Consider the following 72,089-nt stretch of genomic DNA (forward strand, 5'->3'; position numbering starts at 1 on the left):
GGATGAAATTATGTCTAAAGGACATTGCCATTCTGCAAGCCTCTATAGAATTACAAGTCAGTCTTCTTGCAATTAGAATTTCTTTATTTCAATTGCTAGTCTATATATTATTGTATAAATTATCATTGTAATTACTTATATATAGCTATAAGTATATTTCAATTTTTTTTTTTTTTGAGAAACTGTCAACTCAATTTTATTAATAATAAACAAAATAAAAATTACAACTGATAGATGTAGAAACTACATCAAAATATAAAATAGCAAAAGAAATACTAGATGCAACAAAGCATCGGAAATTAAACCTAGCAAAAATACGAAGGGATGCAATTAAGCATTTGCTGAGGCACCAGACAGAGTCCGGGCGATGTAAAACGGTACCAATAGTATGGTCGACCATACTTCCACGCAAAGATATACGTCGAATAGAGGGTAACCTTCTATCAAGATGACCGCCGGTAGTATGACGGACCTTGCCTACTCCACGCAATAAAATGCGCTGAATAGAGAGCAATCTTCTACCTAAGTAATCAAAAAAGCAATTCCAACATGCAGATAAATTTATGGCCCAACAACAGTCTCCCGGATCCCAAATGCGAATCCTAACAGTTGCAGGCTCATTCACCAGCTGCAAAGCCCCAAGAAGGAAGGCCCAGCCCAAAGTCCTACTTGAACAATCCAACTGAACAGAGGTCCAGCCAACCCTAGCACAGGCCCACCTTGAGTAGCCCAAACAAAAAAGGGCCCAGGTCCATAGTTGGGCACCCAAAATCCCTCTGGGCACCCATACCTGCCTTATCCTCGACTCCAGTCGCTGAGTCGCCAGTCCTCGCCGGAGGACCCCCGTCCCGGACTAAGTATATTTCAATTCATTGATACTTACCCAACACACATTGCGCCAAACTGTTTCTCACATGCCACAAATTCAAGGACTATACAATAGAAAATCTACCACGTTATCAATCAATAGAGATATATAATGGCGTTAGAGCAAATGCACCATGTATTAATATGGATGTCAATGACCAATTTTGTGAAAAAAACATCAATGCACCGGCCCATTGGTATTTGTATAACCAATTCATGGAACCCAGGTGGTAGTACCAATTTGCTAACTAATCCTTGGCAAGCCGATTAGTCTGACACTTTGACCAATTCATAGTCCACGTTGGCACATGGGGTCACTGGTAACAACATTATTATTATTTGAATCAAATTCAGCTCTTAAATTTAAGTTCATTTTCAATAGTTGGAATCAAAGACAAGTAGACAACTATACGTTACTTAATTTTTCATTAACTTTTAATTTTCACAAAATTGTTTCAAAAAATTCCAATTTTTCTTTGAAAATTTCTACAAACACACACTTAGTCTTCTTACTTCCCACACCACCAATATCACCAATAAATGTTCTATGATACTAAAACTATATTGTAAGTTTATTAATAAATCAAATTTTAAATTTAAATAGTGTATTCGCAATAGAATCACCTCTAATTGGTGCATTAACAAATTTAAGATAATTGTCAATTTGAGTGAGTAGTGTATTGACATAGTTTTCGTCAGCGAATATGGGCGCGGCGAAAATTTGAGTTTTCGTCGGCGGTTTCAGTATGGGTGGAGCTCCAGTATGAGAAGTGTCGTAGGCTTTGCACGGCATGTGGATTCTTCGAGCATGGAGGTGAGATCTGTGATCGGAGATTTGAGTGGGAGGTGTAGCCGCTGGTGGTGTCGGGCCGAGACGAGGTGGACCGTGGGTTTGGTTCAGTGCCGAACTCGCCAGCTTCTGTGGCGGTAGTCGGTGGGCCGGGATTGACTCGTACAGCGTCGGCGGGGCTGTCGGTGCCGGAAGGAGGAAAAGCGCCTGTGGAAACGGTAGCAGGATCGGAGGCTATGGCTGCCAGTGGAGTGGTGGTCTTTCCTGAAAAACCGGTGGGAAGCCCTAATTTTGAATTAGGGTTGACCGCTGAGTTGACTGGGCCAGGGCTGCCAGGTTTTGGGCCGGATATTGATGGGTCTGTTATTGGGTCAGAGAGGCAGGTATTAGGGTTGGGCCTCAATGCTGATGGGGCATATATGGAGGATTCTGTTGGGCTTTTTTATGGTGACAAACACTCAAGGGCTTTGGGTGTGAGAAAGAGGCAATTCAAACCTAGTTTGGCGATTATTTCGTTGGAATTTTAGCTGGGTGAGTTGGTGGAGGTCCCGATTTCTATGGGCCAGCCCCGAAGAAAAAGGGTCGTCCACGCAAACGCATTCAGGCAAAAGATACATGTAATAATGCAGATGCAAATCTAAGTTCCAACTTGGCAAGGAAGGAGCTGGTTATTGTTTAATTGTTATTTTTAGGGGTTTAAGCATGTGTGAGTATGATTCAGTTTCTATGAGCCTTCTATGATGTTTCTAGTTTCTTACTTGTACCACAATTATGTGATTGGCAAGTGAGGGCTAATTGAATGATTTCTTTCAGTAGGAGGCGAAACTTTGTCATTCTTGGATAGACTTGCTTAAATGTGAGCTACCCAATGATGTTAATTAGTTTGCTTTAGCTTAGATAGGTATTACCAGATTTTCTTGTCGGAATTCTTGTGTAAGTTTTGTAAGCTATGACCTTTTCGCTGTTGGTTATTAAATAACAATCAACTTCTATTCAAAAAGTGTATTGACATAGTTGACAAATTAGCAAATGACATCAAAACATGAGTGCATTTGCTCTTATGCCACCCCAGGTATGATATTGTTGAGCATAGCAAACATCAAGTACCAAAATGTCAAAATTTAGTTGTTGGATATTAAATTGAAAATGATGATAGGTCGGGTGGTTTTTTTTTTATAATTAATCTAACCTCTTATTATTATTATTATTATTTTTTGTAAGACTTACCTCTCTATTTATTCACTTTTATTCACTGTATGGATATTGTCAAACTCCGCCCATCCCAAAATCCTTGACGTCCACAAACTAGTGATAATCCGTGTATCTGCAATATATGGATGCCAGTCATTAATCTAATATTAACAAACAGGCGTTCAAGAAGGGGCAGAAGACCTAATTAAGCGTGTTAATAACTTCAGCAATTGAATTTCCACTGACCTGATCATGATCCACCCGACCAATACCAAAAGGCAATTGCAGCTTCGAAGGTAAATCCAAAACTTTGTGGTGCACCAATTCCAAATAAATGTCTACCGATTAAAGGCAATTAATTGCAGATAGTAAGAACAGCCAGGACCCTGTGATGAGAATGAGAATCTTAATCAAATTAGGGTTTCATATATTTCTATGGTTCATGGGTTCATTGAAGGATTTGGGTGAGTTTGTGGTACTTAATGCTTTAGATGAGCCGGAGATTTGCATACATGGAACTCCTAGACAGTGTACAGTAAATGCGTGTGGCCAGTGACTAGCTCCACTATGGAGCTACATGTATACAGCCGCCACGTTGAGACTATATTCGAAAGGCACCGGCTTGTTGAAGAGGGAAATATCACTCCTAAATGCATCTGGGAGGGGTGGAATCAAGACAGGACTACTAATTGTTCTATCAGTCTATCAGCTTTATTGCAAGCCAAAAACTTATTTTACGTAAGTGAAATTCTCCCTTGACTTGATCTTATAGTTGAATTATATGGAATTCTCAACAAGAGCCAAGAAAGCTTTCTTAATAGTGTCCTCATTTCTTGTTAGTTTTCTGATGTTTATGGTGAGACATCTGTCACCTTGTGTTCATCACGTTAATTGAAACTAACAAAAGCGGATTTGGATCCTCTAAAGTTAATTTACCTAAATTTCATAAAATCCTAATCCTTCTTCTAATCCAATGAATTTAATTGTGCCACATAAGCTAACATTGTTTTTTGGACTTTTCTTCTTCTTAAATGAATCTTAACATCATTAAAATACTACAACTCCACAAGGAAAAAAAAAAACCCTAAAATTCGAACTGAATCCCATCTATTACCATCTATCGTCTTTTTTCTTCTTCTCCATTCTTTTTCCTCCTCTGCCTTCCGGAATCAAAAGAGTATTAGCAAGTGAAAAAGACCTGAAGGTTGAGATGAAAACTCTCTAAAGGTATTAGAGGGAAGATGGTAAAGACCAACATCTGTTTTGAAATGGCATGAGAATTAAGGCGGTTGCCATAATTTATATTAGGTCCTATTTCATTAAACGATTCAGTGGCGATCATTAGCATTTGTGTTCTTTGTTCTCTACTGCAACTGCATCCAAAGAAAATCCCAGTTCGTCAGTTCTTCGTTCGTTTGGATTTTTTTTGTTTTTCGTCTTCAAGGAGTTAACGGCAACGTCATGAAAGTTGGAAGAAAAAGACCCGAAAATGATATGAGCTGATGTGGCTATGTTTTAGCCATTAAATCATTTGGAAGCTCCAGATTTTAGTAAATTCACATAACTGCACACCCTCTGCACTGCAGAGGAGCTGGATCCAACAAAAGCAGACATTTGCACTTCAATATGGGTTATAACTAATTACATTTCATAGCGGTTTCTTTCAACTTTGAGTTTTGATGGGACAGACAGAAATTGTACCACCTCCTTTATTAAGAAAATTATTACGAAGTTTGGGGGGAAATTTACAAGAATAGGGTAATTGAATCGGGGCCACATAAAGCTAGAACTGAGAAATATACCCCTCATGTTATTGGTTTGACGGAGAGTGTGTAATTACACAGATAATGTAAGATGTTAAAAAATTATATGGTTAAAGCTACATGGAATGCAAATTGACAATTTGGGTCAAACTTGTACTGCAAACTGGTATCTAAGCCGCCCTAAACTGAAGAGGTTGATGGAAATAGGTTATAAAGATTAAAGACGGATTATAATTTGGTGTAACCAGTAATATTTAAACTCCAGAATAAATATTTTTTTCAAAAGGACGGTGATGATGGAAACTGAAGAAAAGTCGGCAGAAAATAGATAATTTTCCACACAAAAGTAGAGAAAAGCACGCTTCTGATCATCTTCCTTCTCCAATGGAATATCATGTGAAACATCTTTTATAACCAGACAGGATGATCTTCAGAATCGCTTTGTTTATTACCACTTAGGAATAATCTCAGAAATCCTTTGTTTATTACAATAGTGGAGGACTCGAGTATGAGTGAAGGGAGCCGCTAAAGCAAAGAAATAGTGGAGCTGCTTTAAATATAAAAAAAGGATATGGCAGAAAGAAGACACACGTTTAATGAAATTTATAATTCTTAGGCTTCTTCAATTGGCTTTACCAACTCTTCTATTCCAATATAAATACCAACCTCTGTGCACATTCTAAATCAAAATATGTCACAGTTACGAAGAAACATGCTAGTGCACATTCCAATTGCTCATACCTTCCTTTTCTTCCTCATCTTCATTTTCTCTTCCAATGTATCTACAAATATTCATGCATGCAACCAAAGTGAGCGCAGCTCTCTCTTATCCTTTGCCCTAACTCTGTCTAATTCACCACCTTTAAATTGGACTGCAGTTAATTGTTGCCATTGGGAGGGCATAACTTGCGATCTAGATGGTTCGGTCACCCATTTGAGCTTACCCTCCAAAGAAATAAAACTCAAAGGAGGTGTATTTCCTTTGTCAATATCACTTCAAAATCTCACACATCTCACCTACTTGAATCTCTCTCACAATTTACTTTATGGCTCACTAGATCAAACTGCATTTTTCTTGTCCTTCAATAATCTTGAGATCCTAGATTTGAGCTATAACCGTCTTTTTGGAGATTTACCATTTTCTCTACCATTCACTCATATACGGACATTGGATTTGTCCAGCAATCATTTCCATGGTGCAATTCCATCTTCAACTTTCCAACAAGCTTGGAATTTGACCAGTTTTAATGTCAGCAACAATAGCTTCACCGGGCCTATACCATCCTCCTATATTTGTCTTCATTCTAATCCCTTGGTTAAACGATTGGATTTTTCTTTCAATAAATTCAATGGAAAGATTTCTCCTGGATTAGGGAAGTGTTCGAATCTGAAGGTTTTTCGTGCTGGTCACAATAACCTTTCGGGATTACTTCCTGAAGATGTGTATAATGCTACCAAACTTGAAGAAATTGCATTACCTCTCAATTCACTATATGGCACCATAAGTGAGAGAATTGCTAACCTCAGCCATCTCAAAATTCTTGGCCTCAACTCTAATAAATTGAGTGGTGTGCTCCCTGCAGGTATTGGTAAGTTATCCAATCTCCAACTCATGCTCCTTGACTTTAACAGTCTAGAAGGTTCTTTGCCCCCATCCTTCATGAATTGCACAAACCTTATAGAACTGCGTTTGGCATTCAACTACTTGAAAGGGGACATCACCAAGCTTAATTTTTCCAAACTCAGTCAACTTGCTAAACTTGATCTAGGGAATAATTGTCTCACTGGTGTTGTGCCAATAAGCCTTTACTCATGCAAGTTCCTTAAAGCAATTCGACTGAGTGACAACGACCTGGAAGGACAAATCCAGCCTGAGATTTTGTCTTTAAAATCCTTGTCCTTCCTCTCGCTTAGTACCAATAGATTGACCAACATGACTACAGCAATGAAATTATTTATGCGTTGCAGAAGTCTTGAATTCTTGGCCTTAGGATCTGCTTTTGTAGATGAGGAAACGCGAGCTGATTTTGGTATTGTTGATTTTAGTGGACTCCAAAATCTTCGATTTTTGGATTTGGGCTATTGTCACCTTACTGGTGAACTTCCTATATGGTTATCTAAGCTCAAGAAGCTAGGGATCTTGTATATGGACCATAATAAAATCACAGGGTCAATTCCTTGTTGGTTGGGGACTCTTCCAATGCTCTTTTATATGAACTTGGGGTCCAACCTTATTTCAGGTGAATTTCCAAAGGCACTTTGTAGACTACCAAAGTTGGTATCTGCATGGACTGCAGATCAGATAGACGATAATGATCTTGAATTGCCTATCTATGGATCTCAAGGTAAATTATCGGTGCAATACACATTTTCTTGCTTTGCTCCAGAAATATACGTAGGAAATAATGCCATTAATGGGAGCATACCTTTTGAGATTGGCCAATTGCAGCTTCTCCATGCGTTGAATCTTTGCAACAACAACTTCTCCGGCTGCATTCCAGAGCAGATATCTAACCTCAAGAACTTGGAGGAATTGGATCTTTCCAGAAATCAGTTTACTGGAATTATCCCATCATCAATTACAAGGCTCAATTTTTTGTCAGCTTTCAATGTTTCATACAATAATCTCGCAGGATCGATACCAAGAGGGACTCAGCTCCAACTTTTGAATGCTTCTGCATTTGAAGGGAACCCAAAACTTTGTGGTACCCCACTTCCAAATGAGTGTCAACCAAATAATGGCAACGATAATGCAGATATTATGACCAGCAAAGACAATACAGATAATGAGCATCAAAGTCAAATTCCATGGTTTTACACTTCCACTGTTCTTGGGTTCATTGTAGGATTTTGGGGAGTTTGTTGCCCTTTGGTTCTTAAGAAGAAATGGAGATATGGATATTTCAAATTCCTACACAGCGCTCAAGATAGGCTCCAAGTGATGATAATTGCTTGTGTGTATGGCAATTGAAGGCTTACAAGCTTGAGTTCTGTACTCTTTTTTTCTCTTATTGTTGCATGTAGTTTTTTTTTTTTTTTTCTTGGTGTTGCCAGTGTGGGTGTGTTTATTTGAATAAACAGAGGATGGGCTATAAGATGCCCAATCCTCCATTGGGTGTGGGTGTGCTGTAAGGCTTGTTTTTGTTTTCACAGCTCTATTTTTTTTTTTTCTTTCTTTCTTATGTTTATGAGGAAGTTGGCAACAGACAATTCTTCAAGATAAATTGGAACAAACGAAATTAAAAAATTTTGCTCCACTAATTAACCACATTGTGATGTAAAGTTTATGAGTTTTCTGTAGCCATGTTATGTCTAGCTAGCTACACATATACATGCAAAATATGAAATCAAGTGACCATGCCAGGCTAGGAAGTATCTTTTATCTTGTTGAGAGAAGAGTAAAGTCGCGTACTGCACGCACTATTGAACATGCATGGAGGCAGATATATTCAAATAGCTAGCAGACAATCAAGACGTACAGGTCTGCAGAGCAGGAAAACTAATTACTTTGAAAGTGATCGAGTCTTGCCCCCGGAACCTGTTCGACAAAATACCAATGAGGTATGAGCTTCTGAGAGTGATGATGAGGCTCTACTGTAAGGTATAAGATTGATTTGGTAGTATGCGATTTCCATGCCAGGTCTATTAGTTCTCTCTGTTTCCGTTGACGTTCAATATTTAATGTCTTAGGTTGTTTGATTGTTCCCCTTTTGTTGCAATTGTTTTCGCTTATCTTTGGAGGTTTGTACAAGAGATTCGAAGCTCTGACTAAAATCTTCTTAGCTAGGTTAAAAAAGAACGTAGAATGCAGTCAATGCTTGTGTGCAACACCTGGCCAAATAAATAACATAAAAAATGGACAAGGTTAAACTTTTATATCCTATTTTTAAACTCCTTGCTGGGAAATTACCGGCAAAAGAAAAGGAAAAAAAATTATTATTGGATCCATCACCACCTGAGGAAAGTTGATGATAAAAAAATGAAAATTGAATAAAAATTAGAGTATTTTCCGCATGAGCTTTAGAAGTCAGATAGGCTTTACCTTCCAATGAAACATCCCATATGTGCAAAGACTTGTAGTGGAGATCGAACTTCCAGTCTTGACTCTTGAAGCGTGTAGTTGGTGAGGTGAAAAGGCAGAAAGCAAGAAGACTGATGTTTAATTATATAAAACACCAATTGGCTTTGTTAGCTATCTCTTCTTTACAGCATATATACGGCCTTCATCGTTACCTTGGAAATCTGACCTATCTCACCCACTTGAATCTCTCTCATAATTCACTTTATGGTTCACTATCTAGATCAAACTGGATTCTTCTTGTCCTTGAATAATGTGGAGTTCCTAGATTTAAGCTATAACCTTCTTTTTGGAGACCTACCATTTTCTCAACGATTCATTAATATCCGGATACTGGACTTGTCCAATAATCAGTTCCACGGAAATCTTCATTCTTCCAAAATGCTTGGAATTTGACTAGTTTTTAATGTCTGCAGCAATTCCTTCACTGGGTCGATCTATACCATTATTATCCTCTAATATTGATTCATCTTCATTCTTATTCCTTGATTGATTAAGCTGTTAGATTTTTCCTTCAATATATTCAATTATTTCTTGTGGTTTAGAGAAGTGTTTGAAACTACAGGTATTTCGTGCTGGTCATAATAACCTCTCAGGATTACTTTTACAGGATCTCTATACTGCTAAGGAACTTGATCAAAGAACTTGCCTTGCCTTTCAATTCATTATATATGGAGCCAATAGTGAAAAAATTGTTAACCTCAAACCTCGAAACCATTGACCTCAACTCCAACAGATTGAGCGGCAGGCTCCCTATGACTATTGGTAAGCTGTGCCAATTGAAACTCGTATTCCTTCAGTTCAACAATCTAAAAGCTTCTTTGCCCTCATGTTTGATGAACTTCACCAAGCTTATAGAACCTCATTTTGTTAAATATTTTGGACCATTGGATTAGTAATATATCCAATGGTTCAAAATATTTAACAAATTGGTAACTTGTTTAGCCCTTAGCCTTTCCAATTTTTTTTTTTGTCTATATTACTAATTAATTTTATCATTAGCGAATTAATGTTTGATTAATGCTTGTTATCAATGGACAATTACACAATTGAAGGGATTCGTGGGCGGCGTTGCAGACGTGGTGGAATGGTGGTCTGGGCTTGGGTCAACCCTGGCTTGCTGGGCCTTGAGTTGGGCCCCTTCTCTTCGGGCTGCCCTCTTGGGCCTTAATTTGGGCTGGGGTGTTTTGCCCTAGACCCAACTCTATGTTCTTTAGTTTTGACTAAATTATATTATTTCCTTGTATTAGGATGCTATTCAATTTGTAGGTTGGATGTTAGCTTGCATACTAAACTCTGCTATGTTTTTGCACTAAATATTTGAACCTCCTGGCGCACCACAATTGCTTGCATTGGCAATAGGAGGCTCAAATGAAAAGTATTTTTTGTAAGCCTAGTTTCAAGTTTAGTTTTGGCAAGCTCTGGTTTACTTGAGCAAGATTTGTAACAGTGAATATATGGTACCGGGTGTCCTTATGGACCGTTTGTATGTGCCGTTCTATCAATGGAATTTATTTGAACTATAAAAAAAAAAATTTAATCAATTGAAAATTACGTTTTTTCCTTATTAAAAACAAAAACCTTCTAACCTAAGCTCGCAAAATTAGTATTAGCACTGAGATTCATAGTTGATTCATAGTTAAGTAGTCTTTATTACCATGTAATTAATTATATCATTAGTAGTTTCCTTAACCAAATATAATTCTTTTTATGCATTTTACAACAACCACAACAATTAGTGTAAAAATAGATAATATTTGTTTTAAATGTAGTCAAATGAGAACCTACTTTAGGACTTATTTACTCAAATGAGAATTTACTTTACTCTAATGAGAACCTACTTTACTTAACGAATACCTTATTTACCTTATTTACTTTAATGAGGATTTTTTTTCTTCTAATTACCACATGTGTCCTCAAAGTGGTTACATGAGTCCTCAAAGTGGTAAATATTATATAAAATAGAACATGTATGAGAAATGTTAATGCCCATAGCTTTACCCGTCCTCATTTGTGTAATAAAGTTCTCCCTTGCGTAATTAAAGTAATATATTGTGTAATGTCCATCGTCAAATTAGTAATTACTTTTAATCGTCGTAATTTACCACAAACTCCAACAATTGATGAAAAAATGATAAGTTTTGTTCTAATTATAGTAATTACTCCACCTACAACCTATGTACTAGTTTATGGATAATTTCACTAGTGTGACAATAAATTTGTTGTTAGAGTGGTAAATCTTTATGTTTTTATCATTAATGAAATGATTACTACAATTACTACACATTTTACCACAACCACAACAATTGATGTAAAAGCGGTAACTTTTGTCCTATTTATAGTAATTACTCAACCTAAACTAATGTACTAATTTATGGACAATTTAACAACTACAACAACAAATTTGTTGTCAAAGTGGTAAATCTTCATATTTTTATCATTAATGGAATAATTACTCAATGACTACATATTTTACCATAACTCACAACTAATGATGTAAAAGCGGTAACTTTTATTCTGATTGTAGTAATTACTTCAAAAACTATACAATTTACAAGATTACCAACCATTTTACAATTCCGACAACATTTGTGTTGTGAACATGGTAAAATTAAAATTAGACCAAAAGATATGTAACAACTCAGTATTATAAGGAGCTTCTCCACTTGATAATCAAGGTTCTCCATTTGATAAAAGTTGTCCAAATATGATATTTACATCTTTGACCACTCAATTACAATAACCACAACAACTATTGTCATAAGTCATAATTGTAGTTCAACTATGTGTAATTTATTATTTTGACAATACTTGTTACATGATTTTTAACAATGTTACATATCAAGAAAGAGTGTGTTGTTAATATGGTAAATTTTATTTTTAAAAATGACACATGTCGATATTTAATTGGGTAACCTGTTGACCAGTTCAGTAGGTTTCCACTATATTAATTTACTAAAAGTAAAAAAAAAAAAAAAAAAATAAGGGTATGACATACATCAAGGTACTCTAGACGACCCCAATCTGAACACTTTTCATTGTACTAACACAGAGCAAGAAATCATGAATCAATCGCTTCAATCCAAGTTGAATTTCTTCACACAACCATCATAGGGATTGAAGACATGCATGCAATCCCTAAACTGGGAATAAAAACAATGCAGCTAAACTAACAATTCACCACTCACCTCCTCGAGCCTTTGTCTCTTTGAGAGTTCGCCTCCTCGAGAGTCTTTTGACCCCCCCCCATCTTGCCCCTTTGTTTTTCTTTGGCCCCATAGAAAAACAATTTGTCGCCTATATATCATTGTCGTCTTTACCATGAAGCGGCACTTTGGTGAAGTTCAATAACAATGAAAAACACTAGTATATTCAGAGTACCAAGAGTTCAAAATCAAATTGTATATATGATGAATTTATAGGTTGCTCTTAAGGCAAAGAGTTAGTTTCTGTATGGGACATAGAACTGCCCCTATTCCTTTCGAGTCTGATAGGCAATACTTTATTTATATTGGTCACCAGCCTTATGTATTCACTTCGACCACCGGGCTCATAGGTTTGTTTCCGCCAATGGCCTTCTAGGTTCACTTCGGCCACCGACCTCATAAATATTTCAAACAAAAAGGCAAAATCAAAAAGTGTTCGCTAAAGGAAAGAACACTAGTCTACGTAACCTGGGTTTTGCCCCCTTGATCTAGTTTTTACCCAAGACCCTTGTAACAATATTGTCCATGTCTCTTGATGGGTTGCATAATAGATTCTCGTATAGAGGTGTACTTGGGAGGAGTCATTCTTAGAATTTGATTACTGGCCTGGCACTGAGATTTATAGTTGATGCGTCTCATCTTTGCCCAACTCTGTTCGAGATTTGTATTCTGTCACTCCAGTCCTTAGTGACCGAAATGAGATTTCCTGAGGTGCAGCTCCTGCCATCATTTTTTAGAGAAAAGCGCTTCCTACATACTGCTCCATTTGTTGGTGATGAAAAAAATCTGTATAGGATTTTGACTCACCAATAAATATGGAATGGAGTGGGAGTTGATCAGGAACAATTGAGAAGCTTCCTTTTTTATCGTTGACTTTTCCCACAGACGATGCTACTTATTGGTGATGAAAATACAAATTGGATTTTGACTCACCAATAAATTTGAACTGGAGCGGGTGCTAACTAGGAATAATCGAGAAACTTTGTTTGACCGTTAACTTGAAGAGAAGGGGTACCTGCAGAAAACCCTATGATGCCTAAGTAAGTATTTTCCTTAGTTGAGTGTAGTAAACTAGTTGAAGATGAGATGGGTTACCTGGCTATCGAGCCTCCTATTTGTAGGTGAATGCTTACTTGGGCGGAAAATCGTCATCATTTCCACATTTATGGATGTCATCATTACTGCGCTTACTACTGTCATCATTACCACACTTATTACTGTAATCATTGCCCACTTATTTCTATAACCGTTTTCGCATTTATAGCTGCAATGATTGCCTTACTTATAGCTGTAATTATTGTCACATTCATACCCGAAATCATTACTACATTTATGGTTGAGTCATTTGTCTTAATTGTGGGTCAAAATTGGTTGATCACCCTCACAACCCTTAACCTGTTTTACAAAATATGACTATTTGGTATGTGTGACTTCACAACACTACGTTATTGGAGTTTGAATAGATTTCAATTTTATTTTTGAAAAATAAAATTCAGTTTCATTTTTGAAATTTGAAATTAAAGTACAAATTCAGCTAATGGGTGCTTATTGCCCCGTGGCGTTCGGAAGGGATTAGTCCGGCTCTGCTGGGATACCCCCCGAAGGGTGTGTGTGTTGCTAACTTTCTAACGCTAACCTCCCCCAATCAATTAAAAAAAAAAAAAAGGATAAGTTTGATCAACTTACCTTTTCTATCGAAACTACTCATTTTCAAATGACATCCACACTGTTCACAAATATTCATTTTGGATTTTAAAAATTTCTTATAATTTAATCTATAACAATTTTCGCATTGAATCCACAAATGCCTGTATTTTTGAGTTACATTTAAATTATTAGATCTCAATTTGAACTGAAGTGGTTTCTAACACTATATAAACACATCAAAAGTTCTTCAAAAATGGAGCATCATCCACAAACTACGGGTCTGGTTTCTTCATTTTCCTCATAGAAAAAAACACTTAGTATGTTCGCTGGAATCCAAGGCCTGCTGCTAGGCTCTTGGATTATTGATAGTTGTATCCCTGTGGTCAAACGCCTAACGAACTACAAGCACTTAGTAGGGGCGAAATTCTGTCTAAAGAACATTGCTAATCTGCAAGCCTCTATCGAATCACAAGTCAGTCTTCTTGCAATTAAAATTTCTTTATTTCATTCGGATGTTATGTATTGTAATCTATATACCATTGTGTAAATTGTCATTGTAATTACTTATATATAGCTATAAGTATATTTGAATTCATTGATATTTACCCAACACACGTTGCCCTAAACAGTTTCTCACATGACACGAATTCATGGACTATACAATAGAAAATCCACCACATTTGGGTGTTGCAGTTGCCACCTTATCAATCAACAGAGGTATTGGTTTAATCAATTCATGTATTAATATGGATGTCAATGGCTAATTTTGTGAAAAAACATCAATGCACCCGGTGGTATTGGTATAATCAATTCGAATTCGACTTCTCTCTAGAATTCATTTTGCTATAATCTGCTTGGATAACATTGTGAGCTCGCCACGTCAGTGTGGTTCAATCTAAGGGCCATTAAACTAACAACACAGAAAGCCATAGACTTCACTAACGATCTCAAATAGTACTTTAACATCAACACTGAATCGAACAAGATCTCTATCCCTCGACTCCTCGCATCTCCCTCTCTCTCTTAGCCCAATTTCCTCCTTCCCTTCACCATGCCATCTAGTCGTGCACTGAATCGAACACGATCTCTCGACTCCTCACATCTCCCTCTCTCTCTTCGCCCAATTTCCTCCTTCCCCTCACCATCTTGTGTTATGTTATTCATTGAATCAAATTGATTTGGGTGCATTTCAATTTATTGGATTTGGGCGGGTTTTGTTGGGAGGTTGTAGGAATGAATTCTAAATCGTTTTGTTGATGCAGTAGATCGAATTTGAAGATGACTACTTTGTTGATGTGTTTTCTCAGGTCTGTTATGATTACCCTTTTGTTTGTTCTGCATATTGTTAGTATTTTCCATCTGTATTAAGCATTTTATTATCTGGGTTGGTCTGTTTTAAAGCATTTTATTAAATGCAAGATAACGTACATTAGCTTCATAGCTTGAAGGTGAAGATGAATAACATTAGCTTCATAACTTACAAACCAGCTTCAGCATTTTCTCTCTTAATCTGACCAAAAGTTTCGAAATTGGTAAAATTACAACATCTATACCAATCCTTACAAATTTCCAATCTTTCCTCTACTTCACACCAATGGTACCTTCCTACTCCAAATCAAAGCTCAGGGCGTACAAATGCATTATTTTTTTCCACACTTAACTCATCAATCAACAATGATGTACTAAATCTTTTAGTACTACCAGCATTAAGCTAAAAGGTGCTCCCCCAACCGCCCCCCATAAGATGTACATAGATTTCAAATCAGAAAGCAAAATAAAAATAAAAATTATAAGTTAAAGAAACATTGCTGTCTTCAAAAAGCACATCAATATATTGTGGCATACTGCACAATCATAGCTTAAACATTACCATATCAGACATCAGACTCCTATTGTAATACATGTGGGCAATTACCAAAACACATAAAATATAACGTCATGGTGATCAATGTCAATACCAGAGTACCACTTCATCCTTATTAAAACCATATATATATGTATCCCATTTGGATAATCCTGCTCAATGCATGTGCTGCAGTGATCTTTCCTAGAAGGAACAAAAGACTAGCTATTGCTCTTGGGACCAGACAAACAGAGGAAGTCTTATTAAAACCAGGCTTAATTTTATTGCGATATGAACGCTACAGCATAAATTATATTTTGACGTCACTACTAAAATCAAGGAGCATTAGAGATGGGACCTGAAACATTTGATAAAAGAATATAAGTGTAATACCTCATAGCTCCATCATCCCATGCCACTCATGTCCAAGAACATTCTAAAATGGCAATTCTTAAAGTATATATTGAGATATATATAGCTTAAAGTGTAATAAGAAATGTGATTGCATAGCAAGTTAGGAAGGTGAATTATATAAAGAGCAAGAGACCAAAATGGAGAAGCACCAGAAACATACATGAAAAACAAATAAATGAGAAGCATCTCTGTTCCACAAACTGATGAATAGCAAAAACAGTTCCACAAACTGATGAAAGTCCCAAACAGTTCCACAAACTGATGAAACTCCCAAACTGCAGAAGAAGACAGCAAGCTGCATGTACAAAGCCTAATATCTACACGATTCTGTGATATGCTTCACCACAGATGGCAAAAAGGAGAAGAAACTGAACTCTGAGTTCAAATCATTCATCACCACGGTATGAGTCTTTCCCATCATCTTCCTTGAGAGTTAAGTAATGCTTGGTAACTAAAACTTTGAGGTCCTTGAAATGGCATCCATAACATTGGAATTGGCGCACCACAATTTCCAGACTGATGACATGAAAAATGAAAAAACAAACCTGAATAACTTTTAACAAAACGAAATACCTTGGTTGAATCAGAACTAGATGAACAAATTTTACAAAAACGAAATACCTTGGTTGAATCATTACTAGATGACTTTTCTCGCTCAAGAGTACTCCCTTTTCGATTCTTGGCCAAACTTTTTTCAAAATCACCTATAATTCTTCTTTTTCTTCCTCGAGCACTCTCCCTTTTCTTGAATCCCTTGGCTTGAACAACTTTTTCCTTATCCGAGTTACTTTTGGCTATATTAATACCCTTAATCACAGTACACGATTCTGTAATCTGATCATCCTTACCAAGATGTAATGTATCCATTTTTGAACATAACATGTCTTCAATAGCTTTGCTTAGTTCCCCCAAATGATGAACAACAAACTTATATGTCTCTTCTCTCTCAGCGGCCCGAGATGAAATCTTGGTGGATATGGAACTTAGAGACTTGTACCAAGATGTTTGTTGTAGGTTGGTATCTACATGGATGTCTTGGTCATACATGTCTTTCACTCTTTCAGATCTTGCTTTTCTTGTCCATGTTTTTAGAATATACTGATCATGAATTTCTTTGACATTCATGTAGTTAGTAAGGATTTTTATTGCATGGCGGCACAAAATACCTTCAATCTCAAATAACTTGCAACTACATGACACGGACTGGTCTTTCTTCACCCTAACACATCTCTCCTTTGGATGAACATTAAAGGCAACTTTATACAAAATGTCATCACCATCTTGAATACATCCAACTAAGTTGTAATCAAGAGCCTTCTCATACTGAATATGGAATTCTTCAAACAGAGCTTTAGTGTAAATATTTCCAGCCTTGATCACCATTGAAGAAAATATCCCAATAACAGGTAACTTGTAGCACAAAGCATACTTTGCCTCTAACTCTTTATACCGCTTATCATTGAGCAATCTGTCAAAGTGCTTGAAAAACTGAACCACATCATAGTCTGACTTAACATATGGTTTTAGGCTAGCATTGAAACTCTCACTTAATTGGGTGGTATGCATTCCAGCAGACCATGCCCACTTGACATATGGTTTTGCCCATTTCTCCTTTAATCGAAATATACTACTCAACCAAGGATTTTCATGTGCACTGTATTCATTAAGCATTGCTTCCCACACAACTAGGAACTCATCCTCCTCTTCATAGTTATTCATACATTTTGATAAGAAGGTGGTGACCCGTTCATCACCTTTGAATATACTACTTGCTTTCTTAATGGCATTTTGCATTATATGCCATGTGCAAAGCAAGTAATATGTGTTAGGCATCACATTTGCACAAGCTTTAGCCATTGCAGCATCCTGATCTGTAAAATAGACTTTGGAGCCTTGTTAGACATTGCCTCCAAAAACGTCTCAAATAACCATGTAAACGAATCAGAAGTTTCATCATACATCAATGTTGCCCCAAAGATTACAGTCTCACGATGATGATTAAATCCCACAAATACTCCAAATGGACGATTGACTTCATTAGTTCTGTATGTAGTGTCAAAACTCACAACATCACCAAATAAACCATAATCAAGTATCATCCTGGCATCAGCCCAAAAAATATTTGTTATTTGGTCATCACTATCCAATTGCACAGCATAGAAAAATGAGGGATTTTCTAATGCTTGATTTTGGAAGTATTTTAATAAGGATCCTGCTTCTCCATATGCCAATTTCTTTTGCCTTTGAGATTGAAGATAATTTTTCTGATCTTGTTTAGTGAATCCAAGAGCCTCTCTTCCACCAACTTCTCTGCTCATTAACTCGAATGAAAACTTCAGTGGGATTCCAGAATCTTGTACCAATTCCATCTCAGCTCTTTGTGAAGAAGTAACATTTCGTTGAGATGGTAGCATGTGAGCACACTCTTGTATTACAAGATCATGGCTGTGAATTTCTTCAAATTGAACAACTCTGTACCTACCACTTGATTTATCCAACTTAATGATCATTTTAGCATCACAACTTGTTCGTGTCTCCGGTCGAGGATTCTTAGTCAAATGGTCTCGCTTATCTATTGTACGTAAACCTTCTTTAGAACAAACAAATATTCTTGAGATGAGCTTACCAGAATGCTTGTTCTTGTAATGTGTATGTCTTCTAATACTAAATCCAACTCTTCGCCCATACATGTTATAAAACTCATATGCTAATTCTTCTGAGTCAAACTCCATACCATTCCTTGGCTTATAATCTGGACTAGTCGAGTCATCTCTATCCATAGGCTCCATTCAATCATTCATTTTCAATCTATAACATATAAAATCTATATTAACATTCCAATCAAATTCAGAAGCAAAATGGATCATGCTATGAAGTTTGGCTTATATGCTACTCTGTTTTCGCTACTCTGTTCAGTTTTTAGCTCTGAAACAAAACAAAAAAATAGAAGAATCTGATATGACAAACCATAGAATCAGATCAAGAGAATAAGAATGATTGAATCATGTCTTAGCTAAACATATATACATAGAATACTTTAATAGGATAAACACCCATCGATACAAGGCTGAGATTTCAAAGAACCAAAACTCAAAACCAAAAACGCTAAATGGGATAAGATTAGGATCCATAAGATCAATGCTAAAGAGCTAGATACAGATACCTGAATGATGAAAGCAAAGTACCAGCATCTAAAGATGAATGAAATTTGGACTGAGATAAAGAGTGATCGTGAAGAATAAGAGATGTATCAGCAGTGAGGAAGAGGAAGTCTGATTGGAGGGAACTAGTAGAAGGTAAAAATTGTTGGAGGGAAACTTGAAAAAGCCTTAACATTTGGAGATCGTTAGTGAAGTCTATGGCTTTCTGTGTTGTCAGTTTAATGGCCCTTAGATTGAACCACGCTGAAGTGGCGAGCTCACAATGTTATCCAAGCATATTATAGCAAAATGAATTCTAGCCGAGAAGCCGAATCCAATCAATTCATGGGGCCTAGGTGGTAGTACCAATTTGCTTACTAATCCTTGGCAAGCGGATTAGTTTGACCAATTCAAGACACTGGCACATGGGGTCACTGGCAACAACATTATTATATTTTTAATCAAATTCAGCTCTTAAATTTAAGTTCTTTTCCAGCAGTTGGAACTAAAGACAACCGTACGTTAGTTAATTTTTTTTTTGCTATTTTTTTTAATTTTAATTTTCACACAATTTATTTTAAAAAATAAAATAAAAAATTTTGAAAAATTCTATAAACACACACTTACTCTTCTTACTTCCCACATCACCTATAAACATTCCATAATACACAAACTATATTGCAATTTATTAATAAATCAAATTTTAAATTAAATAGTGTCTTTGAAATAGAATTGCCTTTAATTGGTGCATTGATAAATTTAAGGCAATTGTCAATTTGAGTGAATAGAGTATTGACATAGTTGACAAATTAGCAATTGACATCAAAACATTAGTGCATTTTCTCTTATACATCTGACATATGATATTGCTGAGCAAAGCAAACATGAAGTACCAAAATGTCAAAATTTGATTGTTGGATATTGAATTGAAAATGACGATAGGTCAGGTGGTTTTTTATAATTAATCTTACTGTTGTAAATATTATTATCTATGTGGTTGTCCACGTAAATACTTATTAGTTATGTACTTTTATGCAAACCCTACCTCTGTATAAAAGAGGCTAATGAGACTGAATGAGAACACTTCTACTTCCTCCCAACTATTCTCTCTATATCTTCTTTCTATTTTATAACACATTATCAGCACGCTTTGCTCTATAATTTTCATAAACTCTTTGATGATCCTGAGTTTTTGGTGCAACTTTATTGTGTTTTTACCTTGACTCAAGATCTATGAGTTTTCTCTTATATATCAATTTTAGTTATGGCATACTCTTTTAAACTTCTTATTAATTTTTATCAATTCAATTCACCACAGTTTGCGATACATTTTAATTAACCTTTCGGTTTTTCTTGCAAGTTGGTTGTATGCATACATGCAGAAAGTTCTGGACCATAAATGGCTGACTTCATGCTGTACGTTTATTCAATTTGCATTCTTACTATACTTTTGTAACTATGCACAATTAGATGTCTGTTCTTTTGGGTTTTCTTCCTTATCTAATTGTATATGAATAAACCGGCAATCCTCAATATATACGCTTTTTTAGCTAGGAATTTCAAGTTGTCATATAAACATCAAGTGACAACCCGTTGAGCTCGTTGCCTAATTGGCTTTTTGTGAGAAAATTAAAGTTGTCACATAAACATTAACCGACAACTCATAGAAGTCGTCGCCTAATTGGGTTTCAATGAGGAAGTTCAAGTGGTCACATAAGTCATCAAGTGAAAACTTGTAGAAGTCGTCGCCTAATTAGTCTTTTGTGAGAAAATTAAAGTTATCACATAAATATTAACTTACAACTAGTAGAAGTCGTCGCCTAATTAGTTTTTCGTGAGGAAGTTCAAGTTGTCACTTAAACATTAAGCGACAACCTGTTAAAGTTGTCGCCCAATTGATTTTCAGAGAGGAAGTTAAGGTTGCCACATAAACATTAACCGACAACTCACAGAAGTTGTTGCTAAACCATTCTTCAGCGACAAAAATTTAGTTGTCACATAAACATTAAGCGACAATTCGCAGAAGTCGTCGCCTAATTAATTTTTTATAAGGATATTAAAGTTGTCACACAAACATTAACTGACAACTGGTAGAAGTTGTTGCCTAATTGACATTTTGCGTGGAATTAGGTGTCGCATAATGTTAAATGGGCGACAACTGTCAATTTGTCGCAAATACCTACTTTATGCGACAAATTGGTTGTCGCTGATGGGATTATGTGCGACAACTGAAATTTCCTCTTATTTGCCAAGTTTTTGCGACTAATTTTGAGTTGTCACAATGAAATTTCTCGTTTTTGCTATTTTCTCTTATAGTGATATATGTTATAAATAATCCCTACCTTATAATCTCTGATAATCTTTTATTTGGTGTTGTAAATTTTGTTTGGATCAGTATGGTTGAGATACCTATATTAATTAGACTTCATCAGTATGTTAAAGATTGGTGGAGGTCCTGGTTTCAGATTTGTGATGGAATAAAAATGGATTCAAATTTGCTCACCATTTTTATTTTGTGGTGATATCACCACCCAATTAAAACATCATAATTAACTATAATTATGTTTTATAACGCATGACAGTTTTATATTGAGTGGTGGTATCACCACCAAAGTATTGGTGGTGAGCAAATTTGAATCCAAAATGGTCTCCTTTTATTAAATTGCTTTGACTATTCTGTTAGTACTTTATTCTCATATTTTGAATTCTTTTTTTTGAAAGGGGGCTGGTGTGGCTGCCCACAAGTCTTGATTAGTGAAATTGCAGAATACATGGGGGGACGTAAAGCTTAAACCCCAGATTACAATAAGTGTCAAGAGAACAACTTGAAATAATACCAGGAGTCTCCACTAAATCTATGTATTCTAACAAGCACCAACTAGCAAAGAGTGCACAACCGGCTACTCTATTTGCTCTGACAATGCAGTGACATAACGGAAAGATTACTCTATCACGAAGAAGTATCATTACAAATAGTACAGCTTTCCTACTATGTTGCCGCACGTAAACAAATCTGGCGACACTCCATTTCATTCTGCCACTAGGAGGTTGTGTCCATTTGATCAAATAAACTGCTCGCTGCCTCTCTAGGCCAGATAAGGCACACTGAGCGTGCATACCGGGACCAAGCCCATTTCGCGCAATTATATACTATATGATCAGTGCATATTTTTGTCTTTCAATTGAAAGAATTTCAGGTATGTATATTTATCTATTTTGACCATTTGATTCACCTTCTTTCATTCAATTTGGAAAATTGATATGGTGAACTCACACCTATATTTATTTGTGAATTTTGTAATTAAAATAGATCGAGACCTGAAGTCTCTTGATTCGATTACAGAGGACCTGAAGTTCCTTGAGAGTTACATAATTAAAATTACGACATCAAATTTTCTCAAAGCTTAACGAGGGTCAAAAGTTCCTCAGAATTATAAAATGATCGAAATCACATGTTACTTGAACCCTGATCATATGGGGGCCTGAAGTTCCTCAAGGTTATGAAATATAAATTAGAAAATTATGACATGAAGCTCTTCAGAACTTATGTCAGTAACAAGAGCCAGAAGATCCTCAGAGCTATACAATTGAGTATATGATCCACATATTTATCCCCGATTGTAAAAGGGTTGTAAGTGTCTTAACTAGCTTTTTCGACATTGGGGTTCCCTCCTCTTTGTGACTATGTGGTTTTGAAGTTCAATGTTGGCAATGGAAGTAGCTATACATTTAGCTTGAGGTTCTATATAAGATACCCTCGTGTATTTAGAGGAGAGATAAAAGATATCATATTTTGTGAAGTTAACCAGATCAAAAGTTCTGTGTATTATTCATTTACGGAACCATAAGTTTCCATTGCTAATTAATTTATTTATTTTTCTTCATTGTGATATTTCTATTTTATTGTGTATCTTCAGTATAGTACATATTTTTTATTCATACGGACTAGCAGTCCTATGTCTCGATTGAACCAGAAGTTCAAAATACCATATAGTAGAACCTGAAGTTCTAACCATAAAAACTCAAACCAGAAGCTTTGAGTACAAAATATAAGTTGGTTATAAAGTGAACTTGAAACTTCACTTTAGTTACTTCGAGCCTGAAGTTTCGAGCACCAAATTTATTTGAACCTGAAGTTCAACATATGAGATCTTAGAACCCGCAGTTTTAATAAAAAAAATTCGAGCATGAAGCTTCGGTTACGCGTGATTTAATCATAATTTAGTTAATAACTAAAAGAGATCGAAACTTGCAATTTCTTGATCCAAAATTATATGAGGACCTGAAGTTCCTTAATGATCATACTGACTAGATGAGCACCTGAAGTTGCTTATGAAGTTTAAACTCGACATTTCGAGAATATCATTTTGGCCAATAGTTCAAAAATGAATTTAGTCCCTTGCAATTGTCAATATTTTATAATTGATGTTTACTAAAGGTATTGTCAATATTTCACAATTGATGTTTACTGAAGGTAAGGTAACACTCATCAAGAGTTGTAGACCTTGATTTATGGCTCCGAATGAGCTACTATCATGTTAGCGAATTTGACGTATTGTCTCACTAAGTGCCTCCAATATGGTTGGAGAAGATTTTTAAGCTATCATGAAATATTGTCACACTAAGTGCCTCCAATATTGTCCAACTTTTACAGTAAATTGAGGCATATATATAATGTCATGAACCAGAAGTTCATTGAACACTATTTAGCATGATCGATTACATCATCTTTGTCTACCATGTTGCGTGGAATCACTTACAAGTTTGATGATTGCTAACCTTACTCACAAGCAAATTGTTTATTTACCGAATATTTGCGAGTTGTCACTTTAATGAGACAATCCTCCTGTAATGAAGGGAAGACAGATTGTTCCCGAAGAACGATATGAATTAGTGTGAGATATTTATCCATTGTCTCATTTTGACATCGAGAATTGATAAAAGAAAGTGACAAAATCATATGCTAAATACAAAGACATTTGCGTGGGTTAAAGTCCCTAAAACCAACCATACTATCACAAACAATCTAGACCCCATTTGATTTGTGGTATACATGTATCCAAATGACATGGTTCTCCTAAAGAAAATGTCATAAAATAATGTTAGAGCACCTAATATGGCTAAACATACAAAGGTTGTAAGTACGCTATTAGGGAATGATATATTAGTGATACAATAATACATCAATATGATTAATGCTCATGAATTAAATGTTTTTGACCTAAAACCTGGTTTGGGTTCGCCACCAACCAATGAAGAACTTCACTCCAAAGAAACTGATAGATCTTTGAACGCATCTTTTGCGCATGGTCATAATAAGACAGTTTTCCTGCCATTAGGGGGAGGAAAGACTATTGTCATTTGAATAACGGCGTGAATTTTTGTGGAATGTATCCACCAGGTCTAAAGTTTTAAGCTCCCAAAAAGGGAAGATTATACAAACCCTGTAATGCTTTACATGAGATTCATATGTAAAAAAATCCACATTCACTACGTGATTCATCTATGAGAGATGATTGTCCTAGAAGTGACAATGTATGACCTAGAAGTGGCATGGGTACCTAATATCAATAAGCTTATTACAGCTAACGCATGCATATAAGAATGTGTAGGATCTATGATTAATGATCATCGATATGATAATTTACGAATGGTAGCTACCAAAGAAAAATCATTAAGGGCTGTATGAATGCTATACCACGTTTCATTATGAATGTCGACAAAGTATATTAATTAATAATTGGCCAAATTGAAAAGAGACAATTCTAATGAAATTAAATATTTGAAATGTGATGAAATCATGAAATACTTAGACGTTTAAACCTACGTGGTACAAAAAGGTATTTATCAACAGTGAAGATAAATCACTATGACACTATGTCTATTTATAAAGACATGAGATTATGAATATCTTCCCTTATACGAATGACAATTTTCTATAAGTACAGCATTACATATAGCTGTTATATTGACGAGAGATTTATAACACATTGTCACCGTATATTATAAAGATCTTAAAGACATATTACTAAAAACAAAATCTCAAAAGTAAAGGGTTATTATAAACGTATTGCTTATGAATCTTCGAGGGATTCAAATACACGAAGGATTCAAATGCAAGTCCATGAATTGTTGAAAGACCCTGAAGCTCACTCATGGAATCAAAGAGTCTGAAGCTAGCTCATATATACTCATTCCATTATAGTTAACGCGACCTAAATTTCCTTAATGAGTACTATGACAAGACTACGAAATCGAATTCGAATTATGATTATGATGTTGCAACATATTATAACTTTCTCGAAGTTATGATCGAATTATTTAGAGCTCTAGAAGAGCATATATGAGACGTATCGATAGATGAATATTGATGTATGTGGCTAGGTCATACACTGTCACGCCCCGAAATTTTAAATAACAAATTAAAATCCGAAACGTGAATTACACAACTTACTTAAATAACAACTAGAATTTTTTTCATAATCCCACACCTCACACCACTCAATATTACATAACCAAATTCTCAAGGAGATTATTTATTACAGTACACTCTCTCCAAGTATAATGTAAGCTCAGATGAGCATAACAACCTCACGATAGCAGGGAATAAAATAATGCTGCAACCCTTAACTAGCTCGACCTCCGTCACGATTTGCCTGACCTGCAGGATTATCCGCTACACCGTTTGAATAGTGTACCGGGATTGCAACAACACAAAACCCGGTAAGCTTTTTGCAAAGCTCGTGAGTAAATAAGAAATGAACGGTTGATTTATTAAATCCCAATTCTTTTAACTCAAGTAAACAATCAACAATCTCAACATTCAAAATGCAAATGTCAGACCAATTCACGGAACAACAAGGAATACATCCCCACAAACCTCTAACCTCAAAATCCCTCTGTGGTCTTTCCCACAACCTACATGTATTCCCATTGCATGTGGTCTTTCCCACCACCTGCAATCATCCTCACTGCATGTGGTCTTTCCCACCACCTGCAATATCTCCACACGTTAGAGCTCTAACTACGTCGCTACGTCACCTTGGCCTAGGTTTAGTAAAACGACCTATATCCGGGTTTTTTTATAACCCTCGATCCTTGGACCCCTGTCCTCAGAACCCTACTTCTCTATTCAACTCACAAGATAAACATGATTATCACAAACATCCATCGATCATCATTATCACAAATAATCATGGCAATTTCAAAAACAATATCAAATCATAACCAAGTTATAGCAATTCCACACACACCTCAATGTCACACCATTCCATATATAACCACGTAAATATATATATACGTAATTATCCGCTCAGGGATAATCACTAATACCAACTATAGTTCAAGCATAAAAATCGTGAAATTCATTTTGTATAATTAAAATCATTTTACTTACCTATGGACCGTAGTTGATCAAGTCCATATGATTTAAAACAAATATTTATTTCACAAATATTTTCACACAATTACGACAAAATAAAGTAATTAAATGTACTCGGTTCGTAATATGAACCACGTGAGGTTTACTCACCTCGATATTCCCGCTGCGTCTTCAATTTAACACAATACACACCGAAATCGCTCACCCAAGGGAGACCGTCAATCACCTAATCACACATGACCTTAACTTAGCCAATAACTCAAAAACGAAATCAAACGACAATCCAACGGTCGGATCGAAATTAAATGATGATCCAACGGTCGGATCCTCACGGATCGCCTTTAGGATCACCCTCCAAAAATCATCACGAAGGTCCAACGGTCGGATCTTCCTGAATCGTCCTTACTAACATCTTCACAAATTTATACGAAAATCCGACGGACGGATTCTCACGAATTGCCTCCCTAATCACTGTTTTGCAGTTATACGAAGATCCAACGGTCGGATCTTCGCCCATGACCACACAAAGCCACTGGGACAGTCATAAGATCATCATATCAAAACTACAAGTCCATCTGACGGTCCTAACTTCACAGATCACAAATCTAACGATCGAAATCGATCGAAACTTAAAAATTCATAACTTAATCATACGATATCCAAAAATTGCGTATAATATATCGAAATGATCGTATTGAAATATAGAATCTAAAAATGCACAGAAATCATATTTTTGACCCCCGGAGGTGGCCGGAAAGGGCCGCCGGATTTAGTGGCAGAGCCGCCGCCGACCACCACCAATGGTGTCGGGGCCGGGCTGCTCTTCTTCCTCTCATCATGCTTAACAACTGTCATAACTACCATGTAAGCTGAAAATTACCGGAAGTGGTTGAAATTACCTAAAACAGTCGAGGTGGCCGGAAAATTTCCAGAATCCGGCGAGAAACTGCAGAAAACGGCGAGCTCCAATTCGACGTAAAAACTTCAATTTAAGGCTTCGATTCCTTCTGAAGAGTTGTTAAGAAACTTAAGACGAACTCACTGGTTCAAGAATCACAGAAAAATATGGTCTGTAGCTCGAGATATACCTATCGAAAGCTTCGGTGGTCGGAAAAATTCCAGAATTTTGCAGAATCCGGCAAGGCTCGATTTCGACGTCAAAACTTCAATTCCAAGCTTCGATTCCTTCTAGGTGCTTGTTCAGAAAGTTGAGGCGAGCTTGAGGACGAAGTTTGGAAAGGATTGGTGGCTTGCAGCTCGAGTTATCAAGCTTGGAACTAACACGGTTTCAAAACCAACCGGGTTTCCACCGTTGTATTCGACCGTGCTGCGGTGCAAAGCTGCCACTGGCAGTTGCGTAAGGAAGAGGCGAAGGTGTGGTACGTGGTCCGGCGTCGTTTGGTGGCCTGTGGAGAGAGAGAGAGATTGGAGAAGCCGTGCTCTGTTTTCGAATGGGTTTCGGACGAGAAAGAGAATGAGAGAGAGTGAGAGAGCTCGTGACAGAGAAAAAGAAAAGAGAAGCAATTATGCTTGGGACGAAAGAGAGAGACCGAGACAGCCAAAAGGAAGAGTGAAAAGCTAAAGGAAGAGGTGAAATGTTCGTATTATTCCTCCAACGAGGTTCGTATTATTCCTCCAACGAGGTTATTACATACACAAAGTTAAATGTGTCAATTTCTTTATATAGTTTAGCTATTACTTAGTGTGTGAATTTGAGCATATGAGGTTGTTTCTAACCTTATTATATGAGGTAAGGCTTATTGAAAATCGTTTAGCTTTATTGGTATTGCTTCAACTTTGCAGGTATGAAAATTTGTGATGAGCCCCTATATGCAAAGCACACACGGTCTCACTTCAGTGATAGACACATCAAACCACTATACATGGTACATGCAGCTTATCGCATACATAATTGAGGCTTGCAACAATCAGGGGGAGACTAGTATCAGGGGGAGCATCCAGAAGTATGCTACCTAGGACTTATGCGCATTGTGCTCTTTTTGTCCTTCGACCAAGGTTATTTTTGTCCCACTGAGTTTTTGTTACCTGGCAAGATTTTTAACGTGGCAATAATAAGCGCGTCCAATATCATTATTCATTGGTGGACATCTAAGGGGGAGTGTTGTAAATATTATTATCTATATGTTTGTCCACGTAAATACTTATTAGTTATGTACTTTGATGTAAACTCTACCTCTATATAAAGGAGGCTAATGAGACTGAATGAGAACACTTCTACTTCCTCCCAACTATTCTCTCTATATCTTCTCCCTACTTTATAACACTGACATCTTTATTGTTTATTATAATTATTATCTTTGTAAGACTTACCTCTCTATATATATACACTGTATGAATATTGTCAAACTCTTCCCATCCCAAAATCCTTGACCTCCATTAACCAGTGATAATCCCTGTATGTGCAATATATGCATCATTAATCTAGTATAAACAAACAGGCGTTCAAAAAGGGGCAGAAGACCTAATTAAGCGTGTTAATAACTTCAGCAATTGAATTTTCGCGGACCTGATCATGATCCACCTGACCAATACCAAAAGGTAATTGCAGCTTCGAAGGTAAATCCAAAACTTTGGGGTGCTCCAATTCCAAATAAATGTCTACCGATTAAAGGCAATTAATTATTAATGATGAAGATAGTAAGAACAGCCAGGACCATATGATGAGAATGAGAATCTTAATCAAATTAGGGTTTCATATATTTCCATAGTTCTTGGGTTATTGTAGGATTTGGGTGAGTTTGTGTTACATAATGCTTTAGAAGAACCGGAGATTTGCATACATGAACTCCTAGCCGATGTACAGTAAATACGTGTGGCCGGTGACCAGCTCCACTATGGAGCTACATGTATACAGCCACCACGTTGAGACTATCTTAATTTCGAAAGCCACCGGCTTGTTATAGAGGAATAGATCACTCCTAAATACAGCTAGGCCAGGTGGAAAGATAGGACTACAATTTCTCGATCAGCTTTATTGCGAGCCAAAAACTGTAGGCAGTGAAATTCTCCCCTGACTCGATCTTTAATTGAATTATGGAATTCTCAACAAGAGCCAAGAAAGCTTTCTTGTTAGTGTCCTCATTTCTTGTAAGTTTTCTGATGTTTATGGTGAGACATCTGTCACCTTGTGTTCATCTCGTTAATTGAAACTAACAAAAGCAGACAATTGCACTTCAATATGGGTTATAACTAATTACATTTCAAGCGGTTTCTTTCAACTTTGAGTTTTGATGGGACAGACAGAAATTATTCAACCTCCTTTATTAAGAAAATTATTACGAAGTTTGGGGGGAAATTTACAAGAATAGGGTAACTGAATCGGGGCCACACACCGCCAGAACTGAGAAATATACCCCTCCTGTTATTGGTTTGACGGAGAGTGTGTAATTACACAGATAATGTAAGATGTTAAAAAATTATATGGCTTAAGATATGTGGAACGCAGATCGACAATTTCGGTCAAACTTGTGCTGCAAACTGGTATCTAAACTTAAGCCGCCCTAAACTAAAGAGGTTGATGGAAATAGGTTATAAAGATTAAAGACGGATTATAATTTGGTGCAACCAGTAATATTTAAACTCCAGATTGAATATTTTTTCTAAAGGATGGTGATGATGGAAACTGAAGAAAAGTCGGCAGAAAATCGATAATTTTCCACAAAAAAGTAGAGAAAAGCATGCTACTGATCATCTTCCTTCTCCAAAGGAACATCATGTGAAACATCTTTCATAACCAGCCAGGAATGATCATCAGAATCGTTTGTTTATTACCACTCGATCAGGAATAAATCTCAGAAATCCTTTGTTTATTTCAGTAGTGGAGGACTCCAAGAATGAGTGAAGGGAGCCGCTAAAGCAAAGAAATAGTGGAGCTGCTTAAAGAACAAACAAAAAAAGGATAAGGCAGAAGGAAGACTCACGTATAATGAAATCTATAATTCTTAGGCTTCTTCAATTGGCTTTACCAGCTCTTCTATACCAATATAAATAGCAACCTCTGTGCACATTCTAAATCAAAATATGGCACATTTACAAAGAAACATGATAGTGCTCATTCCAATTGCTCATACCTTCCTTTTCTTCCTCTCCTTCATTTTCTCTTCCAATGTATCTACAAATGTTCATGCATGCAACCAAAGTGAGCGCAGCTCTCTCTTATCCTTTTCCCTAACTCTGTCCAAGTCACCACCTTTGAATTGGACTGCAGTTAATTGTTGCCATTGGGAGGGCGTAACTTGCGATCTGGCTGGTTCGGTCACCCATTTGAGCTTACCCTCCAAAGAAATAAAACTCAAAGGAGGTGTATTTCCTTCGTCAATATCACTTCAGAATCTCACACATCTCAGCCACTTGAATCTCTCTCACAATTCTCTTTATGGCTCACTAGATCAAACTGCATTCTTCTTGTCCTTCAATAATCTTAAGATCCTAGATTTGAGCTATAACCTTCTTTTTGGAGGTTTACCGTTTTCTCTACCATTCACTCATATACGGACATTGGATTTGTCCAACAATCATTTCCATGGTGCAATTCCATCTTCAACTTTCCAGCAAGCTTGGAATTTGACCAGTTTTAATGTCAGCAACAATAGCTTGACCGGGTCTATACCATCCTCCTATATTTGTCTTCATTCTAATCCCTTGGTTAAGCAATTGGATTTTTCTTTCAATAAATTCAATGGCAATATTTCTCCTGGATTAGGGAAGTGTTCGAACCTGAAGGTTTTTCGTGCTGGTCACAATAACCTTTCGGGATTACTTCCTGAAGATATCTATAATGCTACCAAACTTGAAGAAATTGCATTACCTCTCAATTCACTATATGGCACCATAAGTGAGAGAATTGCTAACCTCAGCCATCTCAAAATTCTTGGCCTCAACTCTAATAAATTGAGTGGTGTGCTCCCTGCAGGTATTGGTAAGTTATCCAATCTCCAACTCATGCTCCTTGATTTTAACAGTCTAGAAGGTTCTTTGCCCCCATCCTTGATGAATTGCACAAACCTTATAGAACTGCGTTTGACATTCAACTCTTTGAAAGGGGACATTACCAAGCTTAATTTTTCCAAACTCAGTCAACTTACTAAACTTGATCTAGGGGATAATTGTCTCACGGGTGTCGTGCCAACAAGCCTTTACTCATGCAAGCTCCTGAAAGCAATTCGACTGAGCGACAACGACCTAGAAGGACAAATCCAGCCTGAGATTTTGTCATTAAAATCCTTGTCCTTCCTCTCGCTTAGTACCAATAGATTGACCAACATGACTAGAGCAATGAAATTATTTATGCGTTGCAGAAGTCTTGAATTCCTCGCCTTAGGATCTGCTTTTGTAGATGAGGAAACGCGAGCTGATGTTGGCATTGTTGATTTTGGTGGACTCCAAAATCTTCGATTTTTGGATTTGGGCTATTGTCACCTTACTGGTGAAATCCCTATATGGTTATCTAAGCTCAAGAAGCTAGGGATCTTGTATATGGACCATAATAAAATCACAGGGTCAATTCCTAGTTGGTTGGGGACTCTCCCAATGCTCATTTACATGAACTTGGGATCCAACTTTATTTCAGGTGAATTTCCAAAAGCACTTTGTAGACTACCAAAGTTGGTAACTGCATGGACTGCAGCTCAGGGGGACGATAATGATCTTGAATTGCCTATCTATGGATCCCAAGGTAAATTATCGGTGCAATACACGTTTTCTTTCTTTGCTCCAGAAATCTACGTAGGAAATAATGCCATTAATGGGAGCATACCTTTTGAGATTGGCCAATTGCAGCTTCTCCATGCGTTGTATCTTAACAACAACAACTTCTCCGGCCGCATTCCAGAGCAGATATCTAACCTCAAAAACTTGGAGGAATTGGATCTTTCCAGAAATCAGTTTACTGGAAATATCCCATCATCAATTACAAGGCTAAATTTCTTGTCATTTTTCAATGTTTCATACAATAGTCTCGCAGGATCGATACCAAGAGGGACTCAGCTACAACTTTTGAATGCTTCTGCATTTGAAGGGAACCCAAAGCTTTGTGGTACCCCACTTCCAAATGAGTGTCAACCAAATAATGGCAACGATAATGCAGATATTATGACCAGCAAAGACAATACAGATAATGAGCATCAAAGTCAAATTCCATGGTTTTACACTTCCACTGTTCTTGGGTTCATTGTAGGATTTTGGGGAGTTTGTTGCCCTTTGGTTCTTAAGAAGAAATGGAGATATGGATATTTCAAATTTCTAGACAGCGCTCAAGATAGGCTCCAAGGGATGATAATTGCTCGTGTGGATGGCAATAGAAGGCTTATAAATTAGAATTCTGTACTCTTTTTTTCCTTATTGTTGCATGTTGTTGTTTTTTTTATTGTTTTTTTTTTTTTTTTGTGTGTGTGGCCAGTGCGGGTGTGGGTATGTTTATTTGAACAAACACAGGATGGCTTGTAAGATGACAAAACCTCCATTGGGTGTGGGTGTGTTGTAATAAGGCTTGTTTTTGTTTTCATAGCTCTATCCATATGTTATTTTCCTGATGAGGAGGTTGGCAACAGACAATTCATCAAGATAAATTGAAACAAACAAAAGCAATTTTTTTAGATATCCGGGTGTTTGCCATACACCTATTTTGTTAAATATTTTGGACTATTGGATTAGTAATATATCTAATGGTCTAAAATATTTGAAATTTGATAACCTGTTTAGTCTTTAGCCAATTACTATTAGTTAAATAGTATTTATTACTAATTAATTTTAAGGGAAATTATGGAAAAGGTCACATTAGAGAGTGAAATGATAAAAATGTCACATAGTTTCCCACTTGATAAAAAGGTCCATAATTGTAATAACCTCGTTGGAGGAATAATACGAACCTCGTTGGAGGAATAATACGAACATTTCACCTCTTCCTTTAGTTTTTCACTCTCCCTTTTGGCTGTCTCGGTCTCTCTCTTTCGTCCCAAGCATAATTGCTTCTCTCTTGTTTTTCTCTGTCACGAGCTCTCTCACTCTCTCTCATTCTCTCTCTCTCGTCCGAAAACACAGAAAGAAACAGAGCAACGCTCTCCAATCTCTCTCTTGCTCCACCGGCCACCAATCATCACCAGACCACCTCCCACAACCTCACCTCGATCTTGCGTAGCTACCGGTGGCAGCCCTGCTCCGCTGCACGGCCGGAAACAGCGGCGGAAACACGGTTTCGGTTTAACCCCGATTTGGGTCCAATCGTGATAACTCGAGCTACAGGCCATCAATCCTTTCCAAAATTCATCCTCGAGCTCATCTCAACTTCCTGAAGCTCCCAGAAGCAACCTTTCACGGCGGAGTGGCCTGTGGTGGCGGCTGGAAGCCAGTCCCGATCAAAATCAAAATCGAGCTATCAATCCCGATATCTCTAGCTTTAGACCATCGTTTCGTGGGATTCTTGAACCTATGAACTCACCTTGAGTTTCATAACAAATATCCAGAAGGAATCGAAGCGATTTGTGGAAGTTTTTACGTGGATCGGAGCACCTGCCGAATTCTGGAATTTTTCCGACCACCGAAGCTTTCGATCGATATATCTCGAGCTACAGACCATATTTTTCTGTGATTCTTGAACCAATGAGTTCGTCTTGAGTTTCTTAACAACTCTCTAGAAGGAATCGAAGCCTGAAATTGAATTTTTGACGTCGAAATCAAGTCTTGCCGGATTCTGCAAATTTCGCCGGATTCTGGAAATTTTCCGGCCACCTCGACTATTTTAGGTAATTTCAACCACTTCCGGTCATTTTCAGCTTACATGGTAGTTATGAAAGTTGTTAAGCATGATGAGAGGAAGAGGAGCGGCCCGGCCCCGACACCATTGGCGGTGGTCGGCGGCGGCTCTGCCACTAACTCCGGCGGCCCTTTCCGGCCACCTCCGGGGGTCAAAAATATAGTTTCTGTGCATTTTTAGATTCTATATTTCAATACAATCGTTTTGATATATTATACGCAATTTTTGGATATCGTATGATTAAGTTATAAATTTTTACATTTCGATCGATTTCGATCGTTCGATTTGTGATCTGTGAAGATCGGACCGTCCGATGGACTTGTAGTTTTGATATGTTGATCTTATGACTGTCCCAGTGGCTTTGTGTGGTCATGGGCGAAGATCCGACCGTTGGATCTTCGTATAATTGCTAAACAGTGATTAGGGAGGCGATTCGTGAGAATCCGTCCGTCGGATTTTTGTATAAATTTGTGAAGATGTTAGTAAGGACGATTCAAGAAGATCCTACCGTTGGATCTTCGTGATAATTTTGGAGGATGATCCTAAGGGCGATCCGTGAGGATCTGACCGTTGGATCATCATATAATTTAGAATCCGACCGTTGGATCATCTTTAATTTAGAATCCGACCGTTGGATTGTCGTTTGAGTATGTTTTTGGGTTATTGGCTAAGTGAAGGTCATGTTTGATTAGGTGATTGACGGTCTTACTTGGGTGAGCAAGTTCGGTTGTGAATTGTGTTAAATTGAAGACGCAGCGGGAATATCGAGGTGAGTAAACCTCACGTGGTTCCTATTACGAACCGAGTACTTTTAATTAATTTATTTTGTCGTCATTGTGTGAAAATATTTATGGAATAAATATTTGTTTTAAATGATGTGAACTTGATCAACTACGGTCCATAGGTAAGTAAAATGATTTCTATTATACAAAATGAATTTCATGATTTTCTTGTGTGAACTATAGTTGGTATTAGTGGTCATTCCTGAGTGGATGATTACGTATATATATATTTACGTGATTATATATGGAATGGTATGACATGGAGATGTGTGATTTTATAATGATTTAATTTATGTGAAATCGAAAACATGAATTACCATATTCTTTTATGATGATAGTGATTGGTGAAATTATATTGGAAATTTATGGATGACGTGGTATTGAGTGATGATATGATTGAGTATGGATTGGTGATTTTTGGAGTTGTATTTTGAGTACATATATATACAATAATAGTACGTATCATGGAATTATTGATCCTATTGTGTGAAAGAATATTATTGTACTCGATTTTGGTTTTAGGGTCAACATAGTGACCAGTATGGGGGAATCAGAAGCTCTAATACTAGGTGGATGATGGGCTACGATTGGTTGAGTTTAGGGTCAACATAGTGACCAGTATGGGGGAATCGGATGCTCTAATAATAGGTGGATGATGGGCTACGATTGGTCGAGTGTAAGAGACGCCCCAACCCTTATTGGGTGATGAGCTAAGTTGAGTATGTGTATCGGATGTTCTAACCTATGTTGATGAACTACGATATTGACAATCATGTCGGATGCCACAACCTAGGCCAGGTGATGGGCTACGATTCAGTTAGAGCTCTAGTCTGTCAGTCACCGTATTTGTATAAATACGCTTTCGGGGTTTTGAGAAGAAAGATGTGAGTTTAGATCCCGTATAAATCTTTGGTGATTTAGAGTGGTGATTTTAGTGACTGATTTTGGGGATTGTGGATTGCTTTGTGGTTGTTGTGATGGTTGGTTGTTTTGCTTGAGTTAAAAGAATTATGATTTAATAAATCAACCGTTCATTCTTATTTACTCACGAGCTTTGCAAAAAGCTTACCGGGTTTTGGTGTTGTTGCAATCCCGGTACACTATTCAAATTGTGTAGCGGGAATTCCTGCAGGTCAGGAGAATCAGGGCGGTAATCGTACGGGTTAGAGTATTTGTCATAGATTTACAGCAATTGTAATAGTGAGGTGAGTTAAACTCATTTGAGCCTTACAATTTGATTTGGTGAGAGTGTGCTGTAATAAATAATTTGAGGATTTGGTTTATTGTAATATTGAGAGGTGTGAAGTGTGGTTGGTTGTGAGAAAAAAATTAAGGACGTTATTTGTAATTGTTATTATTCATGTTTCGGATTTGAATTGATTATTCAAAATTCGGGGCGTGACAATAATAAATTGTTAATAATATTAATTTAGTCCTTATGAATAATGAGGTGATGTTAAAAAAAGTCAGTTTTTAGTTTTTCTGATTCACATTCTGCCCTTAAAGCCTAAAACACGTCTATAACTTTATATTCAAAATCCCAGAGCTCAATTTTTCTCTATTTTTGATCAGAAATCCCAAAACCTACGATGAAGACATGGCGGCCGATGAATACAATGATATTTCCGGCGAGATGTTCGACTACACTACTAGAATTATGGCCCCAGACATTGGCCAAAAACTGATGAGAAACTAAAACCCGACCGATGTCTTTGTGGGTGATGAGAAGGATCCGGAAAATGCAGACATCGGTTTTACCGTAGTCCATTCAAGTCAATTATCCCAATAATCCCAATTTCAGGAAAATAAAGTTTAAACAAGTTAACACTCCACACCCATACCAAAAGAAAAACCAGATCTAGAGTGGTATTACCGTAGCCTATCGCCCTGAACCAAATATTCTGCAGCCACCAGAAACAAATACCCAAATCCCTGCCAAAACATCAAAATCATGCTATAAACAAAGTCTAGACCCATTTACCTGCCACCATATATAATCCGTAGACTCATTCTGAAAAGCTTGAAACAAATCGAGACATGATCCCTAATTTCTTTTTAATTTCAGTTTTCTCCAGCCACCAGAAATGAAATTAACCCATATATCTGAGCTTGAGCACTAATTGGAAGAATATGTGAGATGATAAGAGCCGTATCAAAAGTTCTTAAATTTAAGATTGGGTAATCAGGTCGGGTCTTACTATTTCGAGTAATAACGAGCTCTTGGAGCTCTGAGATCTGACTGTTGAACCCGGCGATCAACGAATCCAACGATGCCTCTGCTTTCTCCGCTCCCATGTCACTCTCTCTTCACAAGAAAAAGACGATGAAACGCCGGATAGAAAATCAGTATTGGTGGTGGGGAGAAGAGAGAGAGGACCTACGCTGGTGGTGGTCGGAGAACGAGCTTGAGGCCGCTCAGGTCTGAGAACAAGCTCGGGGCGGGTCAGGTTGGAGAACGAGGTCGACGCGAAGATGGAGGCGCGCTGGAGTCAAAGTGAGAGTTAGTAATTATGGTTTGTAAGTTTTAGACAAAGTGAAAAAATTCTAAGTGTTGGGGAAATGAATATTTTGGTCCCCCCGCGTATCTGAAAATTTCAACTTAGTCCCTCCGCGTTTTTTAAAATTTTTCCAACGAAACTTTTCTCATCGTTTTAGTTGGTGACTGATGTCTATAATAACAATAGAAATCGGTTTTTTCACAAACTGATGTTAGCACGATTTTTAACATCAGGTGCAATCCTGACCGATTTAATAGTGGCGATGTCTAATGACATTATTCTAGTAGTGCTAGCTCCGACGAGATGTTTGACGGGCTCGAACAAAGCGACGATGAAATTGAAATGGAGTCGTCTGTGGCTGATGCAGAGTTGGTGATTCGGGACGAGGAATTCAGGTGGCAGAGAGTGGAGAAGCTCTGCGAAGATGTGAAGCAGTTCGGCGAGGAAATGATTGACGATGGCTCTCTCGCCTCTATCTACGATTTCCGAATCGATAAATTTCAAGTCTGTTTTGATTTTTATTATACGCATTTTCTGATTTTATGTATCAAATGATTATGAGTTACAGATCTATTGGTGAAGATATGCTTTAGTCTGCGAGAGTTTCATATGTTTTGCTTGACTAAGTGATTCAAATGATGTAATGATCTACCTATGCCTCTGCATTGCATTGAATTTTCGGCTTATATATGCCGCCGTTGATAGAATACATAGTCTCCGTGCTCTCGAGTTTGAGGTGCGGTGAGGCGTTTCTGCCTCTGGACCCTTCCTGGCCAAAACAGAGGCTATTCTTCGTCATTGCTTTGGCCAATGTCGACAATCGACCTAATAATCACCTGCAAGACTCCGTTTGGGTACAAATTGGACTCCAATTGGCTCGAGCAAAGTTGCAATCGAAATTCTCTATGGTTTTCCATAAGTGGAGAGTTTGTGACAGTGAGTGGTGGAGGAGAGTGTAGGCGTGAGAGTGAGAAAGAGGATGAGAGGCTGTTCTGTTATGTAATGTACAGTTCGGGCTCGACGGGGAAGCCGAAAGGTGTTTGTGGCACTGAACAAGGTCTTTGGAATCGGTTTCTGTGGATGCAAGAATTGTATCCACTGAATGGAGAGGAGGTTTTGTTGTTCAAGACAGCAATAAGCTTTGTTGATCACTTTCAAGAATTTCTTAACGCTATTCTTACTGGTTCTGCTTTGGTTATACCTCCTTTCAATCAACTTAAACAGAATGTGTTCTTCATTGTGGATTTTCTACAGGTACATGACCTTCGCTTATTGTTTGTTTGGCTTTTCGTACTCGGATTATATTCTTGAACTAGGATTAGAACTGTGTTAGAATACTACATTTCATAAAGGTAACTGGATGTCAATTACTCAAGACTAGAATACTTTAAAATTTTTCATGTGGTATTGACATGTGAAATTTTAATTTTTGAGAGGCATTATAGGAAAACACATCTCTTGGATTTGTAGTAGGCACGGGATGTGGGTTGTAATTAGTTGATTAGTTTGATCAGGGAAAAAGAGCATATGCTAGGAAGAAAACAGATATACGGAACTGTGCCTTTGAAATTCAATGGCTTGCATCCTTTTCCAACATGAAATTCAAGCCATATTAGGCTACTAGTTAGGGATCCACGTGCCCTGATCATAGATTCATAATAACAGACTATTGGCTCATATTTTGGTTCTAATATTGTATACTCGATAACAATCAAATGATTGCACAGTGAAGGCTATATTTAGTGCAAAGTACTAATTAAAAGAAAGCTCTAGTTTTGCTTATCACTTTATTGGTTAATTGAGTTGCTTTCAGTCCAGATGAAGCTTTTAGCTAAATGGTCTACGTTTGTGATTATGTTTTAGTTTTCTATGGTCCTATGCAGTGGTTGATTATGATGCTTGGATATTTATCTGTATTATGAGTAGTGGCCTTCTGTAGGGTTTCTCTGTATGAAAACATATATATACTTGGTTAGTTGGCTGGTGTTTAACTGTTTTTGATCAGCTAATGTGCTATTTCGTGACAGGAGATAGAACTAATGTAATGTGGAACCTGAATAAGCTGTAACACATCCAGAATTTAAATTATTCCTAGTATGTTTCTCGGTCTGCCTTAATTTTGTACAGAGTTATGGGCCTTCTAGATGCAATCATAGTAGAACTAGGACTATATGATTTTTTTTTTCGATGAACTAGGACCGTATGAGTGGCAACTAGCATTTCTCTTTGTTTCCAATTATTTTTTGAAGCAGCTTACATTTAGGACAAGATTTGATTTGGCTTGCTAATATATAGCTTCTCAAACAATTTCTGTTCTGATTGAAAGAACATGAATGATAGAACTCGCTGATGATTATTTCCCATTTTTCAGTTCTGGAGGTGTAGTCTTGGCTTCTCGAGATGGGAAGATTGTGCGTGACAACACTCTCGATGCACGGTTGGATGTTGTATTCAGTATTCTGTAAAAAACTTCCTGAGGTATTTCTCTTGCAATTTTGATTAATCTTTACATTTTATCTTTTACCCGTCTTTAGTATTGCACGCTCATTGCATAGATGGCATGACTTGTGCTGGTTTATGTAATCAGTCTCAGCTTTTATAGTTACTTATCATGTTTTCTGGAACAACACTTAAACTTAGCTTTTGTTATTCTTTCTGCAGATCCGCATAAGGCTTTTCAATCAGGTTGTTGCATAATGGGAAGAATTATATTTCAAGTCATTAGTTCCTAGCATGGTCTTTGACCAAAGGATCTATTGTTCAGTTGTTTATTTATGTATTTCCAATTTTCATGTTCTCTGAATAACTTTCGTGGTAAATTAGCAAATTAGCTTTCTAGAAATAGTACAGTGCCTGTATAACATTTCATGTCACTGGTCAGGTCACATTGCATGTCACTATTATACAAATGTCACCGACCATTGTATTTGAGATACTAATTTTTTGACATATTGCTTTTCGTAACTTGTCTTTGTTGTGCAGTCTCGCTCACATGCTCAAACCATCAAGTCACTGGCTATGTCAGTGGCCAAGTTACTGGCCATGTCACAGTCATGAACATGTCAATGTCAATCCCTTGTCAGTGAAATCATTGTCCAGACCAAATCCCTAGTTAGTGAGGTCACTGGCCAAGTCACTGTTAACCTCAAGTACTCACTGTTAATCACATGTGACTAACTAAGTAACTGACCATGTCACTAACCAAGTAACTGTCAGTAGCCAAGTCACAAGTTGATAGCCAAGTCACTGTTAATCACATGTCACTAACTAAGTAACTGACCATGTCACTAACCAAGTAACTGTCAGTAGCCAAGTTACAAGTTAATAGCCAAGTCACTGTTAATCACATGTGACTAACTAAGTAACTGACCATGTCACATTACATGTCACTAACCAAGTAATTGTCAGTAGCCAAGTCACAAGTTAATAGCCAAGTCACTGTTAATCACATGTCACTAACTAAGTAACTGACCATGTCACCACCAAGTAACTGTCAGTAGCCAAGTCACAAGTTAATAGCCAAGTCACTGTTAATCACATGTCACTAACTAAGTAACTGACCATGTCACTAACCAAGTAATTGTCAGTAGCCAAGTCACTGTTAATCACATGTCACTAACTAAGTAACTGACCATGTCACTAACCAAGTAACTGTCAGTTGCCAAGTCACAAGTTAATAGCCAAGTCACTGTTAATCACATGTCACTAACTAAGTAACTAACCATGTCACTAATCAAGTAACTGTCAGTTGCCAAGTCACAAGTTAATAGTCAAGTCACTGTTAATCATATGTCACTAACTAAGTAACTGACCATGTCACTAACCAAGTAACTCTCAGTAGCCAAGTCACTGACAGTGACTTGAGGTTAACAATGATTTGGCAAGAAATCCTCCGTATGGGGACCAAGAATAAGAAATCATTGCCTTCAAACGAATGGTTCATAAACCTTAATGAGAATGACTATAGTGCATAGAGCACATGTAGCATAGACCATTATAAAACTTACATCATTGTACAAATGCTTTCAACAAAGCTTCAAGCATAAAAAAAGTGAGATTGCACGGGACGAATATAATCTAGATGCCCGAGAAGAGTAAAAAGACATCTATGCATCTTGTAGTTCCAAACTTTAATCTTGTAATCGTCCCCTGCAAAAACCCAACACAGATCAATTAAAACCTGAACTGTACCATCTACAAGTTAATGATCTTCTATAAAAATAAAATACAGAATTGCAGCATTCAATTAACCATCTAAAAACCATAGTAGTTCCTATCAACGTGTGATTGAAAGGTTAGCTTTCGTTATATAAAGACAGATACAGAGTTGATCAGTATATCAACTGATGCAGAAAATCTATACATGTAGACGGTAAATAAATGAAACTATAAGCTTGGTGCAAGTTATAATCAAGTGTAACAGAAAATTTATAAATTGCATACAGTTCTCGGACAATCCAATACCATCTCTGTAAAATAATTGACAAACAAACACATGAAATCAGTGTATAATAAAAACACATATCCCTCAGATGTAATTTTATCTATTCCGGCCTGCATAAACATAAAGATCATTGCTGTCAATTTATGCACTCTCCTAAGCCTCTAACATGACTAGAGTAAAAAGATATCTCAAGTATATCAAAGGCACAGTAAAATGGGATGGGGTTCACTAAAGGATATCTCATTCTAGACAGGGCCATATAGACAGACATTCTGCTAGTGGACATTGAATGTCTCTTTGTCCTAACCTAGTCCCTTGGAGTAGTAAAAATTAGCCAACTATAGCCAAGTCTTCCTGTGAAGCAGAGAATCAATTTTTGGCGTAAAATCTTCACTGATATTCACTTGTTTCTGCATAATCCACCAGCAGCCTTGTGGTCTGAAATTAACCCTTCCAATTTGGTGGAAGTTCCACCAAAGGACCAAACATGTGAAATTTGATTACAACTCTCTGAGAGAATTTTCATTTTTCCTCTACAACTACAACTCTTGTATTCTATAACGAGCAAAACAGACAAGCCTAGATACATTGAATTGATAATTCCAAAGAAATTGAGGGGTAAAGTTAAAAGAGGAAGTACCTGATAGTTACAGTGGAAGCTGTAGCGGAGCTCAGGGTTGATCTCAGTAAGAGAGTCGTCGTGGTCATAGCTTGCGAGGGACAAGCATGGTTGATTCCTCCCCTGCCTGCTGCAGTGTCACTTTCAGCTTTGCATTGCCGAATTCATCCTCCTCTTCATTTGTATAACAAGTAGCAACCAACCACAGATAAGTTAAGATCCTTTACCTCCTTGGTTAACATTTTGCACATTCAAAATGCATACCACTCTATCAAAACTAACCACAGTAATTCACAGCTGAAACTAAATTCTAAACCACACAAACTAATCGTGGCTTCATAATTGGCAGATCACCATATCTCACTAACATCATTAATTGAATTCATGTTAAACCGTGGCTTCATAATTGGCAGATCACTATACCTCAATAACCAGATTCAAATCCATCACATAATAACTCACAATATTCAAATCACATCAGTATCAATTATGCATAACAAGTGTTCGATAAAGTACCTGAGAGATGAGGCGATTGAGATTGGTGTAAGTGGGACGCTCAATGTCCAGATATCGGCGTCAGATGTCGTAGATGGCCTCATTATCGAGCAAAACAGACGCATCGGTGTGCTCAAGCAGAGAATGAGTGGAGAGGACACTGTTACAGGGCTCTACAACAGACGTAGAAACCTGAGGAGAAGGATACACAGTGAATCCGAGCTCCGACGTTTTCCCATAGTCCACAGAAAGACGCTCCAGCCTCCAACAGAAGCGACCCGAGACCCGACCCGGTATCACCACCGACGACATTGAAGACCAGAAATCCCTGAAGCCCAGTGCAGTTGTCGTCGAGCTTCCTGATCCGATCCAAGCAGAGATCGACGATCTCTTTGCCGGTAGTGTATGGCCACGGGCGAAGTTGTTAGCGGCGTCCTCCTTGCCGGAAATGAGCTGCTCTGGGCGAAGTTCCTGTGCGGACCTCGTCGATGACGATGGGCTCTCGGTTGACGAAGATGGCGCGTGGAACTCCGAATCAAGTCCCAGAAATCGGCATGCTACCAGAGATAGGGATATTCGGATAAGGTTTCAAAAGGGCTTAGTTAACGGGAGGAAGGGAGGGAGGGAGAGCTGCCAGTGGTAGTTTTTGTAATTAAGTTTAATTCTAGTGGTAGGTAGTTATTAGGTGACCTTAATTATCATGGGGACATTTGTGGTATCTGGATTATCATTAGGTACTTTAAAATGACCTCTTTTATCATTGTCCCTTAATTTTATCATTAGCCAATTAATGTTTGATTATCAATTAACAATTACACTATTGACAATATTTTTTTTCCTTATTAAAAATAAAAATAAAAGACTTCTAATCTAGGCTCACGGAATTAGTATTAATTAGATAGTCTTTATTACTAATTAATTATAGCATTAGTAGTTTCTTTAACCAAATATAATTCTTTTTACATACATTTTACGACAACCACAACAATTAATGTAAAAATACATAATCTTTGTTTTAGATGTAGTAACTACTTCACGTACAATTTGTTATTACTGTTTTTTTGAACTAATTTATAATGTTACCACAATGTGTTATCATATAGGTAAACCATTATATTTTGACTAAAAGCACGTATGTTCTCATTGGTGTAGTGAAGTTCTCCCTTGCGTAATTTAAGTAATATATTGTGTAATTTCCATCGTCGAGGTTGTAATTACTTTCAGTCGACGCAACTTACCAAAAACTACAACAATTGATGTAAAAATGATAATTTTTGTTTTAATTGTAGTAATTACTCCATTTACAACATATTTACTAGTTTAAATGATTACTTCAATGAGTATGCATTTTACCACAATCTAGAGCAATTGGTGTAAAAAGGGTCATTTTTGTTCTATTTGTAGTAATTACTCCACCTAAACTAATGTACTAGTTTGTGAACAATTTAGCAAGTGTGACAACAAATTTGTTGTCAGAGTGGTAAATCTTTATGTTTTTATAATTAATGAAATGATTACTACAATTAAACACATTTTACCACAGCCCACAACAATTTATGTAAAAGTGATAACTTTTGTTCTATTTGTAGTAATTACTTCAAAAACTATATCATTTACAAGATTATCAACTATTTTACAATTCTAACAACATTTGTGTTGCGATACATGGTAAAATTAATATTAGAGCAAAAGATATGTAAGTACTTAGTATTGTAAGGAGGTTCTCCATTTGATAATCAATGTTATCCATTTAATAAAAGTTGTCCAACTATGAAATTTTAGGGGTGGGCGCGGGTCAGGCCGGCTCGGTTTTGGGCCAAAACCGAGTCCGACCCGGACTTATCGGTTGGGCCAAAATCTAGATCGAGAACTGAGAGAGAATGGGCTGGGCCGAAAATTTCGGGTTACCGAATTTTCAATTCGGCCCGGTTCGGTGTCTGTTTTATATGGGCTTTTTTATTTCAAATTTTAATGGGCTTTTTCTTTTTGCAATTGAATGTTTTTATGGGCCTTCACTCTCATATTTTTAATTTTTAATTTTTTTTTTGAGAATCTCTCATATTTTTAATTCGTATTATTTTTTTAATTCATATTCTTTACCAATTCCAATTTTTATCATTATATCTGATGAACATAAAACTCATTTTCTGGGCTTCAAGTTCAAGATCACAACTTGAAACGCATGAAGGAGCGGTGAATACACACATTTCTATGCATGTAATTTTATCTAAAACACTAGAAATAAGTTAATCTTCAAGTCAATTATAATGTAATTGATCCATTTTTATTTACTTCATAGGAAATAAGCGGCGTTACGGAAATCATGAGATAATATGCAAAATTGGAGTATTCCGACAAAACGACTAAATTGTCGACACGGTCAACCATGGTCAATACAAGCTAGAGAGCGAAACTCAACTAGATATGGAAATACTCGAAATTGTGGAAAGTGAGGAGGAAAGAAAAATAGAAAGGAAGAAAAAAGAAAACTTCTGTTAATTAATCAAACTTTTGATTAATTAATCAAATGTTTTGCCAGAGCCATCACGTGCAGCAATTACAAATTGCTTATTAATTGCCTTGAGCCAATCCTGCTATGACATATGGCAGTTGGTTTCTTAATTCAGCCACTTGCAGACCACGTGCCCCTCATCCACTCTTTCTCACACGAAACAGTAGCCTTTCACCCATTATCATCCTTCTTTTTTTTTTGAGAAGAAAAGGAAACTATAACAAGAAACCCCTTGGACACCTAAGGCTAGCAGAATCCAAAAGCAACGCGGACGAGGCCACAGTCGGAATGGAGTTGAACCAAATCTTTGGATTGGAAAGATCATGACCCATTGAGGTGATAACATCCGCAACGAAATTAGCCTCACGAAAAACATGAGAGAAGGAAACAGCCTCAAATTTCGCAGCAAGGCAGCTAATGTCGGCGATCAAGGATATGATTCTCCAAGGAGTGGCACAAACTTTATTAATGCAGTTGATAATAAGAAGCGAGTCACCTTCCACCAGAATTTTTTTGATGTTATGACGAAGCGCCTGTATAAGGCCATCTTTGAGAGCACAACCTTCCGCAATAGGAACTGACGTGACACCAAGCTTACGGGCACCCGCCAGGATAGGCCTACCATTAGAGTCCCTGATAATGAATCCCGCAGCAGCCCTGCTGTGAGCTTTAACGGAACCATCAAAGTTGAGTTTAAAGAAACTATCAGGAGGAGGCTTCCAAATAATCGGAATGGCTGAAGAAGAAGCCGTCTTCGAAGCAGGCTGATTGTTTCTTCTGTAGTTGTAGCCAACTGAGGCAGCTGAAAGTGTGATGCTATTTGGGGAAGCAAGAGAATTGTTGAAAATGAAGTTGTTCCTCGCCCCCCAAATTTGCCAGCACAACAAAATACAATCTTCAATAGTGGTATAGGACTCTTTATCGAACAAATGTAAAATCCAGTCCAAGAGATTGGAAAATCTTGTAGGAGAAGGTAACTTGGGCACCCAACTCCAGATTTGACTAGCAAAAGAACAGGAATGGAAAAGATGGTTGCAGTCTTCCAAACCTGTTCCACAAAAAGCACAAGAAGATACCATAGCCTGATTATAACGAGCAATGTAAGCCCTGGTTTTCAGTCTTCCCCTAAAAAACAACCAAGCAAAAATTTTAACTTTCGGGGGAAGGTTAAGCTTCCACATTTTATTCAGAATAGAAGTCTGACTATGAGAATTAGAATTGCATTGGAGCCAAGTAGCAGATTTAATGGAGAAAGATCCATTTGCTGTAGGACCCCAAACAAAATGGTCTTTCAACTCCGAAACCGGAATAGGAATGGCAACAATATGGTCAATAATATGCTGATCCAAAACCGAAGCCAATTTTTGAACATTCTAGTTCCCAAAAGTGATATAGTCACTAACAGATTCATTTAAATCAACAGCAGCCTTAGCAACATCATCCAAAAGATTAAATAAAGGAAAGTCAAAAACCCAGTTAAAGGTCCAAAACTTAACATCCTTACCAGAACCAATTATCCATCTCATTCCCTGGAGGATAAGGTCACGAGAATCAAGAATGCCCTTCCAGGCCATCGAATGATTAGCTTGTTTCTTAAGATCAAAAAAAGAATGCTTCCTTAAATATTTATCATCCTTCTCTCTCACCCAAAACCTAGTACATACTAGAAAATGCACCCGCGCGATGCTGCGGGAATATAAGCAATATTGTTTGATTCAATGCTGCTAAATTTAGAAACATTGCTATATTATATATTATATAGTGTTTTACATGTTCAAAATTCTGGTAAGTTAGCCAGATTTCAAAGTTAAATATCCTAACAACAGTAGGTGTCTATGTACAAAGTCTGATTCGTCATTTGCGAAAAATGATAAGTGCTCCGAAATTTCAGCTGAGCTGTTGTAATTGGAAAACATAAGTAATAATGTCAATCAATAAGAAAGAGTGATTATTTGGTTCTGTAAATTGAAATCATTGAAATGGTTTTGTATGGAGTAAGCACAAACATTAATCAATAAGGCATTGGAATGTAGAGATGGATTGTGTTACCTATAAACAACCAGCTACATATGACGTGATCAGAGCTCTGCAAAATACTAATGTGAAGTGAAACGTATAGTGCAATGAGTGTTGAGATATTTAGCAATGTGAGTATACTATGTTATAAGATAGGAATGTAACTGATTACAACAATAACTAAAAATAGGAATCAAATTCTCGAATTATCAGAAAAACAAAATGGACCTTACTAACTTCTGTGTAGAAGTCTGTGGGGAGAATGAATCAAGGGGGTTTGATTAAAATCCAAGTGACATCCATTAGCCATAAATGCTTTCACCTGTATATTAACATCAATCCTCTGATATTATTGCTAATATGCCAAAAATTCAACTCAAAGTAAATAAATTGTCCTCACCTTCAATGTCTTTGTCACTATCAAGGTCTTTTTAGGATCAAAAAACCTCATCATTTGAGCCCTTGTGCATAAAAAAGGCACGGCCTCATCATTGGTTGTAAACATCCCATGCATCAACCATAGTGATTTATCACATCCCTATCATAAAATTTTATATGCAGGGATCAGGTTATATTTCTTATCGATCAAGGTCATTGACATAATATCAGGTTCCATAAGTTTCATGAAACTGGAAAACTAACCTGCACATTAGACACAACCATTTGAGCTCCATGCATCCATCCAACATGTGGTTGGTAATTTGAGGAGGCAACTTTAAGTTTCTATAGGGTAAATCCTTAGAATGTTCCTCTGTGTGAACCTAGAGATTATAACACAACACCAAGTATGAAAATCATTACATCATGACAACTGCTAGAGAACACATATAACAAAGTTCGTATTGGATAGGTTTGATGTCAGCTGCAGTTTTGTTCTCAGTTTTTCTACCACTGTCACTCTGTACCCATTAAAAGAAGTACTGTAAAGAAGCACACGCTTATAAACAAAATTGGGGAGAACATAAACTGCATTAGGCCTCTAAAAAAAAAAAAAAGGACTATTACTCAACAAAAGTCTAAATAGCACAACCAAACTTTAATAATTTGACAATTCATTGAGTTCTACAAACTCTTTAACTGATTCTACATGTCGTTCTCTAATTCTTTTGATTTTAAAAGCAATATTTGGCTTCAATATGTGTTCTTGTTCAAAAGACCAAGTCCAACGATAGAGATAGATTCCTTAAATTGGTATAAATCAATTAATATTTACATAACTCCCAAGACAAATGATCCCCAAAACAATATGGGTTATGATAATGACAACCCAAAAGGGGGTATACGTGCACTAAGAGCAATGGCAAAAAGAGGATATACCCAAATCAAACACACACCTCTTCGAAAACCCAGCAACCTCTTCAACCAAAATCTTCAATCTCTCCTCTTCTTTCTGATATCCTAACGATCTACCATCAAAATCAAAAACCTTACATCAAATCCAAAGGAAAAGAAACTATATTACAAAACTTCACTTCAGTTACCATTTCAATTAATCATATTAGGCAACTCTTCAAGTAAGCATAAACACAGCAAAGCGACTAACTGAATTTAACTTTCAACAAACTCAGAATCGAAACTCTGAAATTATAGAATCAAATTCAATCACCTAAGAAAACCCCCAATTCAGTAACCCTAACAGTAAAAGCTAATCAAACGCAACACAGCAAAACTCAATTCCCAATTTCCGAACCGCAATCAATAACCTGAATCAGAAGAGAACAACAAAAATCCCAACCAAAACGAAAAAACATTCTGGGAAACAATACCTTCAATACGAAACGCTCTTCTCTCCACCGATCTGAATCTCGCAGACTCCAATCTCGTATAAAACTGCTTCGACTTCTTCTTCTACTGAATCAGAGGGGATCGAACTCGATGATGATGAGATTATGAGAACAAACTCTGGACTCTGGTAAATTATTTCTATTGTGAAACACCACCACCGTCAGACTAAAACAGAAACCATCGCGGCATCGCGTAAGAATGGTGTAGAAGAATGGCAAACTTGTAATTGAGGGAGACATAAAGGGCAAAAGCGCCACTTCATTTTGCACAGTGATGAACAGTTAACCGGGCTTTAGATATATGTATAATATATACACGTACCTATATATACCTGACGAAGGAGAAGAGAGACCCAACAGATAGCAGCGCCGCACCACAAAAAAACAGGGCAGCCCTTTGGGCTGCTCTCTTTCTTATTCTCTTCTCCCATCCTCTTCTCCTCCATTTTCCATATTTTCTTTAGTTTTATTTTAGGGATTTGAAGGATTTACTCACCCAAAGCTTCAAAGATTCATGAAAGACTTCTCCTCTACAAGATTCAAGACTTGGGTAATTGTGGGAGTTGTAAATCAAAACTAGTCATGCTAGCTTTTTAGCTATTTGTGACTATTCTTGTTTTCTCCTACACTTCTCTTCTCTTTTGTATTTGAATTTTGTAATTTTGATGTCGATGATTATGGGTTGTGAGTAATTTCCTTGTTGGGGGTTAGGGTTGTGTGCCCTAGCCCAAATTTTGTGTAAAAGATGTTTAATTTAATGTAATGATGCAATTTTCATATGATGGATGCTTATATCTATTTTTGTTGGGTTAAAATGCATGTCTAGCAGCCTAGTCAACTCTAGGGTGTGTATTTTGAGCATGCCTAGGACGGAGTTAGAGGCTTGACCCCCTCTAATTCCCAAGCTAGAAACCTTCAATTTCGTATTCGAGGGTTTATAAGCATGGTGATTTACACCTGTTATGTGATTGCGCAGGCGGGTCGCTTAGTAGTCTAATTCATCGATCTCTACGCCTCTTGATGTGAATTAGTGACCTTTGAACCGGCTCTAATTCATGCTAAGTGAGTTCCTACGGCCCTTGAACCGGAGTAGGAATACCATGAAAGGGAATTTCGGTCCTTGAGCCTTGAACTGCCTTGGATACGACTACCGCCAAAGTAGGAATTTGCATCTACCTTAGATTAGCTTCCGACACATAGAATTTAGGTGAAGGAACCTCCCTAGCACCCGACATTCTCATTTTCATTGTTTACATTTCATTTTTATTTTTATTTCTTTACATTTCATTACATTTTGTTAATTTAAAATCCTCTCTCAAAATATTGAACTCTTCCACTCATTTGTGCATATCCACCACTAGGCTCTTAGTTTTGATTAGGCTTTGGTGAGAACCAAAGCCGAGCATTGCTAAGGCTTGGTGCCTTAGATTAGCCTTTTTATTCACTTTATTTTTATTTTTTTTGCTTAGTGACTTTAGTTCCGATTACCCAACGATTGTGGGTTAGCCACTAATCCCCTTGGTACGATAAACTTTGGGCTCAATATTTCCCTATCTTGACAATGATACGTACACTTGCGTAATTGTGTATCAAGTCAAGCGGCTGTAAACTTTCTTTTCTGGGGCTGATCTAATTATACATAGTACATACTGTTAACCAAAAGAAAACAAAACAAAAACAAAAACAAATACACTAATCTCAGCAAACAATCCAAAATCAAACTCTGAAGCTTAGTACTAATCTCAACAAACATATTGAACTGGGTTTGCTATAATCAAGAGTGCCAAAATTCATAAGAAAAAAAAATTAATAGCAACAAGAAAATATCAAAGCTTTAAACACAACTTCTCGGTTCCTAGATCGCATCGAAAAAGAAAAAATTCAAGCTTCATCTCATCCCCTCCAGATCTAAGATTCCATAGCCTGCAATACATAGTTCAAAAATCATAAATCATAAACCATAATCATAATCATATCTAATATAAACCCAATCTGATCTCAACCCAAAAAGAGATAAAATTGAACTATTAGTCTACCACCCTACCCAAATCAAATAGAATATTACATACAATGAAAAAGAATACCTGATGGAGATGATGGAGAACACCGAGAACGGCGACCTTAACTGGGGGATGGAGTTTGTCGATTAGCCGAGGTGGACGGATCTGATGAAGAACATAGATCGCCTCATCTAGTCTCAAAGGACATGGCCTAATTTTGTTTGCGACCTAATGTTTGTGGAAGATGGCGAGAGACAGAGAAATCGGAGAATGAGAATTGAAGAGAGAGAGAGAGAGAGATAAGAGTGAGGGCGTGAGGTTGTGGAGAATGAGGCTGAAATCTCTAGGGTTATAAGAATTTATATGAGGTAGTTGCAATTGTGTGTGGTAAGGTGCAACATAAACAACAATCATCCAATAAGAAAGAGACAACACATTAAAAAAATATATGTATTTAAAATTCGGTCAAATTCGGTTGACTTCGGTCAGTTTAAAAGGCTGAACCGGTCCAGTTCGGATGATGAGTTTTTGACTGCTTTTCTCAGCCGGTTTGGTTACCGGACCGTTTTTCCTGCCCGGTTCGGCCGGTTTTCGACTCCCGGTTTCAGTTTAGCCGGTTTTTTTTTTTTTTTAAATAAAGGTATGACATACATCAAGGTAGCTGCACTAACCCACTCCATTTTGATGTATCGTTCATGAGTTTTCTATATCCATGTTATGGGCTAACTAGGTAGCTGCACATATACATGCAAAATATGAAATCAAGTGACCAAGCCAGGCTAGGAAGTACCTAGCTTGTATCTGGCGGAGAAGAGTAAAGTCACGTACTGCACGCACTATTGAATATGCATGGAGGCAGATATATTAAAATAGATAGCAGAGTAGCAGTCGATTGCATGCATGACGTACAGGTCTGCAGAGCAGGAAAATTAATTACTTTGAAAGTGATCGAGTCTTGCCCACAAAAAACCAATGAGGTATGAGCTTGCGAGAGTGATGATGAGGCTCTACTGTGAGGTATTAGTTTGATTTGGTATATGTGATTTCCATGCCGGGTCTATTAGTTCTATCCGTTTCCGTTGATGTTCAATATTTAATGTCTAAAGTTGTTTGGTTGTTCCCCTTTTGTTGCAATTGTTTTCGCTTATCTTTGGAGGTTTGTACAAGAGATTCGAAGCTCTGACTAAAATCTTCTTTGCTAGGTTAAAAAAGAACGTAGAATGCAGTCAACGCTTGTGTGCAACACCTGGCCAAATAAATTACATAAAAAAATTGGACAAGGTTAAACTTTTGTATCCTATTTTTGAACTCCTTGCTGGGAAATTACAGGCAAAAGAAAAGGAAAATAATTCTTATTGGATCCATCACCACCTGAGGAAAGTTGATGATATAAAAAAGGAAAATTGAATAAAAATTAGACTATTTTCCGCATGAGCTTTTTCTTTTTTTGAGAATATTTTCCGCATGAGCTTTAGAAGTCAGTCCGGCTTCACCTTCCAATGAAACATCCCACAAGTGCAAAGACTTGCAGTGGAGATCGAAGTTCCAGTTTTACTTCCAGTCTTGAAGCGTGTAGTCGGTGAGGGAAAAAGGCAGAAAGAAAGAAGACTAATCTTCAATATAATTTATATATACCACCAATTGGCTTTGCTAGCTATCCCTGTTACACAGCATATAAATAAGGCCTGCACATCTAAAAAACAATCAATGTGGAGGTCAACAAATGGCTCATCATGCCTTGCCTTTTCCCGATATATCTTATTATTCTCTTCCAACATATTTACAAGCATTCATGCATGCAACCAAAATGAACGCAGCTCTCACTCTCTCTTCATCTCCTCCTTTAAATTGGACCTCCACTAACTGTTGCTTTTGGGAAGGCATCACTTGTAATCGGGGCGTTTTGGTGATCACCTATTTGCTGTTACCTTCCAGAGATCTCAGCTGGCTCAAGGGAGGTATATTTCCTTCGTCGTCGATCACTTGGGAATCTGACATAGCTTACCCACTTGAATCTCTTGTAAGATCAAATATGGACATAACACATATCATCATAAAGTAATTGATGATTAGCTTAATATCAATCCTAGTTTAACATGGATACAAACAGTAAATCAATACTAGTGACTTAATGAAGTAATGTATCAATTCATTAAGGATAGTAATCCATTGCTTAGTCTACAAGAAAGGCTACAAGTTGTGATACATTAGGAATCTAACCGTGAAACCTAAACCGACAAGGAATGCTTTAATGGGAAGCTTCTTGAGGTTTAAGTCTCATATATATACGGATGAATTGGTCCCTAATTACTACCACGACTATTGCATAAGTTCTGTCCATTGAGAAGCAAGTTGGTAAGTAACATAAGACCACATTCAGTGATTGAGTTAAGCAGTTGCATAAGATGGAATCCATGTCTGTTATTGCTGAAGGTAAGCCTTAATCCTTTTATGATTGTTGTGCATATGTTGTGAGCATGTAATTATGGTTATACATCTCTCTCATAAATATTCACTTTATGATTCGCTATCTAGATCAAACTGGATTCTTCTTGTCCTTGTAATGTTGAGATCCTAGCTAGATTTGAGCTATATATAACCTTCTTTTTGGAGACGTACCTTTTTCTCAACGATCCATTAATATCCGGATACTGGACTTGTCCAGTAACCTATCAGTTCCAAGGAGCAATTCCATCTTCATTCTTCCAAAATGTTTGACTAGTTCTAATGTCTGCAGCAAGTCCTTCATCACTGGGTCTATACCATTACGTACCATCCTCTAATATTTGTCTTCATTCTTATTCCTTGATGAAGCTATTAGATTTTTCCTTCAATAAATTCAATAGCAGTATTTCTTGTGGCTAAGGAAGTGTACATTTGAAACTACAGGTATTTCGTGCTGGTCATAATAACGTCTCAGGATTACTTTCACAAGATCTCTATAATGTTACGGAACTTGATAACAGAACTTGCATTGCCTTTAAATTCATATATATATGGAGCCATTAGTGAAAAAATTGCCAACCTCACCAACCTCAAAACCATTGACCTCAACTCCAACAGATTGAGTGACATGCTCCCTATGACTACGTTGAAACTCGTATTCCTTCAGTCCAACAATCTAAAAGCTTCTTTGCCCCAATCTTTGATGAACTGCCCCAAGCTTAATTATGTTAAGGGTAGTATAGTAATATTGCTTGTTTGGTTGTCTTTTAGTATATAAAGAAAAGTTTGTTGTAAAAATGTAATTAGATATTGAAGTCCACAATGTAGTCCTCAACTTTTTCTGCGTTTCTTTTCCTTCCTTCTTCTTCTTCTTCCTAGAATTCTAGCATGGTATCAGAGCAATGGCGGCCTGACCATTGCTTCTCCGCTGCAATTCTCTCCGTTCTTAGTTTCTTTTGTGTTTCAATATAGAGAAATCGAATCGAATAAGCCCCACAATCCCCTAATCAGATTCCCAAACCCTAAAATTGTCAATCTCTCTCAATCCCTTGTCATCATCACCGAGCCGCCGTCCAATTACGAACTCTCGCCGTCTCCGGAGTCTACGTCTTTCTGCTTTCTACTCTCGCCGTGTCGCCGGTGACCACTGGACCTCATTGGACCTCTATCTCTGACCGGAGGTCAAGATAACTCAACTGCTTCCGATGAGATTCCATCGACATCTGTGCCGTCGGTCGATTCAGGTCTGGAGATTACAGACGACAATTCCGACTTCGACTCCGACGGTGTTGAAATTTCAGAGTGTGTCGTTCGAGCTTTGGCTCAAACGCTGCGTTCTATCTTCTTCTTGGTAAATCTTGACTGTGCCTTTCATGATAGTTCAATCGGTTCAATTGCTTCTTGAAAATTAAGTGGGGTATATTGAGTGCTACTGCTGTGTGACCTACTCTGCTTATTGATTGCCTCGTATTACTTGAATTATCAACTCAGTCTGCTTAGGTGATGGTATTTGGTGTTATAAGGATGATATGTTGTCATTTGGTACTCTGTGATATCTGTTCTTTACTTGAAGATATTCAATTGTCATGTGCCATAGCCCTTCATCTCTCTTCTTGATTTCCTTTAAACTTGTCTTTCTATTTGCTGATGTACAATTACCATCAAAACAAAATTTGTACAATTACCAAATTTCTTCTTGATTCCCTTTAAACTTCTCTTTCCCCTCTTCTGTACAATTACCATTGAAACAAAATTTGTACAATAACCAATGCAATTACCTACTTTCTTCAATCCTTTCGTTTCATGTTCGTTTTCAGTTTTTGCTTCTGTACAATTACCATCCAAAACAACTCAAGATCAAAATATGTACAATTACCATTCAAGATCAACTTTTTTTTTTCCCTTCTGCACTTTTCTTGTTTTTACCTTCTTTCCTATACTCTTCTAGGCTGAGGCTGTGGGCACTTCATTCGAGATGGGACTGCTGTAGTTACTTTGCTGACCTTGGATATCTCAGCTTGGTAGTTGTTCTGCCCTCACAGTTGTGCTATTAAAAGAAAGGGCAGGGTTGGTGAATTGTGGCATGTTCCATTGCCATGCAACAATTATATATGGGCCCTCATGATATGGTGAATGTGTGTATTAAAAATGTCCATCTGTTCTGTTTATGTATATAATATGGAAAAGATTTTCCAAGGATATAGATCAATCAGGAGTCAAACCTGAGTCACATAGGCAACTTGAGGTTTCTAGATATGATTTTGGTTGTCTGTCTTCCTTACCACATAACTTATCAGGTGAAGCAATACTTGAGAAAATTGAGGCCTTGAGGACCCAAAGCACTTGGAGGTTCCCTTCCTCTCCTCCAGATACTACTATGTTGAACTGTAGGCAAGCCTCTCGGCCTATGAAGCTATGGCGATCACTTTTGCTCATTCCTCCCGGTTGATATACTATTCTCAAATGACTTTACTGCAAACTAGTTCTTGGTTCCCCAAGCACTAGTTTGAGGGGGATGTAAAGAGTATAATTGGTAATGAAGAAAATGATCTAGAAGTGGACACGTACGTGTTTAGCTGGAATAGTCTCTAGTCTCTAGTCTCTATTATAAGTCTCTGTTAGTATAAAATTGAAACTCTTCCATCATGTTAATTCTCAGCCTTGTAGAAACAGTTACTGTATCAATACGATTGTAATTTTCTTCATCTTTTCTCTCTAAATTTTTCTTCCTTCTCCATCTTAAGGGTAGTATAGTAATAGTGCTTGTTTGGTTTTCTTTTAGTATATAAAGAAAAGTTTGCTGTAAAAATGTAATTAGATATTGAAGTCCACAATGTAGTCCTCAACTTTCTCTGCGTTTCTTTTCCTTCCTTCTTCTTCTTCTTCCTCCTTTAGATTCATACCTAGAATTCTAGCAAATTATAGAACTGCACTTGCCATTTAATCACTGGGAAGGGGACATTTCCATGTTTAATTTATCCAAGCTTACTCAACTAAGTAAACATGATCTAGCACAGAATCACTTGACTAGTATCTTGCCAATAAGCCTTTACTCATGCAAGTCCCTGAAAACAATATTAGATTCATGAATAGAGGTGATCACCTTTAATGACATAGAGGGGGAAATACAACCTGATACTGTCATTGAAATCCTTGTCCTTTCTTTCACTTGGTTATACTAGACTGACCAATATCACAAGGGAATGAAGATAATGATGCATTGCAAAAGTCTAGTATTCCTAGCCTTTACAGGTAGTTATCTACGTGAGGAAATGCTAGCTAATCTTGGCACAGTGGATTTCGATGGATTCCCAAATCTTCAAGTTTTACTCTGGGTGAATGTAAGCTCACCGGTCAAATTCCTGCATGGTTATCTAAGTTCAAAAAGTTGCAGTTCTTGCTTCTCGCAAATGATAGAATCACGCACGGGGTTAATTCTAGACTTCTAGTTGGTTGGGGAGGCTTCCAAGGCTATCTATGTAAGTTTTGAAAACAACCTAATTTCGCGATTCCACCTAATTTCATGTGAATTTCCGAATTAAGGAACTTTGTAGACTGCTGATGTTAGTATCTGAACCCACTGCAGCTCCAGTAGACGAAAAGGATCTTGATCGAATTGCCCATCTACGCGTCTCATCATGCATGGTGCATTCGTCCAAATAAAATTGTCTTACGTTGATCGATATGTACATACCTCCATTAGTATGGAGGTTTTGCTATATCACAAAGTATAAGTAACACCCTCTTAATGGGTCCACAAGCCATGGTGAGACCCAACCACGATATGAATCTCGTACCCCGACGTCTAAGCTACGCCGTGATAGTCGGAAGTGGCCAACACCTCGCTGGAAAGCCACCTTCTCGGCCTTGCCAAGCTGCCTCCATAATAACCTTTAAAGACTAAAAAGGGGATTTCTTGTCCCACATTAGAAAACATGTAAAGGAAGGAGCCTCCCTTCTCTATTAAAAAAAAAAAAAAAAAAAAAAAAAGACTTCTTCCCACTTACTCAACATCTCATTACAACTCTTCAAGTGGATGTAGTCTTCTGCTAAGGCGGGAGACAAACCACTATACATCATGTCTCTCTCTCTCTCTCTCTCTCTCTCTCTCTCTCTCTCTCTCTCTCTCTCTCTCTCTCTCTCTCTCTCTCTCTCTCTCTCTCTCTCTCTCTCTCTCTCTCTCTCTCTCTCTCTCTCTCTCTCTCTCTCTAAAGCTAACTAGAGCCTTCAATTCTAACGTTAACATGTCGTCTGTTGGAATACTCATGTTGGTGAGGCTAGCTGTCAATACAATTATGTACAGCTTATCTTCGTTAGCTTTTAAAGCACTAGCAAGGTGATAGTTCAATGGGTTGTACTCCTACTATATATCACGTTAATGAAGCTTCTGCCTTGGCCTCAACATATTATTTTATGAGCACTTGGAGCTCCTGACTGACACATTAACTTGTGCAAAAATGAGCATATTCAGCTACTTAAATTACATATCAAAGCAAACGTCCACATTGCCGCTATGTATTTGTATCTATGTATGACAAATGGTTATCTCACTTATGCCATATGATTAATACATTTACATATAAATGATGCATTTTTACCATCACCACCATGTTTCAATTGTCATCACACATAATGGGAGTTTGTATGTTCCCTGCAAATTCAACATTCAAAATAGATATATATGCAAGTTATTTGTCATCAACTACTACATTGCTTATACACTTTGCTTAAAATTTTATCAAAGTACGTACATATGCAAACTATTGGTGTTGATTTTACAAATCCACATATTAATCATCTATTTTGTTTCAAGGATATCCAACTATTCCTATATATCGAGCATTTACTTACTTACAAAGAATATCTTGATGACCATTAGTGCACTTTATCGGAACACCTCACTCGTCGATCACATGGAGCATCATGTTTGGACAACTCCAACATGATTTGGGTACTTATATCAATTCCAACTCCAACTCCAAATCACTCCAAATCGGCATAAGATAAGTAACTATATCTTCTTTTTCACGCTCTTGCAATTATAGCTGTTGTCATGCCTTTACATGCTTTTACTACTTTTAAGCATGCCTAGCTATAATATATCACACTTGATATGCATTTACATGCTTCTATGACTTTAAGCTTGCTTACACTATGTATCAATGTTACTAGTACATCTACTATGCTCAAAGTCATGCATCAAATGTCCCCATGATCTCTAAGCATGTTTACAACAATGCAAAAATGTTATTAGCAACTTTACTACAAGTACATGCCATGCTTAAATCAATTTAATGAGACACTCACTTAAACAAACTATGTCATGCTTGAAATGTTTTAACACTTGTAACTTAATTAAACTTGTTCACATTACGACTTGCTTGGGTATAGAGCATGGCCACGACTTGCTTAGGCCATGCCCCGTTTGCTCGCACAGCGCCTACCCGCTCAACTATACCCAACTTGCTCGAACATATCCAACAAGCTTTAGTTAAGCAGAATGCTTCATACTATTCACCGGGCACTATACCCAAAAATTTATATGGACACCCATCACACGTTCCACTATCTAGTATGCATGTTACATGGCCATAAGTTCCACATAATATCACTTGTCGTGCATACAATCAGCAAAATTTACATGCTATGTATGCAAAAATCTTGTCTAGCCTCCAGGCACCGTACTTTGTCAAACTCTTCCTACGAAAAAAAGACCTAACGGGTCTAAACTCCACAAGCCTATGGTCCACGACCACCTGCCAATGGCAAGGCTATGCCTGAACAATTGTAGTCTCCACGAGCCTCTGCAGTCAAGTTTCTCCTCCTGGAAAGAGTAAGGGACCGGTTAACATAGCCCACGACAGCCATTGATCCGACAGTTAACCCTCGACACTTGGGTCTTAAAGATTAGGGCTCGTCACCTAAGACCCACTGCCCATGCGCAGACTCCCCTCATCAAATAATTTTCCGACCATACGAAGGTCTATAGCCAGGGAGTGGGGGACTCCCTTGAGGGCCTAGCAGGGACCCACTCGAAAGGGCATAAGTGTTCGCTCCAATAAAATTCTAGATGGACGATTCATTCACACTAATTATGCTCGCTATACTGCACAAAGCCACGCTTTGGTATCAACTCTGCAAGAAAACCCTCATTGACTGAGGACTTCGGGGACTCATGCATACGGTCCGGCATAACTAGCAACGGTTACACTCATGCCTCTTGGCATCACCTTTGAGCTATCCGTTCAAGCCTCATGGTATCCCTGAGCTTTAACGCTCTTGCCTTCCCAGCAACCCCTAGCTCCAACGCTCTTGCCTTCCCGGCAACCCTGAGCTCTAACGCTCTCTTGCCTTCCCTACAACCCCGAGCTCCAACGCTCTTGCCTTCCCGGCAACCCTGAGGTCTAACGCTCTCTTGCCTTCCCTGCAACCCCAAACTCTAACGCTTTTGCCATCCTGGCACCTCTGGTACCCCGAGCTTTAACTCTCTTGCCTTCCCGGCACCCTGGAGCTTTAACGCTCTTGCCTTCCTGGCACCCTGGAGTTTTAACGCTCTTGCCGTCCCGGCACCCCTGAGCTTTAACACTTATGCCTTCTAGGCACCACTAAGATTTCACGCTCCTGCCTTTCCGGCATCCCCGAGCTTCACTCTCCTGCCTTCCCGGCATCCCCGAACTTCACGCTCATGCCTTCCCAGCATCCACAAGCTTTAACACTCTTTGCTTCCCGGCACCTCAAGTATTATGCTAACGCCTTCCCGGCATTCCCTAACTTTATACTCATGTCTCCTTGGCATAATGCACATTAATGGAACATTGAATTGTTCTACCATTTGTTGTTTGCAACAGTCGAATTCTTTTCACGTTCCATTAATACGAGTGAAAACCTAACTAACACAAATGTTCGTATACTCATTGTTTATGAGTTACAAACTCTTGCCTTCACGCCACCCATGGAACTTATACCTCATGGGCGTAACCTCGTCAACTCGACCTCGTTCATTTTCTTGTGTATATCACTTATTTATGCATCATATGCACATCATATGCTCATTCTTAGTATGATCAAACAACCATGTGCGTTCTAGAGCTTATATGTAATAACAGATCATACTCGGCACCATTCACATATATACATCATCATGTATCGTGCACTTCGTACATTCATACATGCTAATGCATATAAGTGCAACTCACATACGTTGCCCAATACAATAAGCATTCTACATGCACATGCTTCTATCTTTATTTTGCAGGTTAAAGAGTCTCTTTTTGCTTACAGAGTTCGGGGACTTGTAGAGGCTGGGAGCGTCCGGACGTCACTTATGCTTGATGATATCATGTTTATAACTTCCCAACCAAGAAGCTACTCTTAATTACTTGGGAACTTTGGGGACTTGTACATACCTCTACTAGTATAGAGGATTTGATATATCACCAAGCATAAGTAACACCCTCTTAGTGGGCTCACAAGTCATGGTGGGACCCAACTGCGATATGCATCTTGTAGCCTGACGTCCAAGCTACGCTGTGATAGTTGAAAGTGGCCTAGACCTCACTAGGAAGCCACCTTCCCAGCCTTGCCAAGTTGCCTCCATAATAGCCTTTGAAGATTAGAAAAGGGACTTCTTGTCCCAGATTGGAAAACATGTAAAGGAAAGAGCCTCTCTTTCCTATAAAAGAAGAGTCCTTCCCACTTACTCGACATCTTATTACAACTCTTGTAATCCTATTAGGCCGCGAGGCCCAAACACTAGTTAAACATTTCAAGTTGATACAACGGGAGACGAACCAGTTTACATCGTGTCTCTCACTCTCTCTAAAGCTAACTAGAGCCTTCGGTTCTAACGTTAACACGATATATAGCCAACACTAGCTAGTAGCTTTTTGACGTATGGGCACACCCATAAATTCGTCCCTATTGGCTCTATTAATTAGGAATGGTTAGCAGTGGCTATTGACTAATACAGTCGAATTTTTTGACCGACACTAATTTTTTTGAACCAAAACCATTCATTCATCTCAAGCCAGAATGGCACGGATACATACCTTCCCTTGCCAATCCTAGGGCAAGTTTAGGACGTGGTATGCTAGCACCACCCATTAGACAGCCAGTGCTCACTTATTCAGCGAGCCTATGAACTATGAACATACATAGTAAATAGGCACAAAAACAACAAAAGGTGCATAGGTCCCAAAAAAAATGGGGGATAGCTTAGTAAGAAAAATCTAACTAATTTGGAGCCCAACAGACCCAAAGGAATATCAAAACCCTAGGCCCAACATAGCCGACTCAGCCCAGTTTCCATCCGCTCCTTGTGCACGACCGTCACCCACCCTCTATCGGAACCGCCGCCGCAAAGCACTCCTCTTTTACCGTTGTCCCCACCACGATGCCATCACAGAGAAGCTACTTGACCATAGCATGGCAGCCAGACCCGATTCCAAATCGATCTGGAGCCTCCGCATCCCAGCCACCAACAAACTCGACGGTGCCATCGTGGCCGCCTGAAAGAAGAAGTTCCAGTACAGCCACAGAGCTTTGGAGAACGAACGCCAAAACAGCCGGTTAAACACCTTAGGCCACCAATCCTAAAGGGTCGAAGGGCTATAGCACAGCACCCGTCCGGCAGCGGCTCCTCATCGACAAGCCAAGGCTGACGCCGACCCCGAGCGCCACCGGACGAGAGAAGAATTTCCAACCCTAGACCAAAGGAAGCAGTCTGAGTTTTTTTCTTTGGTATCAAATAAGTGATATATGACCGACACTAATTGAATCAACTCCATTGATAAAAAATAATAATAATAATAATAAAAAACTTTCCGTGCCATATTTTGGGCCACCTTTTCCAATTTGATTCTTGCCCTACTCTCTTCTCACTCCAGACATGAACAGTATACACTGTCTACTTTTTTTTTTCTTTTTTTTAAAGGGGTTTGGAACCCAGCCTAACTGGGAGGCTCAGCCCCACGCCCGGAAAAATTATACACTATCTACTTAATATTATATGATTTTGCATATAAATGGCAAATTAATACCATCCGTGACAATTTCTGATTTTTTGACAAAAAAAAAAAAAAAGAATTGTTCAGATTATGGGTACCAACCATCGTATGACAATCCTTGTATTAAAAAATGGATAAATTATTCTTTTATCACAAAGGAATACATTATTTTTTATACAATTAATAGCCACAAGTATTTAAAATAAATACATCATTGTCTTATACCACAAATGAGTACATTTTCTTTTACACCAAAAGGTACAACCTAAACTACACCTAGTAAAACACTCACCCGCATATCAAGTTTCTCACTGGATAAGCTTTAACCTTGGTATAATCCATGCTACTCTTAATTTCGTCATGTTCTCTTTTCCCAGATAACACCCTAAGCAACCCAAGAAACAAAAATTCAGATCATTGATAAACAAATGCTATAAAATTTGGCATCACACAATGAACACATATAAAGTAATAAAACAAATTAATCAGTTGTCCACAAAGTTTAAGGAAGTACCTTGCTTATTCAATCCACAAATGGCCAAAACCTAAAAGAGAATCAAAATGGAAAAATTACCAAAATCAACTTCTTAGACCCAACATCGTGTTCATCACTCCCATATATCAGCCTCCATCGCAGAGCCATCCTTGAATTCACCAGTTTATCTCTTCATTTGAGCCCAGGTGTAGGTTGACCAACTTTCCTCACATATGTAAATTGGTTTAAAAGCTTGTAAATGTGGTCGTAGGTGGAGTAATTACCACAAATAGAATATTAATCGTAACTTCTGACGTCGATCATCATTTGTCATCATTTATAGTAACTTGTATTGTCATAGATGTAATTTCTTATCAATGAAAGACAATACACGAGAAAATAGCCCAATTACACAATCGAGAACCCTATAATATCAGTGAGGACACATGCTTTATTTGTTCTACACATGAAGTATTACCACTAGAACAATATATTCATTGTAACATTTGTGGTTTATTAACTTGTAAATATGGCTGTAGATGGAATAAGAACCCGAATATGATTAAATTTCCACATCTACAGTGTAACATAATGTCATCATATAAGTAATATTTTATTTCATGATAAATTACTCAAAATAGACCTCAATTATAATTGGTTAAGAAAAGTATTAATGATGTAGTTGATTAGTAATAATAAGACTTAATTTTTTTTTCCTTTTTTAGAGAAAAAGATTCCATAATTAATTATTAATGATTTGGTTAAGGGGTAAACCGGTTACCCCATTTTAAATATTTTGGACCATTGGATGTATTACTAATCCAATGGTCCAAAATATTCACCAAAATGGGTGTATGCCAAACACTCGGGTACTTACGAATTTTCCTTTCTCTTAATAGTTTTTTTTTTTTTTGAATCAGGGAAAATGTATATTCATCTCAAGCCAGAATAGGCCGTTACATACCCTTCCACTGTCATTTAAGGGCATAGACAAACAAGAAACTAGTGGTAGTACCCACAAGTGGTACGTGCATATAGTCCTACTCATTATACATTTAAATTCGTAGAGGTAGTGGAAACCCTCCTTTGGTACTACTCCAGAAGCGCTAGAAGTACATAGAGTGCACACAAGTGCTTAGCTTCCTAATACAAAGGAAATTATTGTAATTAGACAAAACCAATTAACATAGGGATGGGCCTAGGGCCAAAAAACCCTAGCCCAACATATTCAGTTCAAAGCATATCCAATGAGGAGCCCAGGCAAAGCCCAACAGGCCCGGTAGGGTCCAGGCCCAGCCTTCATCTCCACACACCTAGCCAGCGAACAATTCCAGCCTTGCTCCTCCGACCATGCCACTCTTGCTCCGCCATGATCCCATCGCCACGAGCCTAATCACCCGGAACCGCGCTGCCACACCCAGCATCACCACGACTCGCCTCGATCTAGCTGCTGCAATCCACGCTGCCGCAAAAAGGTAGCCATTCCCGGAAGGTCGCCGATCTAGAAAGAAGCAAATCGAGGTCCTGATCCCGCACGCGTAGCTATCACATCATGGAGATTTCACGCCAAACCTGAAGCCAAGACCAACCTGCAAAAACCTTAAGCAATACCCCTCATAGGAGCTCCCCGAAAACGCTAGTATGCATCCCCGTCCGACAGCAGACCAAGCGGCGTCGGCAAGGCCAAAGGCTAGCTTAGATGCCCGGGTCACTGCCGGACCAGGGCGATCTCCCGGTCTAAATCCGCTGCCGACCTTAGGGTTTTGCTCTCCACCCGCCTGGAGAGAGATAGGGCGATAGGTTAGATAATTTTTGTCATTTCTTTTCTCTCTTTCTCTCTCTCTTAATAGTATAGATAGATAGATATTATGAAAAATCATTTTTGTTCAAAAACTATTACAACTTCAAATAATTTCCCTTCAGCTATCTTGGTAACAAAATGCAACTATCAAAACATAAGGTGAAATGTGAAAGGTGATAGGTGATAGGTGTTCGGTTATCAATTTTATTTCGTGACAAATCACGTTCAATCTGCATGAATTAATTTCAACGACATTTAATTTGCAACATCTTCTATTATGTGATACTACCAATAACTTGTTCTGCTAATTATATATTGTATATGCATATGCACATTATCTTCAATTTAGAAAGCTGACTTGAATAGACATGTGAGCAATCTAAATCCAACGACATTTGTGGGAGTGGTTAACTATTTTTGGACCCCTCATTATGGCAGTTAAGTCGGTCATTATTTTGGTGGTAAATATCGGCCATGAAGGTTGCTAAAACTCATAGTCATAATGAAAAAGCTTGAAATTGAAGCAACAATGGTGAACGAAACCCTAAGCTAGAGGAAGAAGACGAAGAAAAAACAGAGAAGCAACTGGTATGGAATTTGTACAATTTTACTGTTGCCTACACTAAGCTTGATTAACCCTATTTATACTAATGGTGCTGTAACTAATTATTCTACTTTTCATCCAGGTTCCGACACGTGTAGCTGATTTTGTGGTTTAGAATTTTCCATGTCAAGCTTGCACAGTAGGCAAATATCCTCGTGAGCATTAATTTGCAGAGCTCTCTTCCATTTTGTCTCGACTTTGACCTTGATTCATATTCAGAGTTTCATAATTTTCTTTCATCACCTTAACATCCCCCCTCAAACTAGTGCTTGGGTTACCAAGCACTAGGTTGCAGCATAGGTATTTGAACTGTGTTGTGCTCTAAAATGGTGGTGAGGAAGTGGACACCGCACCAACTGTAGAATAAGGGTGAAATGATGGGCAAAGTTACTGTAATGACTTGTTCTCTTCAACTGTAGAGTGAGGATGATCTTGAACAGTATTTTACAAGGTTGTACCAATTTGAACTGCATCACTTGATGTATGAGAGGTCACATTTTGTAGATTCTGATGGTTGGTGGCCCCAAAGTCTGTAAGCCAAACCTCATGTTGGATAGGTGTTGGACTGTTGTCATAGCAAGCAATCATAGCAGTATTTCCATTTTGAGAATTATGGTTGTTGTTTTGCTTTCTATAGAAATAGTTTTTGGCAACAGGTCCAGGCCTCTTATAGATCTGACAAGTCACAGCAAATGTTGATGCTCCATTCTCAGTTGGTTGAGTGTTCCTTTGATAGCATTTCCAAGCTAAGGGGGGTGTATTGTATTTGGATTTGTGCAGACTTTTTTTAAATGACAGACTTTTTGAAAAGTCCACAGACTCTTTAAAAAGTTGATAGACTGTTATGGATTTCTTAAAACCATTGATTTTAGCAACAGACTTTTATTGATTCATGAAAATCTATATACTTTATTATGAATGACTTCTACAGATTTCTTAGGATGTATAAAAAAAAAAAAAAACAAATGCAGCCCAAACACAAAATAAAATAATAACTTGTTGTCTCTTCAATGCTCCAGTATCTTCTAATAGAAATTGACTCAAATAAATGATTGTTAGTCTGTCTAGCGAGTTTGTTCTCATTCCTAATCTCCCAACAACATAAATATATAATAGATCACTTGATGTTTGTGGTTAATTATTCTCATCAATTTTATTTTCGCCGATTAACATATATTGTAGCAATATTGGTTAATGTCTTGATCTATAATCAATCAATTGAAATTCAATTGTTCAACCTTTTTTTGAACCATAATATAAATTCAAATTAATGACAATAATTAATTAATAAGATAAAATTTAGTATGGTTCAAGGTCTTAGGATTAGACCACAATATTTGAGTTTTAGGGTTTCATAAATCATTTTTATTGCTATTAGGGTTCGAAGTATCACAATTGAAAAAACAAAAAAACAAAAAACAAAAAACAAAAATCACATTCAACAACTACAATGAACATGTTGGGTATCAAAAAAGGTTGATATCATAAAAGATTAGAGAAAAGACAAAAAATTAAGAAAGAGAGATGATGAAGGACAAACTTCTTTGTGCGTAGAGAGAAGAAATTTGATAGACCTTTTTTTTTTTTTTTTTTTTGAAGAGGAAATTTTGATAGACTTTTTGAAATCTTTGGTCTGGAGGCTGGAAAATTATTGGAGTTTGGTATGTATAGTTAACACTACAAAGTCCATGATTATCCATGATTTTCTAATTCCATAACTATGAATGATATTTTGAATACCTCTGTACTTTTATTCATTTTTAAAAGTCCTAATTAAATACCCCTAGATTTTGGTGGAATTCATGAAGTCTTTAAAAATCTTAATTGAATACCTCAAGACTTTCATGGACTGTTAAAAGTCTATATTGAATACACCCAGACTTTTAAATTCCATAGATTTCTTTAAAAGTTCCACTAATTCCATATACAATACACCCCCCTAAGTGTCCAGGTTTTCCACAGATTTGATAGATAATGGGATTGCTATAATTTGCCTTGCCATTATTTCTGTTGTTGTTGCCTGAGCCTCTCTGAACTAGAAAATTTGGGTAACCACCATTGTCATCTCACTCATCTGAGCATCCATTAGAACTATTAGAGCCATTGTTCTTCCCTGCATAACCATTTCTTCCACAATAACTCTGAAAATAACCATGATTCTGTTGAGGATTATAGTTGTTCTAGAAAATCCTTGTTGCTGAGGAATAACACTGCTATTGTTGGCTAAGAAACCTGCTGATGATGCTCGGTAATTGAACGGTGATGAATTAGAAACAATTGCCTTGTTGTGTCCACCATAATAACTAGAGTTTGGACCATTTGAGAAACCAGAGTTTGCAGCCATTGTGTTTGAAGTAGTTACAAACCCAAATTGAGTGGTTGTAAATGTAGGAGTAGCATTGAAATGACTCAAATGATTCATTGAAGTCATACCATTCATGTTAGCGATCACACCAGATGACATAGAACGTCCATTCACATAACCAGAAGGACATGCTTTGATTTTGAGCAGCAATAGACATAGGCATGTAAGATGACACATGATTCCCATTCATATAGCCAGAATTATGCAGACCTTGATTTTGAGTAATACTAGGCAAGCTACTCTGAACATTTTGAGATGCAGGACTAACTAAACCACAGTGAGCTACCATTGCCGTCAAAGATGATAGTGGTGTCACTTTATGCTCTAACTCAATCTCAAATTCAGCAGACAATAACAAAGATCTAACTTCTTCCATATCTATGTGATTCTTGCCTCTGATAATTTGCCTAGTGTAACCATATTCACTTAGAAGTCCAGAAAGAACAAGAATTTTAATATCTTCATCTGACATATGAACTCCTGCTACTGCTATCTAATCTCTAATTGATTTGAAGCGCAACAAATACTTTTCTATAGAATCAGACCCCTTTTGAATACTTTGTATGTTAGACTTCAATTGCATAATATGAAAATCAGAAGTTGGTGCATATATATCTTTGCCTAAGAGTAGTCCATACCTCCCTTGAAGTTTGGCACCCAACAACTAGAGTAAGTGCATCAACAGAAAGTGAAGATGTGATCAAAGAAATCACATAACTATCTTGCTCCAACCAACTTTCATAGGCACCAGTATTATCATGAGAGAGAGTACCATTATCAGCAATATGAAATTGAGATGGACAAGGATAAGAACCATCAACAAATTTGAATAAGCCATGGCCACGAAGATAATGTTGCATCAAAAACAACCAAATGTGATAATTGGTTTCATCGAGTCGAACGGAAACAACAGTACACACCTGATTTGATGAGAACGCCATTGTTGAGGTTGAGGAAGGTTGAATCTTGATAATGAACAATTTTTCTGGAACTTGAAGATGAACAACTATGAATCTTGCGACTAATGTATGATCCAAAATACTTAATGTTCGAACGAAAATTCAGAAGAAGAGGAACTGAGAAATTGAGAATGAATAGCTACAAATCTACTTGAAATGGTGCTTTGGTTGATGATTTTGCTTCGTAATTGTACAGGAATTTGGTATTTGATTTGGTAATTGTACAAATCTGACTCAATCTAGGGTTTTGAAGAGTGAAATTGCAGAGGGAAATAGTGAGTGAAGCACAGGTCAGGCCGCCATGAGCTTTGATACCATGCTAAAACTCATAGTCATAGTGAAAAAGCTTGAAATTGAAGCAATAGTGGTGAACGAAACCCTAAGCTAGAGGAAGAAGACGAAGAAAAAACAGAGAGAAAAACATAGAAGCAACTGGTATGGAATTTGTACAATTTTGCTGTTGCCTACACTAAGCTTGATTAACCCTATTTATACTAATGGTGCTATAACTAATTATTCTACTCTTTCATCCAGGTTCTGACACGTGTAGCTCATTTTGTGGTCTAGAATTTTCCACGTCAAGCTTGCACAGTAGGCAAATATCCTCATGAGCATTTGCAGAGCTCTCTTCCATTTTGTCTCGACTTTGACCTTGATTCATAGTCAGAGTTTCATAATTTTCTTTCATCACCTTAACAAAGGTGACAATGATTACTACCGTAAGTACTGTAATAAAAACGTAATGATTATGATTATAAGTGTGCAATGAATTATTGTCGTAAATGTGCAATGAATTACAGTCATAAGTACGCAATGATTAACAATTATTAGTGCAGCAATAATTGTCATCATAAGTGCGTAAATAAATGCAGCCATAAAAGCAGAAATAATGACGGCTTGTCCCCCAAGTAAGTCATCACCTATATAAAGGAGGCTCGACGTCCAGATAATCTATCACATTCTGACTCTTCTTACTACACTACTAAGAAACGTACTGACTTAGGCATCGGAGGGTTTTCTGCAGGTACCCCCTTCCTTGAGCTGACGGTCAAACTTCAAGTCAACTCTCAAAGGAAGCTTCTTGATTGTTCCTATAGTCAGCTCCTGCTCCAGTCAGAATTTATTGGCAAGCCAAATTCCCCTTTGGAATTTTTCGTGCCAACAAGTGGCGCCGTCTGTGGGAACCACTTTTCCCTAAAAAGTGATGGCGGGAGCTGCACCTCAGGAAATCTCATTTCTGTCACTAAGGACTGGGAGTGATGGAATACAAGCCCCAAAGAGACAAAAGTCTGGGTAACGTGGACTAGCTAGCGTTCTTTCCTTTAGTAATCATATTCTGATTTTTTTTCGTTTTATATTTGAAATATATTTGTGGTCGGTGTTGTCAAAATGTATGTGTAAGGCTAGTGGCTAGAGTAAATACCCAAGGTTGGTGGCCAAGAAGAATAAAACATTGTTGATCATATTCAAAGGGAAATGGGGGCAATTCCATGTCTCATGCTGAAAATGAATCTTCACCTCGAGGAAAGAATAGAGGCGGCCAAGGCCCCAGGAAAGTATCAGGGTGGCTAGGGCCTGAGGAAAGATTCGGGGCTGCCAGGACGACTAGGGCCTGAGGAAAGAATTGGGGTAGCCAGGGCCTGAGGAAAGAATCGGGGCGATCAAGACTCGAGGAAAGAATCGGGATGGCCAGGGCTCGAGGAAATATTAGAGGCAATATTTGAAACAGCCAGAGAATGGAAATTTCCTCTTAAGATGAGTGTCCAAAGAGTAAATTTAAGGGGCATTGTGGGAGTTGTCAACTTTACTTGGGCCCGCAATTAAGGCGATTAACTCCGTAGTTAGTATGGCGTTAAATTTCAGTCATGAATGCGGCGATTATTACGGCATTAACCACAATAATAACTGCGCACAATGATTACAGTTATGAATGCGCAATGAATAACCGTCGTAAATGAGTTATGATTAACCATCATTAATGCAGCAATAATTATCATCATAAATGAGTAAGTTAATGCGACCATAAAATCAGGAATAATGGCAGCTTGTCCCCCAAGTAAGTCTCTGCCTATATAAAGGTTGCCCAACGTCAAGGTAAGGCATCTGATTCCGACTCTTCTTACTACACTACTAAGAAACGTACTGACTTAGGCATCAGAGGGTTTTCTGCAGTACCCCCCTCCTCCTTGAGCTGACGATCAAATTTTGAGTCAACGCTCAAAGGAAGCTTCTCGATTGTTCCTTGTCAGCTTCTGCTCCAGTCAGAATTTATTGGCAAGCCAAATTCCCCTTTGGAATTTTTCATCGCGAACAACATTTACCTTTGAACAATCGCAAAATCCATTGTATATGATTCCTCTACCTTTAATTTTCAAGTTCTATTTCTAATTTAAACAAAGGTTTACTTTCTTAAACCATAGTTAAGTAAGTCTTTGGGTAGATATCAAATATATAACTCTATATCTTGTTTCACCACCTCTTGACAATTGAATACTCTCCCCTAAAACATGTCTACTCAAGATTAAAACTATATATATATATATGATATTTCTTAGGTAAGGATATCCTTACCTAAGCTTATGGAACGGATTTCCAGTTTTTGGTCACTTTTCGATCACATATTCACATCTTAACCGTTCAGTTTTTAGGTCCTAATGTATAGATCATCTCTGCAAAATTTCAGTCAAATTGATGATCGTTAAGAAATCCAAAACCGCAATTTACATGAACGAACCGAATCTGTTGATCCGGAACTGTTCGTATAAATTATTGTAGATTGCAGTTTTGAATACCTTAACGATCATCAATTTGGCTGAAATTTTGTAGAGATGATCTATACATTAGGACCTAAAAACTGAACAATTAAGATGTGAATATGTGATCGAAAAGTGGCCAAAAACTGGAAATCCGTACCTAAGCTTAGGTAAGGATGTCCTTAGCCAAGAAGGACTACACACACACACACACACACACACACACACACACACACACACACACACATATAGCTGCCAAAGAATTGTTGGGGTTGAGCTATGACTCACCTCCTTTGATCCAAGCTCGCTGCTTTGTTATGCAACTGCTCTTCACAACTTTGACACAATTCTGATGATTTATGCTTAAGCAAAAATATGCAGAAATATATCTGACGATTCCTGCTCAAGCAAAAATATGCAGGAAAAAAATCACACAGATAT

At 37.6% G+C, this 72,089-nt stretch overlaps 6 protein-coding genes across 16 annotated transcripts; 3 read left to right on the forward strand and 3 right to left on the reverse strand.

Annotated features, from left to right (window-relative positions):
- Positions 1-5,302: 5,302 nt before the first annotated feature.
- LOC133730312 (receptor-like protein 2) lies at positions 5,303-7,727 on the forward strand. Its single transcript, XM_062157930.1, has one exon. It carries the CDS (start codon positions 5,303-5,305, stop codon positions 7,580-7,582), a length of 2,280 nt encoding a protein of 759 aa, XP_062013914.1. The 3' UTR covers positions 7,583-7,727.
- Positions 7,728-15,695: 7,968 nt separating this feature from the next.
- LOC133730313 (protein FAR1-RELATED SEQUENCE 5-like) lies at positions 15,696-17,593 on the reverse strand. The gene is made up of 2 exons (XM_062157931.1): positions 16,421-17,593; positions 15,696-15,743 (listed from the first exon to the last, which is right to left on the reverse strand). The coding sequence occupies exons 1-2, from the start codon at positions 17,591-17,593 to the stop codon at positions 15,696-15,698; spliced, it is 1,221 nt and encodes a 406-aa protein (XP_062013915.1).
- A 38-nt stretch (positions 17,594-17,631) lies between these two features.
- LOC133730314 (protein FAR1-RELATED SEQUENCE 5-like) lies at positions 17,632-18,588 on the reverse strand. Its single transcript, XM_062157932.1, has one exon. The coding sequence runs from the start codon at positions 18,586-18,588 to the stop codon at positions 17,632-17,634; it is 957 nt and encodes a 318-aa protein (XP_062013916.1).
- An 11,339-nt stretch (positions 18,589-29,927) lies between these two features.
- LOC133734508 (receptor-like protein 2) lies at positions 29,928-32,661 on the forward strand. The gene has a single exon (XM_062162138.1). The coding sequence runs from the start codon at positions 30,362-30,364 to the stop codon at positions 32,654-32,656; it is 2,295 nt and encodes a 764-aa protein (XP_062018122.1). The 5' UTR covers positions 29,928-30,361; the 3' UTR covers positions 32,657-32,661.
- A 5,005-nt stretch (positions 32,662-37,666) lies between these two features.
- Positions 37,667-40,306, forward strand: LOC133732273 (putative acyl-activating enzyme 19). 11 transcript variants are annotated; one of them, XR_009857018.1, is made up of 4 exons: positions 37,951-38,625; positions 39,399-39,465; positions 39,743-39,849; positions 40,033-40,306. XR_009857018.1 is itself a non-coding variant. In XM_062159785.1 (3 exons), exons 1-3 carry the CDS (start codon positions 37,675-37,677, stop codon positions 40,066-40,068), a joined length of 330 nt encoding a protein of 109 aa, XP_062015769.1. In that variant the 5' UTR covers positions 37,667-37,674; the 3' UTR covers positions 40,069-40,306. The 11 variants fall into 11 exon arrangements, 2 of the variants coding, with proteins under 2 accessions (XP_062015769.1, XP_062015768.1); XR_009857023.1 differs by having other exon boundaries at positions 39,751-39,849; XR_009857021.1 differs by having other exon boundaries at positions 39,757-39,849.
- A 7,383-nt stretch (positions 40,307-47,689) lies between these two features.
- On the reverse strand, positions 47,690-48,218 carry LOC133731995 (phosphoinositide phospholipase C 6-like). Its single transcript, XM_062159452.1, has 3 exons — positions 48,100-48,218; positions 47,858-47,995; positions 47,690-47,779 (listed from the first exon to the last, which is right to left on the reverse strand). Exons 1-3 carry the CDS (start codon positions 48,133-48,135, stop codon positions 47,690-47,692), a joined length of 264 nt encoding a protein of 87 aa, XP_062015436.1. The 5' UTR covers positions 48,136-48,218.
- Positions 48,219-72,089: the final 23,871 nt, after the last annotated feature.

Source organism: Rosa rugosa, chromosome 2, assembly GCF_958449725.1.
Source record: "Rosa rugosa chromosome 2, drRosRugo1.1, whole genome shotgun sequence".
Lineage (NCBI taxonomy): Eukaryota > Viridiplantae > Streptophyta > Magnoliopsida > Rosales > Rosaceae > Rosa > Rosa rugosa.

Excerpts from the sequence above, each read along its gene's own strand:
- LOC133730312 (XM_062157930.1), top strand. The coding sequence starts at position 5,303 with ATGTCACAGTTACGAAGAAACATGCTAGTGCACATTCCAATTGCTCAT.
- LOC133732273 (XM_062159784.1), top strand. The coding sequence starts at position 38,182 with ATGTCGACAATCGACCTAATAATCACCTGCAAGACTCCGTTTGGGTAC. Across the intron at positions 38,626-39,756 it reads TCATTGTGGATTTTCTACAG|TCTTGGCTTCTCGAGATGGG; the intron begins GTACATGACCTT and ends CTGGAGGTGTAG. Across the intron at positions 39,850-40,032 it reads TCTGTAAAAAACTTCCTGAG|ATCCGCATAAGGCTTTTCAA; the intron begins GTATTTCTCTTG and ends TTCTTTCTGCAG.
- LOC133730314 (XM_062157932.1), bottom strand. The coding sequence starts at position 18,588 with ATGGAGCCTATGGATAGAGATGACTCGACTAGTCCAGATTATAAGCCA.
- LOC133730313 (XM_062157931.1), bottom strand. The coding sequence starts at position 17,593 with ATGCAAAATGCCATTAAGAAAGCAAGTAGTATATTCAAAGGTGATGAA. Across the intron at positions 15,744-16,420 it reads CTAGTAATGATTCAACCAAG|GTCCCATCTCTAATGCTCCT; the intron begins GTATTTCGTTTT and ends CAAATGTTTCAG.
- LOC133734508 (XM_062162138.1), top strand. The coding sequence starts at position 30,362 with ATGGCACATTTACAAAGAAACATGATAGTGCTCATTCCAATTGCTCAT.
- LOC133731995 (XM_062159452.1), bottom strand. The coding sequence starts at position 48,135 with ATGCATGGAGCTCAAATGGTTGTGTCTAATGTGCAG. Across the intron at positions 47,996-48,099 it reads TGGTTGTGTCTAATGTGCAG|GGATGTGATAAATCACTATG; the intron begins GTTAGTTTTCCA and ends ATTTTATGATAG. Across the intron at positions 47,780-47,857 it reads TAGTGACAAAGACATTGAAG|GTGAAAGCATTTATGGCTAA; the intron begins GTGAGGACAATT and ends GTTAATATACAG.